We start from the raw sequence: 60,948 nt of genomic DNA, 5'->3' as shown, positions 1-60,948 counted from the left end.
TCCAGGCTGAGTGAGCAGTGGCTGTGACCTCGCTGCCCGAGCCAGCTCTGTCATCACAGCCCCTTGGCCTGCCCATCCTGCTCTCTCTTGACAACAGAGCTAAGGGACACCCTCAAAGAGGGTGTGGGGAGCAGGAATGGGGTGACGCAGTAAGCTGCACAGGAAACAAAGAGGCAGAGAGGAGAGAAAAGACAAAGAAACCCAGGGTTCCACAGAGAGACCATTCAGAGCCCTGGACACAGACACACACACCCACTATATCACACATCACAACCACACACACAGCATCCATCACACACCACACATGCCATACACACACACACACACACACACACACACACACACACACTTCACACGCACCCCCCTCCCCCCCCACCTCACACACCGCAACCACAGAAATCCCACATGTGCCAGCTCAGAGGCTAAGACCAGGAGAGTAGATACAACTGCAGAGACAGAGGCCTGAGCAAGAAAAAAACAGAGAAATAGAAAGACATAGAACAAATGAAAAGAGGGACAAAACCAGAACAAAATATATGAATACACTTTTTTGCCCTAAATCAGTGTTTCTCAATGGAGAGTGATTTTGCCCTCCAGGGGCCAACAGTCAATGTCTGAAGACATTCTTGATTGTCACACCTGAGCCAAGGGAATGCTCCTGGCACCCAGTGAGTGGCAGCTGAACATCCTACGATGCTGGCAAACCCCACACTACAGAGCTTTCTGTTCCAAGGTATCAATAGTGTCGAGGATGAGAAATGGTACCCCAAATGTAGGAATCAGTAGGCAACTTCTCAGCCACAATCCGGCTGTGCCCCAGCCCTGTTTGTATCAACACGTGCATACACATGTCATCTCTCTGATCCCCTTCAGCCCATGCCAGTGTGGCCCTCAGAGGAGGCTGGTCAGACTCTGGTTGACCCTCCCCCCAGGCTCCTTCATTGAATCCTGAGGACCTAATTTTTGCTTAGAGTTCAAGCTCAGCCTGAGGCAGGAAGAACCTGTTTCAGACCCAGTCAACATTGACCCTCCAGTCCTCCCTCCCCCATGGGCCCTAACCTCTTCATTCCTCTAAAACTAGGTCAGAGACTGACTGCCATGAGGTCAAGGCAGACTGGATGACCGCCAGCCACCACAAGTCGTATGCTCATCTTTATAGATGGGACCATCGAGAGGGACAATGACTTGCCCGTAGTCATAAAAGTTTTCTTAAATTTTGAGTCTGGGCAAGGGGACTTGGAGAGGGTGTGATGGCAAGTCTCACCAGATGAGGCTAGCAACTGTGACCGTCCCATCCTCCCCCTCACCCCCTGTACCTACAGCCTCCTGTATTTGGACCTCGAGTCTGGGACTCTGGGCTGCAGAGCCAACTGAGTTTTCTCTGTTGGGAGGTGCTGCCCAGCATGGTTTGGCATGAGCCAGGGTAGCCTGCCATACTCCTCAGATTGGGCCACACTCCAGTAAAGCTCCCTATCCCCTCAAAATCCATAATCCCAGGAGGGTACAGGGAATGTGGCTTTAAGATGTGAGAGGACCCATGTAGGTAGTGTCACCCACCCTGTGGCCCACCTTTGCCCACTGTCCAAACATATAATGTTGGGTCCAAGAGGTGAGAGGACACTGTTGGTAGAAGCTAGTATCTGGCAAACTGCCCCCTACCCTCTAGGCCTCCACACCAATTTTCAGTCTGTTTGCAATTTCCCATTTGTCCTGGTGACCCATACAAGGAAGCGCCAGGTGGAGGAGGAAAAAGAAGTCTGGAATGACTGATTCCTCCTGTAGCCTTCTTCCCCCATACGCAAACACGACATTGCCTTGTCCTCTCCCCAAACAGGACTGCACTGGGGGCTTTGGCTGGAGCCCAGCAGGACAGAGAAGGTGGGTGGGTCATCAGGCAGACAAACACAGGCTTAATGGGCACAAAGTTCCTGGGTTCAAGGTTTGGGTTCTAGTGCCTTCCCCCCACCCAGCCCGAACCCGCTGACCCTGGATGGGTGGGGAAGGCAGCTAATCGAATGGCACTGTTTGCTCAGGGCGCTCTGGCCTGGCCCTGGGCCAACGGCAGGAGCCTTGCTTCCCTTTCATTTTGAGAGTGACCTTCCTCCACCCGCCCACAGAGATACCCTGCCCTGCACCTAAGCTGTGCTTCTCCCCATACATCCCCTTTCTCTCTGCCCCCGCTCCCCCTCAACCAGGAATACATAGAAAAAAAAAAAAAACTCTGGAGCTAGTGGGTGGCTCCCACACACCTGGGACTCTGAGTACCCAGGTGCCAGGCCAGTGGGTCTTTGGGTCGCTGTGGGACTTTGCATATGCCACGGCCTCTGTTTATTCCCAACATAAAAATTGAAGTAACCGATCTTCACAATGGCTCCCGGCTCACACATGGCAGAGTTCTGTGTGTGGGACTAGGATGGGCTGTGCTCTCTGCAATCCTTCATCACTGTGACTGTAGCTCCCTTTCCCTCCTGGAACTCAGTTGGAATGAGGGACTGTGGTAGGGTAGATAGATGTGGCTTCTGCATCAAGCCAATGGGTCTGAATCTGGCCTCGGTCACTGAATGGCTGTGTGGCCCTGGGTGATCTACTTTGCCACTTTGAGCTTTGCTTTTCCCCCATTGGTATAATGCAGGTAATAAACACCCCTCATAGGTATGACATAAGCCTACCTGGGACCACTTAGCTAAGGGCTTAGCAGACAATAGCGAGCAGGTGAATAAACACTGTGTCCTGGAGGTTGCCAGAGGAAGAATTTGCAATACAGTGGGGCCTTGACTTACGAAATTTGTTACGGAGCTGTTAAGGAGCTCGTTAACTCAAATTACTCTGTCAACTCAATGCAAAAAATCGGCTGAGAGACAGCTGGTACTTCAAAAAACTCGTTAGTCGGGACACTTGTAAGTCAAGGCCCCACTGTACTTGGGCACATTTACACTAAAAAAAAGTTATCTGAAATTCAACCTGAAGTGGCATCCTGTATTTTATTTGGCACCCCACTACATATATGTTGTGTTGGGGAGGGTCTTGAGGTCCAGAGTTGGGGCTGCAAACTCTGTGCAGGGGCCAGGTCCTGCCACAAGTCCATGTTGTGTCTGAGCTCATGAATCCAGAATGGATTTTACATCTTAAAGGGGCTGTAAAAAAAAAAATAAAAGAAGAAGAAAAAGAATGTGATTAGAGACTGTATTCTGGGGCTTGAAAGTCTAAAATATTTGCCTTTACTCTCTTGGCCCTTTACAGGAACAGTTTTCTGACCCCCAGTAGGTGAGGAGACTGAGTTCTCAATACTGTATACCTATTCTAGGCTGGTGGGAGATTAAATTGGAAGAGTCAAGAAAAGCTAAAGTCCCCAGCATGGACGCACAGGAAAAGGTGGGGGGAAGCAGAAGGACAGGACCTGTGAGAAAGGTGGGCTCACTCCCTTGCTCACTTGAGAGGCCCTCAACCCCCAAAGGCCTGCCTGACCCCTCCCTCCTCCTTCACTGCCTGAGTCTCTCAGCCTAGTTTGACCCTCCCAAACCTTTCTATAAAAGGTGAGCAGGTGTCCCAAAGTCCAAGGGAGGTCAATCCAGTCTCTATGAAGGGCTTCCTTCCCTGGACTGGCCTGGGGGCAGGGAGCCAGACCAAGGTGAAGGAGTTTACACAAGGCCCCAGGTGGCAGGCAGGGCTGCTGGCCTGTCTCTTTAAATCTCAGGTAATTTGGGAGGAGGGAGGGAGTTTGCGCTTTGAGGAGCTCCTGCCTGAGGAGCCCAATGAGGGAGGCCCCGCTCTGCCAAGAGTAACAAACTCAGAGCCCTCTGCAGTCTGGCTGGGGCGCCTCCCCGGGACTCCTGTGAGGGCCAGGGAGGTAGGAGATGGGACCTCTGCAGGGAGAGGGCAGGCCAGCCCTTGGGGAGACCAATGTGGCTCCAAGGCGGAGTTCAGTCGGGGTCTGGTCTCTGCCTCAGCCCTACAAGGAGCCTGTCTTACACGACATGGGGTTGCCACTGCCCAAGAAGACGGGCCTCATTCTCTGCCTGTGGAGAAAGTTCTGCAGATGGTTCCAGAGACAGGAGTCCTGGGCTCAGAGCCGAGATGAGCAGAACCTGCTGCAGCAGAAGAGGTAAGCCTCCACCTGCTGCTGCCGCCCCACCCCCACCCCCACCGGTGTCCCTCACCTCCTTCCCCTTTTCTCAGCCCACCTCCCCCTCCTCATTCTCTGTCTTTGTTTGGCACCTCTGTCTGGACAGATTGTACTCCATGCCTGGCCCCTTGGGAGTATTTTGTCTCAAGAGTCTCGGCCTGTGGGGCCTCAGGGCTCCAGGTGGAAGAGGAGGGCTGGTGTGCACACAGGTCTCACTATCTGTAAGATCCAAGTCAGTTAGGCAGCTTCTTGGGAGTGCCGCTGATGCTTGAACGATGTGGGGGTTAGGGGTGCTGAAAGGTGTAGCCAAAAATCCATGAATAACTGATGTCGACCCTCCACATACAAGGATTCTTAACCGCCAATTGACCCTTGAGCAATGGGGTTTCAGCTGCCAGGGTCCATTGAGCTGCGCTTGTCAATTGAACTGAGTGGGTCCATTGAAAAAAAAAATCTGCTTATAGGTGGATCCCCATAGTTCAAACCCACGGTGTTCAAGGGTCCACTGTACTTTCCTAATGGCCAGGCAACTTGCTGGGTCTTGGAGAGATTGTGACATCCACTAGAGGTATGCCGGTGGGTCAGAGCAATGCCTGATATCTCTACTCCCTGCCCCTTGAACAGTCTCTCAGGCAGGAACATATAGCACACATACGTAGGCATGTGGCAATGAATGAATGAATGAGAGGATCTGCAGACCCTAGGAACCCCCCAAAAAGCCCAAATGTGATCATGGTTATCATTCCTGTGCATTTACTACAGCCATTGATGGGAGGGTCTGAAGATGAACAGCTGGGACCCAGCCTAGAATCCATGATTCTCTACTTGGGGAGAGGGCACTGGAAACTGGCCAAAATATACTTAGGACCCATGCTCACCCACTCCTTCATCCAGATTGTGGAATTTGAGAGGCTCTAGAGGTTGAGCCCTAAAGAAATTTTACTTGTTGCTTCCAGCCCCTGAAAATGTCCCCACCCATCATCCCTGGCAGCTTAGAGTTGGGAGCTGGGGACATGGAGGAAGCTTGAAGCCATCCCAGTGTGTAGTCTTCCAAAGTCTACATGGACCGCCCCACCCAGGCAGTGGCATGCCTGAAGGAAATCCTCCTGTTGGGGTTTCCCTGAGCTCCTCAGAAGGCAGATAATATGTCTATTCATAGGGGAAAGCATAAACTTTCATGTGTTCGTATGCAAATGGAGGGGCTTGCCTGAGCCTGACCAGGAGAGAGAAGGCCAAGAGGTCACATAGAGCCTCTGTGGGTTTTCTTCTTTAGCTCAAGGATTCTGGGCTGGGATGAGCCCCGTTTTTTCCAGTTTTGGCTTCCCATCTCTCACATCAGCCACCCACCTCTGTCCCCCAGGCCTGGGAGAGTTGGGGCTGAGCACATGTTTGGCTGATGACATCTTGAGGCAACAGAATGGTGTTGTTGTTGCAGACGAGGCCATCACTGGTCCCACTCATCCCCTTCCCACTCTTAGGACCCCAGGGCTGGGGAGCCAGACACAGAGCTCAGAGAGGCCTGGGATTTCGGAAGGAGTGGCGGAAGTTCCCTGTTTGCCCAAGCGAGGCGCAGACAGAGTCTCTGAAGGACCACAGCCTGGCTGTGAGAGGGCTGCTTCCACTTGTCCTTTCTGTTCTATTTCTTCTTAAGACCATCTGGGGGCCTCCTCCTGAATCTCGGGCTAGAAAGGTCTGATGTCACCACTGTGAGGAGTTCCCCTCCATTCCTGATCTCCCTGCCTCATTCCACAGCTCCTTGGCCCTCGTCTTCCCAACCAGGAGCCAGGAGGCCCTGAAATAACCAGGAAGGGGAGAGGATGAGGCTGTGCAGTCACCTAGCCTAAGGGGAGATGCAGGTAATTAGATAAATACCGGACATCCATGGACACGAGGACAATTCAGTCAGGTCAGGGGGTGCACTGATGGAAGAAAGTAGCCAAAAATGTTACCAGCACCCATCTTATCTCAGAGTCCCTGATCTAACTGTGGGAGGGAGGGCTTTATTCCCTGTGAAGGAGGCAGGCCCAGAGAAAGCAAGCAGTGACCTTGGGGATCTGTGCCCAGGGCTCAAAAGGAATTCCACAGGGTGTAGCATGGCCCAGTGAGGAGGGAGGGCTTTCTGATCTCTTCAGGCTGATAGGGAACCCAGCATTCTTCTCAGTGGGCTTTAAAAATACATATATATATATATATATATATATATATATATATATATATATATAGATTTCAGAGAGGAAGAAAGAGGGAGAGGGAGAGAGAGAGATACAAACATCAATGATGAGAGAGAATCACTGATTGCCTGCCTCCTGCACACCCCACACTGGGGATTGAGCCTGCAACCCGGGCATGTGCCCTGACCGGGAATTGAACCGAGATCTCCTGGTTTATAGGTTGACGCTCAACCACTGAACCACACCAGCCAGGCACAGTGGGCTTTTCTTGTATCTCAGTCATGCAGCCCACTCTGGGTGAATCCCTGTCATTGCCATCCAAGCTGAACTCTCCCTTTTCTCCTGAACTGTCTCTCCCTGGGCCTTGAGTTGTCTTTCCTGACATTCAGTGCCCTAAACATTCATTGAGCAGAAACTACTCTGCTAGGTTTTTAGAAAATGAACATGGCACCTTCCCTGCTCTCTGGGAGCTCAGATTCTCATGGATGAAATACATCAATATGCATCTACTTGTCAATGCTTGGTGAGCTCCTGAAAGGGGTGTGGACAGAGCCATGGACGCTGTGGTGTCTGATTTCAGCTGGTGTGGGGTGTGCTGGGCAGCTTCCAGAGGCTGTCTAACCTGAGCCTTACACCTGGCCCCCTTGCTGCACAGTCGCCCTCCCACTAGTTTTCGGGAAGGCAATGAACACTGAAGGTTCTCCTCTGTTTAGATAGACACCTGTAAATATATGTGAACTGACGTGTCCATGAAAAGCAAGCCCTGGGACTTCGCAGCATTTCCGGACTCCCTGCCTCAGTAAACACACGCACATGCATCCTTGCAGGCACACGGGGCTACCGACGTGCTTGACGGAGTTCTGGCAGATAGAAAGGTGGCCCGACTCCAAGTCTGGAAACAGCCACTTTCCTGGAAGCTTTGAACCTCATTCCGTTGTCAAGAACTTGACCTAGAGGGAGGTGACCCGTGAGTGGCCAGTGCGTGTCTCCTCCCCAAACGTGGTTGCAGTTTCCTTCATCTGTGGTCACTGCTCTGGGCTGCCCCCTCCCCCTGGGAAGAGTCATAAAACTTGAAGAACCACATAATTTAGTGGTGAGCGCCTCAGGCTAGGTTCTTGGTGAAGCATTCTGCCTTTAACTCTGTGTGATCCTCTAGCCGTGATTTGGCTATGCTGCCTCAATTTCCTTTTCTGAAAAGTGAGAGCATTATTCAGCCTGGGTGGCAGGGCTGTAAGGAGCAAGAGGGAGCATAAGCGAGATGCTGATTTGGAAGCTGAAAAGCACATTTGACACATGGGATTATTGTGATAAACAAAATCCACACAATAAAAGGGCACCTCCCGTGATGGCAGGAACTTAGAAGGGCTGTCAGTTTCCTCCTGTCAGAACCATATTCATTCTGGAACCAAACTCTGAGCCACCATGTTGTCCGTGCCCTTCCCTTCCCAAATGACAGCCTCCCATGCCTCCTGTGAGAGGCTGCTTGTGGCAAAACCAGTGAAACCCACACAGGTCCATACAGTCCCCTGTGCCTTTTCTAACCCCATTTCAAGCCCTGATTAACACTGAGAATGGGGACAGAGAAATGACAAATAGGACGCTCGTCCCAGCTCTGCCTCTGACTTGTTAGGACAAGTCACCTCAGACTCCAGGCCTCTTTCTCCATCTGTTGCATGAACAGATTAAACTAGTTTTCTTTCTACAGACTTCCCTGCTCTAAAATCCTGATCTCAATTCTCCTGCAGACACTCTTGATCCTGCCCTGTTTCCCAGCAACCAAATACAAAACTCCACTTGTGCACCCTGCGCACACATGAGCATGCACACACACACAGGTAGACACATACACACAGGCAGGCACACATGCTCAGGAATGGAGGGGGAGAGCACAGGTGGTGGGAACTGGGAGAAGAGAAGTGGGAGATTCTCACTTGGTGGCCGGAGGGAACCCCGAGGGGGAGATCTGTTTATGAAGAATGTGCTAGGTTCTATGCCAGGGACCTTGTAATGAGGGTTGCACCAGTCTAATGTAGAACTATTTATCAATTTGATAAATAATTGTCCCACAAAATAAAACATTCTAAATCCTGCAGACACCTTTCATATGGTCATAATTGCAGATTCGCTCTATAATTTTGTGTTGCTACTTAATCAATGGGTGCTTAAAAGGCTTCACCTATTTGTTTAATGATGTGTAAGAAAACATGTATGTATAGGGCATTTCTCATCCTTTTGAATGTGAAGCATCCTTTTTAAAAGATGGCTTATGAATAATTATACCTCTAAGTTGGGGTTTCTCTAAACTTGGCACTGTTGACATGATGGGCAGGAAAATACTTTATTATGGTAAGCTGCTTATATAAGATGCTTAACAACATCCCATCCTCCAACCACTGAAGTAAAATAGTACCTCTTTCCCCAGTTGCAACAATCAAAAATGTCTCCAGACATTGCCAGGTTCCTTGGGGAGGGGGCCGGGGATCACCCCTGTTTGAGAACCCTTGCTCTAAACTACAGTTTGTAGCTAGGGGATTCCAGTAATATTGTGAAGTATTCTGCTAAACAAAGTGACATTTTCCCCCTGGAAGGGAGAGAGTATAATCTAACCATTCAAATGGGAAGATACTTCTTCCATATCGCCTCCTCTTCCTTGCCCCGGGGAGGTGTCTGGCAGCTATCTGGTGAAGATGTGTTGAGTTTGCTCCAGATCTAAACTTCTGGGCTGGATTGCTATAAAAGAAATGACCAGTGCTTCAGGCATAAGAATCTTTGGATGGGTCTGCTTTTGCGCCTTTTTAAATGGGATCCAAGGATAGTCAGGTGTTTTGGGGGACCCCCTTCCTGCCAAGAATGTGAGCAAAGGCTTTCTCTGCTGTCCCCTTGTGGTCCTGTGATGCTATTGCAAGTAACGGCTCTGCCTGATCCCCTCAGAACCATTGACAGGCTGCCCCCCTTTTTGCTGGATTCTGGAGTTGGCCAACCAGAGGAGGCCAGTTCTCTACAAACCCTGCTGGGTTGGGTTCTAAGCTGGTTCTTCACGCAGAGTGTGGTCTGACTGTGCTTGCCAGATAAGTCCAGGACACTGAGTTAAATTGCAATTTCAGATAATATGCTGTTCGTATAAGTTTGTCACAAATATTGTATGGGACAAACTTACACTAAAAATTATTTGTTGTGTGTCTAAAATTCAAATGGAACTGAGCATCCCATGTTTTTACTTGGTAGACCTGGCAAGCCTGTGTCAGACAGTCACTCCTTGGCTTTTCCAGGCCCAGCAGGACCGTCAGCAGAGGCAAGGAAGTGAACACAGAGGACGTTTATGGAGGCTGTTTACTGGCTTCAGATATGTGTAGGGACCAAAAGGAATATATATCTTCGGGCCTGCCACCAACTAGCCTCCGCACACATACCCTAGGACGGTGGTTCTCAACCTTCTGGCCCTTTAAATACAGTTCCTCATCTTGTGACCCAACCATAAAATTATTTTCGTTGCTGCTTCATCACTGTAATGTTGCTACTGTTATGAATCGTCATGTAAATATCTGATAAGCAGGATGGTCTTAGGCGACCCCTGTGAAAGGGTCGTTCGACTGCCAAAGGGGTCGTGACCCACAGATTGAGAACTGCTGCCCGAGGAGGTAGGGAGCTATGATAAAGCTGGAACTTGGGTAAGAAGAGCCCTGGGACCCATCTCTAGCTTTGCTGTTAATCTTTCACACATTTAGTCAAAGCCGGACACAAAAGTAGAAGCTAATTGGAAGAGGCCAGGGAAAGAATACAGAGATGAGAAAGTGGCTGATCGCTGTCTTCAAGTCCCCCTAGTACAGAGGAAGAGATAGATACTAATTACAACACACATTCTAAGAGAAAGTACACCTGAGGAGAGAGTGCAAACCTTCCTGGGAGGCCATCTGTGTGCCTGCGTAGTGCTGACTCTAGGATATTTATAGAGGAGGGGTTTGGCCAAATTGTTGAGAAGGTGGTGGATGTGGTGAAGGGGAACATAGCAAACTTGTTTTGCAGCTATTTGCATACCGAGAATACTATTTTTTTTTGCTTAGATTATATGTTAGCTTAAGGTTGGCTTGGGGATGGCCAATAAAGATAACAAGAAGGGGCAGTGAGGTCAAACCATGCTCCTTATTCACTCATTCTACAGAGAGTGGGGATGGCTCCTGTAGGCTGGGCACTTATTCTAGGGACATGGAAGAGGCAATTACTGGGTTGGGGGGTACATATCAGGTGAGAGCAGGGCATGGCACAGGTGGTGAGGCCAAAATGCTGGGTGGGAGATGTAAGTGGGAGGAAAAGAGCATGGAAAAGTGCTGCCCAGAAACTGTAAAGGGTCCCTTCTCCTTGGGCATTTAAAGACCCATTGAACTTTTGTAAGCTGTGATTGCAATTGCCATTTAAAGAGAGTATCTTGGCAGCATTGAAAAATGTGAACTGGGGGTAAACAGGGTTTGGGGAGACTAGTTAGGAGAGTACTTTGCTAATCTTGGGTTAGAGAATGAGGACATGAGTTAATGAGGGTCAGACAGGATGAGGAGGTAGGGATTGAATGGAGAAAGAATTCGATGGTGAATTGGCAGGGCCAGGAGCTGCCTATGTGGCATGAGGGGGCTGTGGCTAGCATTTGGGAGATGTGTCCGGGGCTCAATCCTCCGCTCCCATTGCCCTCCTACCCCCAGCACTGGAGTGGGTTTCCTGCCGCCACCAGGTGTGTGAGCACCTGTCTGGCTCTCTCTTTGTCACATAATTGGCCATCCCTGGATAAACAGGGTTATTTCATTCACTTCCATGGAAAGACCCCATGGCTCTGGGCCGAGAGAGAAAATTGAATGAAAGGGGTCCCAAGTGTCTTAGTTAAAGTAAGTTTTAATAAAAAATTTAAAAAATATATGTTTCTGAGTTCATTGTAGGAATTAAACTTAAGAGAGGATTGAGGAGTCAGAGAAGATAATTTTTGCTTAAAATAAGTAAGAAACAGATAGGAAGTAGGAAGAGACTATAATCTGCCAGAAAAACAAAAAGGCTGCACTATTCCTTTTGGGTTGAGCCCTAAAGATGCTGGTACAGGGAGGGAAGAGCCAGGATCAAAGGGCTTCGCTGAGAAGGTCGAGGAAGCAGAGCACCATGCAACAGGAGAAAACCTGCTAACCTCTGCGTGTTGACTTCCTCCACAAACAAGAGGGAGGAATGCCTTGTATTCTTTGTCCTTGAAAACAAGGCTTATCATGGAGGGTCATCTCAGGACACTCAGTGAAGGCTGAATCAGGGTTGTTCCAGAAGTCAATAGTTCAAGAGATGAGTGAGTGCCTAAGTAGAGCTCCTCCCCTCCATGCCTGCTATGTACATACATTCTGGTGCCCACACCCTGGCAGGGGGCGGGGTGGGGGAGATGTAGAAACCAGTCACTGAGTTTTGGGATAACTGGTCAGGAAAAAAAGAGATCAGAAACTCTTTGCACCCCAATGGCCTCACTTCCCTGAACCAGGGACCTTGGGGTTCATTATCACTGAGGTCCACGTGTTTACATACAATCAAGCAAATCCTCACCCGTCACCCCATCACTGGGCATGCTCACTACTGATACCTTTCTGATCCCATTTCCTTGTAGGATCTTGGGGTGTCCTTTCCTTCTAGCTGCCAAAGAGAATGATGTCCAGACTCTCAACAAGCTGCTCGAGTATCAGGCCTGTGAGGTGCACCAAAGAGGTAAGAAAGGAGCAGAGCCCTCAGCACCCAACTCTTTCTGGATCAGCTACATGTGAGTGGCTCCCCAGGATAGCCCAGGACCTTCTGCTGTGGGCCCCTAAGACACTATTGTTCCCATTCCCCTGCCCTTAGAAGCCCCATGCCTCTTCTTTCTGTTCAGGAGTCATGGGGGAGACAGCGCTGCACATAGCAGCCCTCTATGACAATCTGGAGGCTGCCATGGTGCTGATGGAGGCTGCCCCAGAGCTGGTCTTGGAGCCCATGACATCTGAGCTGTATGAGGGTGAGGAACTAGGGGCCAGAGATGGAGGGAAGGGGAGACCTGTTGGATATTTCAAGTCAGACTTTGTGATGGATAACTTGGGGAAACCAAAGAGGGAACCTGAGCCCCACTACTTCCCTATTCCCTTTCCCATTTCCCTTCTGCCTTGTCATCCTCATGGCATGGTATTAGAGCACCAACCCCCCAAATGGAGAGACCTAGAGAATGGGAAAAAGGGGGCTATGGCTGGATACCCTGGGAACCTTGCCTAGCTCAGGGCTCTCTGTCTCTACCCCCTAGGCTGCCCTAGTATAGGATCATGTGAAGATATGGTATAGGACCTAGGGAATAGGAAGGGGGTGGGAGAGGAGTGGCTGGGACAATGATCAGGCCCATCCATATCTACTTGACCCTGCACAATCCTGAGGACAGACCCCATGCCTGAGGACTCTCTCTGAACCAGGTCAGACTGCACTGCACGTGGCCATCATGAACCAGAATGTGAACTTGGTGCGAGCCCTGCTCGCCCACGGGGCCAGCGTCTCTGCCAGGGCTACAGGAACAGCTTTCCGCTTCAGCCCCCACAGCCACATCTACTTTGGTGAGAACCAGAGCCAGGGCTGGGGAAGGGGAGGTAGGTGGCAGGCAAGAGCCAGGGGAGGATGGAATGAGGAGAGTTCTGTGCCTGAGGGGGTGGAGTGGACTGGGGTCAGCCCTTATAGGGCTTAAGGCCAGAGCCCATTCCCCCAGGGCCTCTGCACCATCCCTGCCTCTGGTTCTCCTGACAAGTGTTGCCAAGCCCAGAGCTGAGCTGTGTGGAGGAACAGGCAATCACTGAGGAGATGCCCATCCCAGCCTGCACTCATGCCATGGAGCTCTCTGTTTCCCCAGGGGAGCATCCTTTGTCCTTTGCTGCCTGCATGGGCAGTGAGGAGATCGTGCGTCTGCTCATTGAACATGGAGCTAACATCCGGGCCCAGGACTCCCTGGGTAAGCACTGGAGTGTGGAAAGGACCTGGGGAACAGAGGGGAGGGTCTGGGACAATGGTCAGGACCACTCTGGGGTGGGCATGAGGACTGTCGGGGACTAGGGTCCAGTAACCACATGACACCAGTGTCCTCCCCAGGAAACACAGTGTTGCACATCCTCGTCTTCCAGCCCAACAAGACCTTTGCCTGCCAGATGTACAACCTGCTGCTGTCCTATGACAAACGCGGGGGCCACCTGCAATCCCTGGATCTTGTACCCAACCACCAGGGTCTCACCCCCTTCAAGCTGGCTGGAGTGGAGGGCAATACTGTGGTGAGGGACACCCTCCAACCCCAAGGTGTCCTTCTAATGGCCCCATCCTATACTTCTAGCCCTTTGAGGAAATATATGTAAACATTCATCCTTGATGCCTAGCTCCCATTTTCAGGTTGGAAGTGTTTGCTCAGCCCCTGTCTCCCTTGTTCCTGACCCTTTCTTGCCCACTTTCTCCTTTCTGAGGTGTTGGAGGCTACAGTCTAGCTCTCATGCTATGGTGGTTTGTAATGCCCACATCCACCCACACTTCCAGTTCATGGGCAGCCGACTCACCTCTTCCCAAGTTCTAGAGGGAGTAAAGCAACCCAGGGAGTCAGAAAGCAATCCGGGGGTCAGCATAAACATGGGTCTTTCTGCCCCAAAGGCTGTAATCATTGACTGAAGGGCAGCCACCCTCTCCAGGGATGCTGTTCTCCTGGACCGGCTCCTCACTCCCACTCTGTGACCCTCCCCTTTACCAGTTCCTCCCGACTCTGTGTTTCCCCTCCCCCAGATGTTCAATCACTTGATGCAGAAGTGGAAGCACAGCCAGGGGACATTTGGGTTGACAACCTATACCCTCTATGATCTCACAGAGATCGATTCCTCGGGGGATGAACCGTCACTGCTGGAACTTATTGTCACCACCAAGAAGCGGGAGGTAAAAAGAGTTCAGGTCAGAGAGTGGCTGGGGAGGGACATCAGGGTCTCGGAGCCACTTGTTCTGTTCTCTTCCTGATGCAGGCTCGCCAGATCCTGGACCAGACACCAGTGAAGGAGCTGGTGAGCCTCAAGTGGAAGAGATACGGGCGACCCTACTTTTGCCTGCTGGGTGCCTTGTATGTGCTCTACATCATCTGCTTCACCATGTGCTGCATCTACCGCCCCCTGAAGCCCAGGACTGATAACCGCACACAGCCCAGGGACAACACCCTCCTGCAGCAGAAGCTCCTTCAGGTGACACACTAGGAGCAGCTGAGTTTCGGGGCAGGATCCACTCTCTCCCCTTTCTCAGACTTGTTATCACTTGTCCTAAAACCCACACCTTTCCCCTCACCCAGGTCTCAAACACATAGGCAAAACCTCAAAATACACACATGCAGAAACACACATAACACTCAAAGAGTGGAGTTGGAGCTAGCCAAACAGGTTAAAAAGAATGGAGCACTGGCTTGGCTCCCTTGGTTGGGCATCATCCCTGTGCACTGAAAGGTTGTCAGTTCAATTCCTGGTCAGTGAACATGCCCAAATTGATGTTTTGCTCTCAAGTTGATGCCTCTCTCTCTCTTCCTTCTTTTCTCTAAAAGACAATTTAAAAATATATATTTTTTAAAAGGAAAAATCAAACAAGGGACACTGACTTCTGATCAGGGGCAGGCAGGGCAGATGCCTGAAAACCCTGAGTACTGACCATGTTTCTCTCCCCAGGAGGCCTATGTGACCCCCCAGGATGCTATCCGACTGGTGGGGGAACTGTTAACTGTCATTGGAGCTGTGTTCATCCTGATTGTAGAGGTATGGTGTGGACTGGGTCTGGGGTGGGACTGTCTGATCCAAGGTTCTAGCCTGAGCCCTGGCCAATAAGTGCCTTTGTGTCTCTCTAGATTCCAGACATCTTCAGGGTGGGGGTCACTCAATTCTTTGGACATACCATCCTTGGGGGGCCATTCCATGTCCTCATGTGAGTCTCCTTCCTTACTCCCATCCCTTCCCTCACTAGGGCTCCAGTTTTGCCTCCTGGATTCCTGACCCTACAGAACCTTAACCCCACAGGGCCCTCTCAAGTGATGTGTGTGACCCTGGTTATTGAGCTTGTGAAGACTGAATCTGAGTGTGTGGGTCCTGTCTCAGTCACACTCTTGCTCTTGGGTCCCCAGGATAATCCCAGAACCCTCTCATCACCCCTTCTCTGCTCTCCTTCCAGCATCACCTATGCCTTCATGGTGCTGGTAACCATGGTGATGAGGCTCACCAACACCAGTGGGGAGGTGGTGCCCATGTCCTTTGCCCTAGTACTGGGCTGGTGCAATGTCATGTACTTCGCCCGAGGATTCCAGATGTTGGGCCCCTTCACCATCATGATCCAGAAGGTTCGTGTTTCCCTTCAAGCTTCCTAGAAAAAGGTCCTAGGGAAGAGGCTGCAAACATTTCTGTCAAGAGCCAGATAATAGATGATATCTCAGGCATCGTGAGCCACATTATGGTCTCTGTTGTATATTCTTTTTCTCTTCCTCCTTCTCCCCCCATCACCCCCCCCCAAATCTTTAAAAATATAAAAACTATTCTTAGTCCAAGGGCCATACTAAAATAGGCCAAACAGATCTGGCCTACAGCCATAGTTTGCCAGCCCTGTCTTATAGGGTGGAGCTGTGAGAATTTTCAGTTAGAACCTATTTGAGGATGGGAGGGGCAGTGGCTCAAGTGACAGGGGTGATGTTCTCCCTTCCCTCTTTAGATGATTTTTGGTGACTTGATGAGATTCTGCTGGCTGATGGCTGTGGTCATCCTGGGGTTTACCTCAGGTAAATCATCTATTCAGGATGGGGACCATGGGAGGGGGAGGTTGGAGGATTTTAGAGAACATAGAACTGCTGGGATAAACTTGGGGAAAAGTAGGAGGCAGCGGAGGTAAGTGGGGCCATGGTGTCTGAGGATGGGGCATCCCTCAGAGATGAGGGAAAACTGGGAGTGTTTGGGAGAGGTGGCTCTTGGAATCAGAAGGATAAGCCATATGGAAAATAAGGTAACCTAAGAACCCAAAGTATAGAGTGATGAAGGGCTGGGATAGTGCTATGGAGATGAGGGAAATGGGCAAAGAGCTGGATGGAGTTTGGTCATGTCCATGGTTACTCTCACCATGGTAACTCTCACCCCCTTGGGTGGAGCAGCCTTTTATATCATCTTCCAGACAGAGAACCCCGATGAGCTGGGCCATTTCTACAGTTACCCCATGGCACTGTTCAGCACCTTTGAGATGTTCCTCACCATCATCGATGGCCCTGCCAACTATGACGTGGATCTGCCCTTCATGTACAGCATCACCTATGCTGCCTTCGCCATCATCGCAACACTGCTCATGCTCAACCTCCTTATTGCCATGATGGGCGACACTCACTGGAGGGTGGCTCACGAGCGGGATGAGCTCTGGAGAGCTCAGGTGAGCCCCCTAGTGGCTGGGAGGGTTAGTGCAAGTCATTTCCTTTACAAAGACCAGACCAAATTCAGGTAGAAGCAGGATATTTTGACCCCACATGTTTGGGTAGTTTTTAAGCAGTACACCGAATAATGCAGTGTATAGTAGAACTGGATTAGCAATACCACTGAACAACACTGAAATAGCTGGAAATAATTCCTCACAGTTTGCTCAAAAATTAAAACCTTCATTTTCTAAAACAAAAAAAATTAAAGAATAAAGCTAATAGTGGCTAAAATAGCATTCTGAAGATTTTGATACTGAATAAAAACTGGAATATCCCATCTTTCTGGCAATATTTCAGTCTTCAAAATTTGACCCAGAAGAATTTGACATGTTAAACATAATGCCACAACCCCCCCCCCCCCCCCTTGTAGTAGCAGAAAATATCTTCAGAGCATCATGGTGGGGACAAGAGGCCATTAATTGAATCAAATCATCATTTTAAAATATATGCAACAAATAATTTATCTCAACAAAAATAATTCCCACAAAATAAAAATGAAAATCCTGAAAATCAGACAGCATTTAATGGTGCTGTGTAGAAAATGGAGTTTATAAGAAAAATGAACTAAATGGGGTTTGCCAGGAATATTTTTTTTCCAGGCAAATGCAGATATTAGGTGTCTCAGTATGATGTTTGCATTCATAAATGGCCTATATGTCTACAGGGTCAAAATATCCCGTGTATCCTTGCTTTGTTCACCTTCCCATTATTCTTGGAGCAAAGTCACCAACCTCTTGCAGCATCAGCACAGTGTCAGGTCACTAGGCACAGAACTGTGAGGCTCACATCCCATTGACAAAACTGACACTACTATCCTCAGCTTCGGAGTGCTGTTTGGTGAAACCAGAGTTCCTGAGTTTCCTAGCTGCTGTTTAACTGTCATCCCTCTGTCTAGCTCCCTCCTTTCTCCCTACACTTCATCTCAGTCTATACCCAGCCTCTTCCTATTTCCCCTGTGTCCCCACCTGCAGGTTGTGGCCACCACAGTGATGCTGGAGCGGAAGTTGCCTCGCTGCCTGTGGCCTCGCTCAGGGATCTTTGGGGGAGATTACGGGCTGGGGGACCGCTGGTTCCTCCGGTGAGTGACAGTGAGGGGCTGGGTGTTCTTGTGATCTCAGGGATCCTGTGCCCTTTCTAGTCCTGATGACCTGGCTGCTGAGGGGCTGGGGCCACCTGGCACACCAGCAGCAGACAAGGAAAAGGCCCATCATGGAGGGGTGGGATGTGCACAGGAGATGAGCAGGTCTAGCCCGTGGCCCTTGGCCACCTCCCAAGTCATCTATCCTCCCCAGGGTGGAAGACAAGCAGGACCTCTACCAGCAGCGAGTACGGCGCTATGCACGGGCCTTCTACAACCGGGGATCTGATGACTTGGACAAGGACTCAGAAAAACTCCAACCACGTCACCCCTCTGGCCCCAACTTGTCCCTTCCTACCCCCTCGGTGTCTCGAAGCACTTCCCGCAGCAGCACCAACTGGGAGAAACTTCGGCAAGGGACCCTGAAGACAGATTTGATGGGGGTGGTCAACAGGGGTCTGGAAGAGGAGGGCTGGGAATATCAGATCTGAACGTGTGTTCTTGCTTCGATTCCCAGCAGTTGCTTTCATGTTCCTGGGAACATTGCAAAACCAAAAATACCTCCTAGGTCAAGGGGGAAAGGAGTAGAATAGTTGGGAATCCCTGTGCCCAGGTATCTATTCCTTGCTGGGCTCTGGAGCAAACAGAAAGCCGGGAGGTGGCTGGTGCCCCGTCTTGGGCTTTAATGGAGTCCTGCTGCACTGTCACAGCAAAGCACTTTAAAGACAGGCTTGCCACTTTTGCACCCAGTCTCCACCCCATGTCAGAGCGGGAGTGGTGAGCCCTGTCCAGGTGCTCTAGGGAGTTTTGGGGAGGCGTGTGGAGAAAGTGTGTGAGTGGGGACAGACAATGCTCTGGGGTGGGGTGACCCTGGTTGAGTCTTGTCACCTTCTATCTTCCAATAAATTGTTCCCTACTCTGCTCCCTGCTGTGCAGTGTCACCTTGGGGGGGGGGGGGGCTTGCAGACTGAGGCCTCACCACACCTCCAACTTGCAAAATCCCTTTTTTCCCTTTAATGTGGGGAGGGAGTGTGGGAAGGGACAGAGGGCAGGAGAAGGAAGCATCCTGAAGGTTGGGTTGAGTAGGCTGGGCATGAGAGGCCAAGACGGAGACTGGCTCATGTCTCCCACATCCCTCCTTGGACCTGTGTCCCAGCTGTGTCCTAAGCAGCGTCAGTCACAGCTTCCTGCCAGGGCCTCAGACCTCCACTGAGCCTGGCTGCCTCAGGTGCCGCTGCAGGAGCTGGATGTTGTGTAGCAGTTTCTTCTGGTGGCCAGCCAGGGTGATGCCCAGGGCAGGCAGGTCTCTGGTGGGGAAGGAGTGGATCAAATCTGGGCCAGCGTCTCCAAGATCCCAGGCATGACTCTGGCCTAGGGCCCAGAGGCTCCCCCACCCACCTCTCCCTGCTTACTCCAGGCTGAGCTGAGCCACATCATTGAAGGTGCAGAGGCCACCCCTGGAGAAGTTGTCCTGGTAACACTCCAGTCCAATGGCAGAAAGCCAGGCTTGAGGTGAATCCAGAGTAGGAAAGTCCAGGGACACAGGGTTCAGGAGGGCCTGGGATGGTCTAAGGGGGAAGGGGGAGGCAGGTCAAAGTCCCCTCTTCATCCGAGCCCCAGCTCCGCAGTTTTCTTTTTGGTTTGTATCGACCCTCCCTGGCTTTCCCAGGCTCCAGTCCCAAGCTCCAGACCTGTCCCCAGAGCTCCCGCCAGCCTGCAGAGTGTCTGGCTTGCGAATCATCTTGTCAAATGCAGCCACTAACTGGTCAAAGTGGGGACGCTGGGTACGGTCTTTCTGCCAAGTGTCCAACATAAGTAGATGTAGCCCAGGAGGACAGCCTGGAGGTGGGGGCAGCCGGAACTCCTGCTGTATTGCATTTAGCACCTGGGGATTAGAGGAAGAATATGGCAAGGGAAACTTGTAAGTGGAAAGAGTATATTGTTAAGTAAGGGGGTGGGCTGAGATCAGGTGGAGCATGAGGGCACACTGGTGAAGGAACTTAAAAATACAGAAAGCAAGAGCCTTGAGATCTTAGGGAGGGAATGGATCACAGAATGGAGGTCTTAGAATGTGGGAGTCTGTGAGGCTGGTGGGTGGGAAGGATCAGGGGTGGGGAAACCTCGATGTCTAGGTCAAGAGCTCACCTCTTGGTCACTCATGTCCCAGTAGGGCCGTTCTCCATAACTCATCACTTCCCACATCACTATCCCAAAGCTCCAGACATCGCTGGATGTTGTATGTTTTCCATGTGCAATGACCTCTGGGGCTGCCCAGCGAAGCATACAACTTGGGCCCTGAGGGGTAGGGTTAAAAGTACCAATAGCGATAATCACAACAGTCACATTTATTGAGCAACTACTCTGTGCTCAGACGTGAGTCAAAGGTCTCACATCAAGCCTCTCTCTTAATCCTCACAACAACCCTGCAGGGTAGATGATATCTTCATTTTGTAGAGGCTGAGGCATCAAGTGATATGAACTTGGGCAAAAAGTCACAGAGCTTAGGGTGGAGTGCTCAGAATTTGGGCCCAGCTGCTCTGACTCTAGAGTACCTGTGATCATTAGGGGAAAGGCAGGAAGTGGTTCTAGGTTTCTGAGGTCTCCCACCTTCCCCTTCTCAAGTCCTGAAATCCTTTAATGCTCCCTTTGCCCAGGCTTCTATCCTGGATGAAGCACAGGTGAGCTTTATCCCTTCATACACAATGATATGCTGCCCAAGGTCCCCACCCCAGGTTCTGGCTCACCCTCCAGAACCTGCTGAAGAATGCAGAGTCCCAGACTGTTCTCACCTGAGGGCTGTGACCAAGCCTGGCCACTTTGCACACCAGGTGGCTATTGACCAGCACACTGTGGGCAGAGAGCGCTCGGTGGACGAAGGCAAAACTGGACAGGTACTGCATGGCGGCGGCCACTCCCCGCTGCATGGCCACCAGCTGCAGGCTGCTGAACTGGCCCTCCCGCTGCTGAGGGGCAGAGGGCAGAGGTCAGCAACTATGTGGGAACCTCCACACATGCACAGCAGACATTAGCATGAGAGGGTGGGGGTTTGGGAATCAGAAAATGGCCTGGGAATGAAGGCTGAAGACCACTGGAAGTGGGCAGGAGGAAGCCAAGGTATAGGGCTCTGCCCCTGGAACAGTCTAGAACTGCACACTTTCCCAGACCCAAGGGCTCTCCATCTTCCCCCAGGCCAACTGACCCTGAGGAAGCTGTCCAGGGGACCCAGCTCCATGAGCTCAGTCAGCACCATGAGGGGCCGGCTTTTGGTGACCACGCCCTCCAACCGAAGGATGTTGGGGTGCTGGAACTGGCCCAGCACTGCGGCCTGGCTGAGAAAGGTCATCTGCAGGCTCTCGGCACCTCCAGTCCACAGGGCCTGGATGGCCACAGCCTGCTCCCGCCTGCCCCTGGGCTGCAGCCGGCCCCGGCGCACTTCTCCGAAGGAGCCTGGGGAGACAGGTGTAGGTTGGGCAGTGAGTGGTCAAGGAAGGACAGTGGGCTCACGGTTAAAAGGAATCCTGCCAGGCCCACCCTCTCTGCTGTTGAAGTACCTGCCCCAATGACCTCTTCAATCTTGATATAGGTGGGGTCCACCTCCCGGGCAAATTCCCGGATGGCCTGGCAGGGGTCCTCGTATGTGGATGGGTCGATGTAATACTTCACCCCAAGCCCTGTAGGTGCGTGGGGTACATTATGAGGATATAGTGCAAGGCTAGACCACCCCCACACTGTAGGCATGCCCTGGTCCCCTCAAACTCAGGGGAGCCCACCTTGGCTGGTATGCTTCTGGCCTGAGCTCCCAGCTCTTCATCTCTGCACCCCCGAACTGGGCCCCATTCCCCCCAGATCTCTCACCTGGGCTGCTATACTGCTGCAGTTGCTCCGTGTAGCCTGTCGCATGTCGCTTCCTGAGGGTCAAACCAGAGTCCTGGAATGACACTCCTCCTCCCCCTTCCCCCACACAGGCTGCTTGCTAGCCTGAGACCAGGTCCCTCCTTCCCACCTCTGCATGGGTCCCAAGAAAGAGCTGGGTGTGGGGGTTTCTGCATTGGGCCTTGGGCTTCCAGGGCGGGGGTGTGAGGCAGAGTGGTGGTGTGGGGACATGGTGAGGGGGGCTCACCTCTGGAAGACAACAGCCAGCACGGTGATGGCAGCCAGCAGGAGGAAGGCCAAAGCCCCCAGGATGGACCCAATCACCAAGGAGAGTCTTTCCGGAAGCTGGGCGGACAGCTCACCTGAGGAACCAGTGGCCCAGGATCACAGGAGGTCAAGGCCTCACATGAAAGTGCACCTACCCACACCCACCCACACCCATCCACACCCACCCGCACCCATCCACACCCACCCACACTCACCCACACCCATCCACACCCACCCACACCCATCCACACCCACCCACACCCACCCACACCCACGCACACTCACCCACACCCACCTACACTCACCCACACCCGCATCCACCCACACTCACCCACACCCACCCACACCAACCACATTCACCCACACCCACCCACAGTCACCCATACCAACCCACACCCATCCACACTCAACTATACCCACCCACACCCACTCACCCACACCCACCCACACCAACCACATTCACCCACACCCACTCATACCCACCCACAGTCACCCATATCAACCCATACACATCCACACTAAACAATACCCATCCACGCCCACCCACACCCACCCACACTCACCCACACCCACCCACACCAACCACATTCACCCACACCCACCCACACCAACCACATTCACCCACACCCACTCATACCCACCCACAGTCACCCATATCAACCCATACCCATCCACACTAAACCATACCCATCCACACCCACCCACACCCACCCACACTCACCCACACCCACCCACACCAACCACATTCACCCACACTCACCCACACCCACCCACACTCATCCACACTCACCCACACCCACCCACAGTCACCCATACCAACCCACACTCATCCACACTCCCCCACACCAACCCACACTCACCCACACCCACCCACACCCACCCACACTCATCTACCCCAACCCACACACACCCACACTCACCCACACTCACTTTCACACACACCCGTACCCACACCCATCCACACACCCCCACAGAGCCAAAGATGGGAGCTCAGCCAGGAACTCCCCTCACAGCCTTTGGCCTGCAGGGCCCTGGGCCTCTCCTCACTACCCCTGGTGCCCTCCACCCAGGCTTCCTCTCACCTTGAGGCAGCGTCTGGAAATAGACCTTGCCTCCATAGGGGCCATGGCCTGCGGCTGTCCGAGCCCGAACCTGGAAGCCATAGATGTGGCCGGGGCTCAGCTGTGTCACGGTTGCTGTGTTGGTCTCGCTGGTCAGGGTGAAGGAGTGGGATTCATCTTCCGCCTGGAGGGACAGCCACTCACTCCCTGTCTGCCTGACCCAGCCCTCAAAGGCTTCCAGCCCCTCCCACTTCCTCAGGGCTCCTGGGCACCTCTGAACCCCCATTCCCCCTCCCCCCTCCTCCCTCTAGCCGCAGCGTGGGACACTGCAAGTTCCCTCCAGCCCTACAGGGATGCCCCATCCCTTCCCACCTGGTCATAGTAACGCAGCTGATAGTCCAGGATGTTCCCATTGGTCTGGTCTGGCTGCGGCCAGGACACTGTGATGCTGTTGGGTGCCCGGCTCACCTGGTGCATCACCGGGACTGCAGAGGGAACTGGGGTGGGAGTCAGTAGGCGGAAGACGGGAGTGGGGGAGGAGTTCTAAGGAGGCAAGGTAAGGCCTTAGGCGGAGGAAAAGGCTCACCTGCGTGGCTGGTGCTGACATTAATGGATGCAGCCTGGGGAGGGTCGGGGCTGAGCTCTGAGACTCCGTTGACGGCCTGCACCTCCAAGATGTAGGGTACGTGTGCCCGGAGCCCCCCGACTAACACCCGGCTCTCAGTCAGGCCCCTCTGGCGGGGGTCGAAGTGCACCTCATCCCTACAGCGGTGACAAGCGCCCCCGCCGCCAGGCTCCTGGTGGCTTCCGCACTCCTTGCACACGACGTTGAAGAGCAGGTCCCCGCGCCCCCCGAGCTCCTGGGGCAGGCGCCAGTGCAGCATGAGCGCCGAGCCCTGCACCTCGAACCAAAGCTCCCGGGGAGCCGACGGAGGGCCTGGGTGCCGGAAGGGGCGGGAAGGGCCACAGAAGAGGTGATTGAGGGAGGGAAGAGGCAGGGGCGGAGGCACACAGCATGGGGTGGAGTCCAAAAGCAGAGGAGGCAGGTGAGAGGAGAGAGGCAGGAGGTGGACCAGGTGGGATGGGGTCAGGGAGAGAGACAGGTAAGGCAGGTAGGGGAGGAAACCAAGGACACAGAAGAAAGAAAAGTCACCGCCAATCACAACAGCCCCACCTGTCGCCCTTGGGATCCCCCTCTTCCCGCCCCACTCCCTGTCCTGTTTCTACCCCTGGGGTAGGTGGGGGACTTACCAGTGCAGGGGGCCTGTGGGGGGTCAGAACTGGCCCGAAAGAAGCCCTCACGGCAGGGGCAAATGGGGGCTGCAGGCTCCGAGGCGTGGCTGCGGGCAGGGCACGGGGAGCAGGGGTTGTTCCCGGCCAGGGCCTTGTAGGACCCCTCTGGGCAGGCTGAGGGACAGAGAAGAGTGGAGGCTTCAGCTCACGAAATACCCCCCTCCTGAACCCCCACACTGGGCTGGTTCCTCCTTTCTCCTGGGATGGAACCCCCAGCTCTCTCCTCCCTCCTTCCCTCCCTCAGGCAGAGATTACTTCTGCCACTTAACTGGGGTGGAACTGCATTTCCACTGATGGAAAAAGTGAGGTGGGCGGGGGTTACGGGCAGGCCAAGCACCAGAGGTAGGTGTCTGTAGGCTGATTGCATAACCTCCCTCTGCAGAGGCCTCCTGCAACCTCCACCTGTGGCAGAGTCATTCTCTTTAGTCCTCGGCTGGGATTCACTGCTTTCCACCTGCGTCCTGGCCACCTGGACCTGGGATGAGCCCACCCCAAATACAGGGCAAATACGGACAAAGGACCCCATCCCACGATAACCCAGGAGTTCAACTCCTTCTGATCTCCATCACTTCTCAGGCCTGCACCTCTAGGAGCCTCCACAATGGCTGCGGAAGTCTCCAGAAGGTGCTAAAATTTTCAGATGAGTGGATGAGAGTTCGTGTGTTTTAGGAAATAAAAGAGGAGTCCTTCCCTCAAGTAGCTTAATCCTAACCTTCGGGGGACAAAATGAAGTTTGGGGTATTCAGGAAAGGAGCTGAAAGGTCAGGGCAGGTGGGGAGATCTTAGAAAAGCATATGGGGGCTAGGGTCTCACCTTGGCAGGCCTTGTCTCCATGTGCAGGCTGGTACCCAGGTTGGCAGCGGCAGCCTCCGACTGCGACCATCCACTTGCCCTCTCCATTGCAATGCAGCCTGGGGGGGCTGCCCCCAGCCTGGCCGCCACCCCCATCCTCCTCTGGCTCAGCATGAGCCACACAGGTGCCCATGGCTGCCACCAGGGAGGCCCCCCCGGCCCCACTGGCCTGGGTCTCAGGGAAAGAGGTGAAGGCACGGAGCACGGAGGGGCAGGCATGGTAGAAGAGCTTGATGGCCACAAGGGCCAGGCAGGCCCCGGTGTCCTGGAAGGCCACGTAGAAGCCACGCTGGGTCAGGGGGCCGAAGCTCCGCTCTTTGACGTTCAGCTGCAGCCCAGCCCTCGGCCCCGGCCCATGGGGCTCCACTGCCCAGGCAGAGGGGGCAGGAAAGCTCTCGTCCGCTGCAATCGTGTCCACCTTGGTCCAGCGTTTGAGGTGCCAGGCTGGAACACTGTGGGGGCCATCAGGCTCCTCCGCCTGGCGGTAGTACAGTGTGAAGGTCTCCCGACAGGTACCCCCGGCCACACCCAGGCTGGAGCAAGCCCGCACGGAGAAGTGGAGTCGGATGTGTGCCCTCTGGGCGCTGCGTCGTTCTACAAAGTGTGTCTGCAGCCAGTTGTCCTGCCCGGTGCCTGGCGGGGACCCTGCCACGTGACAGGCCTCAAAGGTCCGAGTCAGGCGTCGCTGGTCATCCAGAACGCTCACTTCGTCCCACTGCAGGGAGGGGAGGGCGGAGATGGGTGTTAGCAGCTCAGGACTTGGAGGGTGCAGGAAGGGGGCATATCTCTTCCTCTGAGACTTAAAATGAATGACATGCAAAGCAGGGTAAAGGATACCCCAAAGCCCCGTTCCTCTGGAGGGAAAGTCCCTACCCAGGGGTTCCTTCCCCAATGCCACCCTCCAGGGAGAAGGGTGAGGGCAGGGCCACGGGTTCAGAATGAAAGTGACACTCACCCCACCTGGTGGGTAGGTGAGCCAGCCTATCTCAGACGTCTCTCCGCTGGTGTCCAGCAATACCTCTGCCCAGAGATAAGAAGGGACAAGCACTGGCCAAGGCTCCACCAGCACTGCTAACCCCCAGCTCATTCCCAGGAGTGAAAACAATCTCCCTCCCTGGTCCCTGTAATTCACCAGCAGGAGCACAGCTGACTGGGGAGCCTTTCTCTGAAACCCTCCCCACTCCTTCCCCCCTCTTGATGTCCTTGGTCTTTTTCTGCCTTCTTTGAATCTTTCCCATTTCCCACCTGAGCTGGATCTGTAATAGCAAGTGGGGGTTCTCCGGTGCCCCCTCCCTCTTACCTTCCAGAGCCAGAACAGAGGACACCAGGAGCAGGACCCGGAGGCTGCACACCATGCCCGCCACTCCACTCCCTGACTGGGCAGCACCCTCAGCAGCCATGGGGCATCTTCGGGGCTCCCACCATTGCTCTGGCTGCCACCCTGTACCCAGGCAGGGCTGCTGCTTTGCAAGACTGGGGACTGCAGCCGAACTTGCTTCCTAGGGAGACAGGACAAGAGCGGCCGGGGGAGGTAAATGCATTTCTTCATTAGGGCCCAGGCTCCAAAGCCTCACGCTGTCTCCTCCGATAGCTCTCAAACTGTCGCAGCACCCATGACCTTGGGGTGAGAGCAGGACCTGACTCTCCCCTGACCTGACTGGTGCCAGACCCACCGTCTTGGAGGGCCATGTGCCGGGTGGCTCCTGTCCCCCATGGCCCTCCTCCCTTCTTAGAGCACAGGGCAGTTAGTTCTGGGCCAATCTTAGTCTTTTCTTCTGGAAGGAGCTATTTCAGTTCTTTTTCTTCATTTACTCTCTTCTCTTCCTCCTTCCTCCAGCCTCCCTGTGCTGGGAATCGGGAGATTCTTCTCATTAAAAGCAAGTGAGTTAAAAGCGACTCCTTCACTGGGGACACACAATCCCCCCTCCCCACACTCCCATCCCCCGTTAGACTTGGATATGCCAGGCATCTCAGAAAGGCAGTGGAGCGAGAGGGACCGCTGAAGGAGAGCTGTGGGGTATGACGGGAGGGTGGGTGCCAGAACAGATGCACAGAGACCTAGGAGTGAAGACTGTCTAAGAAATGAGCCAATATCCAGGAGGGAGAGAGCTATGGAAGTCTGGCATACCGAGGTCCTCTCTCCACAAGGGGAGACAATTAATGCATGCCTTAAATATATGCAAAGATGCTTGTAGTTTGCTCACAATGAAAGGAAGGCGTGTTGAAACAACAGGGACATGCCATTTTGTCCTATGAGATGAATAGTGCAGTGAGTTGGAGAAGGCATGGAAAATGGGCTCTGTGAGAATTCCTGCGCTTAGGGGTTCAGGAATTTTGGAACAGGCTCTTAGAAGGACAATTGGTGATGTCTGCCTAGCAGCTTCACTTCTATGAATTTGTCCTCCAGGAACCATATACTTGGATCTGTTTGCACAGATGTTCAAACAAGGATATTTATTGCAGAAATGTTTGTAAAGGAAAAGACTATAAAGTTACTATACATCATTAGAAAGATGGTTTATGAGGATGTAAAGTACAGCAAAGGGAATGCAGTCAATAACATTGTAATAACTATGTATGGTTCAGATGGGTACTAGACTAATCAAGAGATCACTTCGTAAGATATATAAATGTCTAATTACTATGTTGTACACCTGGAACTAATATGATATTGTATGTCAAATGAATGAAAATTTTTTTTAAAATTTATGGCAAAACCTTCAAAAGGAATAAGAGCTACTGTTTATGTACTGATATGAAAATAATTTCCAAGTGAAAGTCCAGTGAGGAACAGTATGAAGCATGCTCCTGATTGGAAATTTAAGGATGTCCATATCCATGGGTGGTCCTTTATGATGAAGAGACAAAATGTAGGGAGAAAGTTGGAGGGACAGCTGGAAGCTGGTATGAGGAAGACTCATACCCACTGTATTCCCTTTAATTTTTTTTTGTTTAAAAAATCTTGTATATATACTATCTTTTCAATAAATCATTTATTAAAAATCAATTTCTTTAAATCTGTATAATAGCTGTTTAGTAAAATGAATCGAAATAGTGTGCATGCCCTCAAAATGAATGACTATGTAATAAGCTACCCTTTCATATAAAACGCCCTTGAGCCCTCAGAAGCATGCACTGCAGCTCACAAGCCCAGGACCCGGAGGCATGACTGCTTCCAGGGTCACAGTGACAACAAACAGGCTCAGAATTTCCTGCTTCTTGGTCTAGAGATTAGTGGTGACCTATCTCTCTCCTCATGGCTCAGTCTCAAAAGTCCATGAGTGGCATGGACAAGAGCAGCAGATCCCATTTATTTCTGCTGAGAAGAAAACACGCATGTTGCTCAAAAGGCACAGGACTGAGAAAGAAAGAAAGAAAGAAAGAAAGAAAGAAAGAAAGAAAGAAAGAAAGAAAAAATGAAAGCCAATTGAAAGTTGGAACATGTGTCCTCCTGGATATTTGTGGCCCTGGGATCCACAGTGCTGGTGAAAACAACACAATGATGCTAAAATAAAACTATATTCAACTTTGATAAATATGATTTGATTTCTACAAATCTACTTTTTTTTTTCTGGTAATACTGGCTATACAGTAAGATGAAATCTTCAGTGTTATCTCCATGTGGTTACCGTGAAAAGACACCATTTCTACATCTGTATGAGCTGATGTGTGGTGGGTACCAACCAGCATTGACATTTACCTAGAGCAGTGGTCAGCAAACTGCGGCTCGCGAGCCACATGGGGCTCTTTGGCCCCTTGAGTGTGGCTCTTCCACAAAATACCGACTTCTGCGCATGGGCCACGAAGTTTCAATCGCACTGTACATGCACACCCACACGTGGTATTTTGTGGAAGAGCCACACTCAAGGGGCCAAAGAGCCGCATGTGGCTCGTGAGCCGCAGTTTGCCAACCACTGACCTAGAGAGTTCAACACAGTGCATATGGAGGCAATAAAGAAGCATTTTCAAATCATCACATTGCCCAGCTTAAATTTACACAGTGTTACTCGTATATGTCAACTGTATTTCAGTAAAGTTGGGGGGAAACAAAGGTTCTTTGCCAATACTGTTGTAAATGCTACTAGAATCATGCGCAGATTAAATGCATGCTTCCAAGGAGAACAGGGAGATCATGAAGTGAAAAGCATGGCCCCATCACCACAGGCTGTTTAATAACTATCCTGAACTAATTCACAGGGAAGGTGCACCCCCAAACTCTCAATGGCTTAACTTGGAGACATGCCTGACTCACCAAAACCAACCAGAATCTGTCCAGGGCCAGCCAGTCTTTAGGAACACTCTTATCAAAAACTGAAAATTGCTGCAGAACATCTTTAAACAATGAAGGCATTGTGCCATTTGCTCAGCAGTTATTCTTTAAAATAGCCTCTTTCAGTGAGAGCATGGATGCATTCTGGAATCTGTATAAAGAAGAAACTAGAAGCACTGGGTCTTCCCAAACTGATAAACTAGACAAATAGTCATGGAGAAGGGATAAAAAACACTTTAGATACATCTCAATGATATTTTTTTTTTGAAGGGCAAGCAGCAAAGAAAGAAAAGATGCAATGCAGATAATACCAGCCATACAATATGGAACATTCTGGAAGATTAGGAATGGCAAAGCATTTGCTGCGATGACACACAATACAAATAACGCAGTGGCTGTGGTTGTTGTGGGGTGTGCATGCATCGCTTTAGCAGGCATCCTAATGACAACATGAAGCTGGCCTCGCTCCAGAAATTCCGAAAAGAGCAAAAGCAATTACGAGACATGTTAAAGCCACTCAGCTTCTGTCCTCAAGAGGAATCAGAAAGGAAAGAATAATACGGATCTCTACTTCAGTAATTTTTAAAAATTTTACTAAGAACAAAAATATTCATTAAAAATAAATGATTGAAGATAATAAAGTACGCAGAAGTGTAGTTTGGCTATTTGGTGAGGACATCTTTTAGATTTGGATCCAGAAAATTGAAGATTATAAACAGGTTTCTCTAGAGGAAAAAAAAAAAGTGTATCTGAGTGAGACTAGGCTGTTAGGTCAGTTCTTGCTTATCAAAGGAGCCAGATAAGTTAAGTCTTTTCATTTTTAATAGCCGAAAAGAATTGGAGCGCATCTCTATGGCTAAAATAAATAGAAGAAAGAAGAAACCTTATTAAGATATGAAAGCAATTGCTGTCAGTGAATTCCTACCACTGCAGATTCTTTTGAGACAAGTTCCAAACTCAGAAATGTAAGTGACAAGAACATGGAAGCTCCATGCACGTGCCTCGAATACTAAACAAGCAGGACTCAGAACTTGGTTTTTCAAATGGCTGAGGACTAGGACATCTTTCTGGTCCTCTTCCTTGTGGCCTGCTTGAGACTCTATCCTCTCCAACTAGTGAAAGGAATTGGCCAGTGTTTAGAAATCCTCTAACCCATGAAAGAACAAAAATCTTATCCCAATCAGGAAAACTTTCAAATTTCAGATGTATACATGCTTTTAAAAATATCAAACACCAGAAGCAGCAGAAATGTAGCTGTCAAATGATAGCTCAGAAAAAGAGATGGATTAGACAGTTTCCTGTGACAAAAAGTGCCTTCTGTAACTTCCCGTCTTTTGTTTTTTTTCTCAGCTCCTTTAATGGCTATATCACTTTGTACCTTTTTCATATAAGTAGAGACTCCACATCCACAAGCCCACTACATGTCTTTGGTTTACAAAAATATGACAGTTTCTTAGCATCAGGATTGTATTTTGTTTCAGAAGCTGGCAAAGATGAAAGATGTGTAGAATCTTAGCTTATAAATCATAGCCTATGATTTCAGTCATCTATAAAACTGCAAGATTTAAACACGAGTAAGTCTGTAAGAATTTTAAAAGTATGCTAAATGTGATAATGTTATGAACAAACCAAGCTGACTTAATATAGTTTACATAACTCAATCCACAGAGTAGATTTTTTAAAAAATTGAATAATCTAAGCCAAATAAGCTTGGAAGAGGTATGGCAGAAGATATATTGGGCCATTAAAATTGGTCACTGTAGGATAGGAGCTGAGGGGAAGGCATTAACTTTGTCTTACATATATTTGAATTATTTTTCTTATTACAATGAGCATATCTTATTTTTATAATTAAAACAAGAATCGCATAATTAAAATCTAGACTAAAATCTAAACAAAAAGGGGACATATTTATAAAACCTAGACTACTGTAGCTTATATTTATATTTTATCCTTCCTCCTTTTTACCCTCTAGTTTTCAAAATATCTAGAAATTTTAACTACAAGAAGAAAGCAGAGATGGAGAGGCAGGAGGAGCTGGGAATGAATGAGCAAAGAAATGTCAACAAGAAAAGCAAAGAACTTTTATCCCTGGATTTTCTTTAAGCTTTTCTTCCAAGAAGTTCACCTTGTCTCACTGATAACATCACACTTCTCTTACAGGATGTCAGAACTGTGACTGCAAAGGAAAGAAGGGACCAGAGGGGACTGGACACTTGGGGCACACTCAAGGGGCACTGCTGTATACTGAGCTCAGACAGAAACATGAAGCAAAACAGGCTGCAGGGGCCTGCGGGGTGAATGGCGATCCCAAGGGCAAAGGGACCAATGGTTTCGTGTCTGGTGTGGTTACTGAGCTGGTCCTCACACCTGTTAGCCACAGGGTCAGCGTGGGAGGGGTCAGCACACAGGCCCTGCCCTCTGTCCTCTTCAGCAGCTGTTTAAACGCCCAGGAAATTCCAGTATAATCCTTGCTCAGCTTAATGCTGCAGCCTCTCCCCTTTAATCTCCACCTGGGACCTGGTCTCAGGCACTCTCTCTTCGAGCTCTGGCCTCCTGCCTTGTAAGGGATCCCATTGGCCGTTAAGGCAGCATCCAGAGCAGACAGTGAGGAGGTGGCTGTCCTCCGGGCTCCAGCCTCTCTGTCCTGGCTGGAGAAGCCAATTTGTGGATTACCTAGCAAGGACAGTCCTATGTCCCTTGAGGCCTCTAGTCCTGAGAATGTCCCCTAGAGCATGAGGATGCAGATGAATCTGCCTCCCACTGTGGAGCTGGGGGAGGCTCTTAAGATGCAGGCAGTGTCTGGGTTTAGCCAGATGGCCACCTAGAATGAGCCTCTCTGGCTGTGCACTGACTGGGGACATGCATGACTCTGGAAAAGAGCATAAGGGAGGGTGTTGGGGCAATGGTACGTGTGCACAGGGATGAGTAAGTGGAAATTGTGGTGGGAAGCACATGAGTGCCAGGACCAGTGCCTGTAAAAGCAAGTGTAAGAGTGTAAGGGAGTGTGTATGAGGTGAGATGGGTGTGGATGGTAGATGCTGGGAGGTATGCACGAATGTGTGTGTGTGTGTGTGTGTGTGTGTGTACATGCCCATCAGTGCAGATCGGGCCCTCAGATGCCCATGAGCCCTACTCCACCACTAGTCTGCCGGTGAACTGCCCTCTGCCCCAGGAGTTGCTTCTGTAGGAACACCTGGGCTGGGAGAGGGACGTAAGCAGGGAAAGAGAGAAAGGGAGACCAGAGGTGGCCAACCCCCTTCCTCCCAACTCTGCTCCTCCTTCCTTCCACCTGGTAAGGAGTGCAGTGTGAACACGGCCCAGCTCAGGAGATGGTGACGAGCTGGGAGAGAACAGCTGGCCCAAAGGAGGAAAGGTCCTGCCCTTCCCATGCTCAGCCATGGCTGCCTGTTGCTCCCCAGCATCCTGGTGCCACAGCTGTCGTTGCCAGCCATCTTCTTGCACCCTACATGAACCAAGACTCCAAAGGAGTCCTCCCCCTAGCCCACTAGGTAGGTACAGGAACCCCCACCCTAATCTTCCTGTGATGGAAAAGGTCCGTTGACCTGAAGGAGCCAAGTGGCCCCTCTGAACAGCTCCCAGTATGGCTCAGTCCCCCAGTGTCCCATTACTTGGACAGCTTCCCGGCAGTGCCCACAGTCCCACAGCCCCTTTCCCACTGAACCAGCATCTCCCTTTCCAGAGTCTGAGTCAAGTTCCCCTGGCAGTGGAGGGCCTGGCCCAGGTTAACTGATTGGGAACAGGCCCAGCAGCTTTTCTCTACGGGCACTGCCAGGGACATTACAACATCTAGGCTATGCTGGGCCCACGCCAGCTCCCCCAGGGATGGGAGGAGAGAGGGTACCAGACAGCCAAGATTGGTGGGTGGTGGCCAGCGAGGCCAAGCTCCCAGACAGAAAGTGAGGGGGCGGGGCTGGGGCAGCAGCAAGCAGTAGACTTTGGTGCAACTTGGGGTTTGGGCTGGGGAGCAGGAATCAAGCCTTTCTGCCACCACATGGCTGACTTACCTAAGGTGACGCGGTGGGGAGCTGGAGAGCTGGGGGGAGCTGGGGGCAGGTGTGGGATTAACCTCCTGGCTCCTCCCAGCTCCACCGGGATTGGAGAGATGCCACTGGAGGGGTGGGCAAACCTCTGCCGAAGGCCGGGAGCCTGGCTCTGCAAGGACCCCTAAAACAGGACCCCCATGTCAGAGCCCGAGGAGTGTCTGCAAACACAGTGGGGATGGCAGTAGCAGCTAGGGTAATGGGGGTGTCAATGAGGCTACTTAAGAGGGCAAGGGAGCCCGGTGGGCTAGTTCCGCATCCCCTCGCGAACTCGGCTCTCGCCTAGGGAGGGGTATTCGGCACCCCCAGGAGGCCTCCCGAGCATCTGCAGAGGCCCTGGCTGGAGGGACCCTCTATTTTGCAAACCTTAATTCCTCCGTCCCCAGGCACAACGACTCCCACCCTCCACAACCGCCGGCGACCCTGGGGCTCACCTTCCGCAGGCCGCAGGCTCCGCAGGTCTGCGCCCCCCAAGGCCCGGCGCCGCCCGCGCCTCCGCTCGGGTGCGGGGACCCCGCTCTCCGCTGCCCGGGTGCGCCCGCGCGGCGCGGCGCGTCTCTGGGACTCGGGGCGGCCGAGAGGCGGGGGCTGGCGGCGGGGCTGCGGCTCTGAGGGGCGGGGGGCTCCGGGGTTCGTGCGGAGCCCCAGTCGCGCTGGCCGTCGCCCAGCTGGGTCGCGGGTCCCGCCGCCCGCGGCTCGGCTCCCAAGAGGCGGCTGGAGCAAGCGCAGCCCAGCCCGCCCCTCCGCGTCCCTCCCAGCCCGGCCCGCCCCTCTCCGGCCCCTGCTGCCGCCCTCGCTCTCCCCTTTTCCGGGGAGCCGAGCCCGCCCTCCCTCCCGGCCCAGGCTGGGAGCGCGGGGCGGAGGGACGTGGGCTTGGAGGGGGCACGCGCGAGGGGCCGGGCGGAGGCGGGGATCCGAGCACCTGGGAGATGCGTTAACACCCCGGGGCCGATGGGGTCCGGGGCCCGGGAGAGCGCGGCAGGATGGTCGGGGCGGGCCGGGCGGCAACCTGGCCAGACCCCCGCGCCCTCTCCCCTTCCCTGCTTCTCCTTTTCAACTCTAGGAACTAAACCCACTGTCTTAGTTCCTGCTCTGGTTTGAACTCAGGTGGGCGTGAGCTGAGAAAAAAAAGAAGGAAAAGCCGGGGGTGGAGGGAAAGACAAACAGAAATCTCAAAGGGGACAGGGTTGTGGAGTGCTAGGCAGCCAGGGAGGGGGCGCGTGGGCATGAATGTGTCTCTGCTCCAGCCTTTAAACTCTTCTCCCCGCTTGTGACCCTGGCTCTTTGTCATGGTTGGGGCTTCAAACCCTCCCCTCCCCAAAGGGCAGGGATGCCTGGGTCTTACGGGAAGTCCTGATGTCGGTGCCTGGCTTTGCATGGCCGGGCAAGTCGCTGCACCTCTGGGTGCCGCCTCCCTTGCCCGCTCCTCAGTGAGAACCTCCCCCACGGGCATGAGAAGCGATGGAAGGGACTCCGCGAGTTCTCGGATGGAAGGGGTGAGGAACGGAGGGGGCGCCGCCAGGAAAGGTGTTTCCGCCCACCCCCTCTCCTCTGCTCAAACCCCGGGCAGCAACCGGGGTCTATTGTTTTGGGTTCCAACGGCGCTAAACTGGGGCCTCCCGCGAGGTGTTGCCACCACCTGCTGGTTTCTTCAAGCAACACAGGCACCTGATGGCATTCGCTCTGGCCTTTTTCTCCCCCTCCCCTTGCCATTCTGTCCCATCTTATTCTCCAAAGTCCTTCTTAGTCAAGACACTTTTACGTTTATGACAGCACTAGTCGCCAATGGGCTGGTCCAAACTGGTGCTTAAGGAGCCATCAGAAACCGAGGAAAATTGTGAAAGGGATCTGTGAGCCAACAAGCCCAATAAACAAAACAATGAAACTCATTAGGAGGCACCTGGGAGAAACAAACAGGCTTTAATGAATTGACTGAATGAGTGATGGAAGGAAAGATAAAGGCGCCTGAACAAGTCCCCGCTTGGCAAGGGGGTTGTTCACTCCCAATATCTGGAGTTAATTAATACACCTAACGATGTGGGATGGCTCTGCACTTGAATCGGGATAAGTCCATTTGCACTGGCGCCTCTAACGATGTCCTGCTGCTTCCCCTTGTTCTGAGATTCATTGGTGGAGAATTGACTTCATTTCTGAATGGTATCTGCAAGGCTTTGACAGAATTTTGTGAAACGTGAATTTACATGATACGTGGTATTATCTAACTCATGATCCTTGATGTATTAACAATATGACTGGTGGCCAGAAAGCTGTGGGTATATTGGAAACATTTTTTTAAAAACATGTAATTAAATTATGTTTAAAAAGAAAAGTATTGAACAAACCAAAACATAGACGTCACTTTATAAAACCCAGACATTCCAGTAGTAATTTGCAACACATCATGTACTGACATTATAGTAAAAATGCCTTTATTCCTTTCTATTGTCTGGCATGCCTTATTGTTTACACTGCCCATTAGGTGCCTATAATATGAAATTAAGTTTTAGTTGTCCAAGGCTTATGTAATTAGTTATTTTTCTTTGGTTGATAAAATTTGAGAGGCATCCAGTTTTCAAAGAAAGCTCCATTGTACTCTGGAGGCAAAGAGGTTTAAATTTGCGATTATAATTGGCCCTGTATCATAATTTTCTATGTGTTATCAAAGTGGATTTGAAAGGTAGGTGGATAGCACAGAATGCATTACTAAGTTATGCTGCTATCTGCAGCTATTAAAAAGCCAAGTAATGATTTCCTTGTTCAAGTTGAACATAAATCTTTGCTACAATTTGTTCAGTGCCTGGCACATATTATAAACTTAGAAGTGTTAGATATTAAGTAAATAAAATATAACAATATTGAAAGGCAGGACAAAGTTTGTGGCTCACAGAACTCATTGTCTTTGGGATGCAACCACCTATAAAGTAAATTTGGAGCCATAAAGAAGCTCCTTTGTAGAAAAACTCCAGGTGGTTTGGGTGTCTCTGATTGGTTCTGCTTTTTTTTTTTCTTTCTGTTTTTGCCTCCTTGGGCTTTTCTCTCTTCAGCATCTATGCCTCCCCAAGGGTGTGCAATTGCCTTCTTCCTTATTTCCCTTTAGAATGGCTAATGTAAGCTGATGTTATTATAAACATGGAACTTTGTAAGTAGCTTCAGTGATAAGAATTCTAGTAAAAAGCAATAAAGGAATTTGCTAAGCCCCCAGATCTCTCATTCCATAACATTAGTTATATCTCCAGATGTACAACCTCGCAGGGGTCCAGGCCATTACCTGACTGTCTGGAAGCCCTATGGCCTCTAGGCCAGGCCTGACTTCCCAAAAGGTGACCTCCAAGCATTTTGTCCAATAAAAGTGTCAGATGCCCATTTATACAACTGAAATTTTCTCTTTCTTTCTTTCTTTCTTTCTTTCTTTCTTTCTTTCTTTCTTTCTTTCTTTCTTTCTTTCTTTCTTTCCTTCTTTCTTCCTTCCTTCCTTCCTTCCTTCCTTCCTTCCTTCCTTCCTTCCTTCCTTCCTTCTCTCTCTCTCTCTCTCTCTCTCTCTCTCTCTCTCTCTCTCTTTCTGTTTCAAAACTTCTAGAGAGTATTCTAGTCTTTTCCTATAGTACTGGTTTGTTTTGAGGACCAACTTAGTTTGCCATTGATTTGTAGACCAATAGCGATTGATATCCTTGTTGCTTGATGAACATGAGAGATCTTTGAATTGACCCACGAGAGGCTACATTTTGACATGACTTTAAACAAGCAATAAGGAAAAGACATTCGGAAGTATTAGTGCACAGGGAGACAGAGGAAAGCTCTTCTCTCATAACAGAATGTTTTATCAGTTAGACATCGGTAGTCAGATGCATGTAACAAAAGTTGTACAACAGTGGTTTCAACAAATTGAGTAATTTAAGACTGCTATGGAAACCCAGGTCTGAGACTGAGGTTTCTGCCCTCCATCTTTAGGGTGAGGCCTTGTTCCCTGGTTTTCAGCTTCTCAGCCAGAGTTCCAGCTATAATGTCTATTAATTTCACTCAAGAAAAAGGAGATAGCCCTAACCAGTTTGGCTCAGTGGCTAGAGCGTTGGCCTGCAGACTGAAGGGTCCCAGGTTCGATTCTGGTCAAGGGCATGTACCTTGGTTGCGGGCACATACCCAGTAGGGAGTGTGCAGGAGGCAGCTGATCGATGTTTCTAACTCTCTATCCCTCTCCCTTCCTCTCTGTAAAAAATCAATAAAATAAATTTTAAAAAAAGAAAAAAAAAAGAAAAAGGAGATAGACACAGAATACAGGGCATAGCTTCAGCTGAGTTGGCACCCTTTAAAGAACTTTTCTGGAAGCTCCATCCTTATATATTATTGGCCAAGACTGTGTCATATGGTGACCCGTATCTGAAAGGGACTGGAAATTACATCTTGTGCCAAATAAAATTAAACTTTGGTTAGTAAGAGGAGAGAAAGAATATTAGACAGGTAATCAGCAGCCTCTGGTTGATCATACTTATCTATACCTTTTCCTGCAATCTACAAAGATGAAAGCTTTTCATAGGATTCCTTGCTGGTATTCCCACCCTTCCCCCCTTGGGACCATCATCTTTAATACATTTTTTGTTTAATCTTCAAAGATGATTATCAGGAGATTAGTAGAATGAATGGAAATGACAGAAGCTTTCTCTCACTAAAATGACTATGACACCAACTCAAAAGAAAAATAACAAACCCTGTGCAGTTACTCATATAAACAATAAGAGTTGAAAACATACGAGCTCTTAATAAAAGTTTGGCAGGACAGGGTTGATAAGTGCTCCACTCCACTCTGCTTCCTCTCTCCTCTGTGTTGTGTCAGCTCCCTTCAGATCCAGACAGGAGATATGATGATGTACCACATGGGGCAGGTGGTCCCATGAGCTGTACTTCTGTCAAGTGCTGTCGGGTTCTCCAGCTCTGGTCCCAGATAGTGTTCTCTGAAAACATCCACATCCCTCCAAAGAGGAGGGTGACCTGCTTTGCTCCAAGATCTGCCTCTTGCTCTGGATGTGGCTATAGCATTTCCTTATTCTTCAGCTGCTGTATGTCCCCTTCTCTCTCTCTCTATTTATACAGGATTCTAGAATCTACCCCATAAGACTTTTAAGCACCAATATTAAAGGGAACAAGTCAACATCAAGCATGAGTAAACAACAACAGCAATAAAACTTGGGATCTTTTCAAAATATGAAGCCACGTGGAAATGGAGTCAAGATGTAAAAGTTTTAAGAAAAAGTTCCACTTAAATTCTTAGAGAGTTACTAGTAAAAGCGGATATGGAAACTATTTTTAAAGGTTGGAATAAAAGTCAATGAAAAAAAAAGAAAAGAAAAGAAAAGAAGCACAATAGCCATAATAAAACATCAGTCATGCAGAAAGAAAAAAATGACAAAACTCCGGGAAAAATAAACCAGTGAAATATAATAAACCAGTGAAATATAACATGACCCTGGGAAGACATTCAAGATATGAGACATGAATAAATTATTTTTAAATAACAGAGAAGGTAAAAGGCCTGCAATTACAATAGGGAATTTTAACCTTAAAATAAAAGTACTTTCAGAATGAGAAAGATAAATACACATAAGGGAAAAAAAAAGAAAAAGACAAAATTAAAAAAATTATTTTAGCATCTGCTACATATTAAGTACTTAATAAATATTTATTAAGTAGTTAAACTAACTCAAAAAGTCATGAAACTAAAAATGTAGAGGCTTTGCCATCTTCTACACAAAACTAAAAAGCAAAAATCAATGCCAAGATATATTTTGGAAAAAGTTTTTCAGTCAGTACCTCATAAGTTTACACATCCACTCAGGAGTTAAAAATCAAAATACATTCATATTTCTTCTCTAGGGAACTGATTAATTAATAATTTAGGATTTCAGGAGAAAAGGATAAAACATTATTGATCAGCTTCTGAAAAGCCATTCTCAACTCTTGTCCTTGGCTCCCCAAAATGTTAAGGCTGAGAAGCTAAATAATTGCCCTCCTAGTCTTTTTTCCGGTTAGGAGTGGATACCAGACCTAATTCTGCTTCACCAGGAGAAAAGAGAATTTGGTTGGGGGCGCTTGATTTCTGATTAAAAAACTCAGATTTGGCTAATGTGGTCCTCTCTCCTTTGTCTTACTTTGTAGTCATCCCTGGGATATTGAGCCGGTTTCTTCAATGCCACAAAAAATATGGTGCTGAAAACAACACAAATGTATTATCTTACTGCTCTGGAGGTCGGAAGTGTGAAAGGCATATAACTGGACTCAAAAAAATCAAGATGTAGGCAGGACTGTTTTCCTTCTGGGGGCTCCTAGGAGAATGTTCGTTTTTCTTTTCTAGTGCGACCTCTAGAGGTCACTGCATTCCTTAATTAACTCAACCTCTCTGTCTTCAAACGTTGGGTGAAGAAGTCAGCCTCCCTCTTCCACATATAAGAACCCTTGTGATTATATTGGGCCCATCTAGATAACACAGGATTATCTTGACCTCTCAACGTCAGTTCCTTAGTAACCCCAATTCTTCTGCAATATTAATTCCCCTTTATCATGCCAACTAACAACAGATTCCAAGAATTAGAATGTGGATATTTTGGAGGACCATTATTCTGCCTACCATAGACATGATGGCCATATTGGCAGCTGAGCCCAAACCAGCAACCACATACACTTCTTGTTACGTGAGAAGAATAAACGCCTGTAATTGTGATTTGTTGTGGTTGTTATTATCTGTAGCTTTATACTTCCCTATTGGATATAGACTCAAATATTATATCTCCAGCCAAAGGCTTATTCTTTTCAAAAGTAAGATAAAGTCATTCTCAGATCTGCAAATTCTTAGAGCATTTGCCACTCAAGTCTGTTTTCCAGTAAGACACATTGCAAATGTACTCTGAGCAATTAAGAGATGAATAAGCAATTGTATTCTTCATTAGGGAAACTATGATTGAGGAAAAGTGGTTATAATCACCAAAACTATCTAAAATTATAGGATAAATAAAAATAAAAAACACAAACCTGCAAATTACTAAGCAATAAAAAGAGGAAAATTAAGTACTTGAGGGTAATTATGGGAGTAAAGGTAAAATGCATAATGTAAATATTTTTTAAAAAAGTTTTTTTAAAGGAGACTTTAACTCTAGCTTAGCATAATACAAAATATAAAAGGAAAGGAGTAAAGATGGGGAGGTCAGCAATGTTAGCTTCTTTGACTCCCATCAAAGGAAGTCAGTGGTTATTGTTGGAATAATTGAGTAAAAAGAATTTTAATGTTTTAAGATAATCATGTAAGATTATCTTTAAAATAGGGTGTTAACCTTACAAATCACAGATAAAAGCAAATGGATATAGTTCATTCATCCAAAGGCAAAATAATATAAAAGGAAGCATTAAAATATGGAAAGCATAATTAAAGTGACAGATTTCAAACCAAGTACAATGTCCTAATGGGCATATATTCTAGAACAACTTCTATGGTAAGTCAGTGGAATAAGTATGTTGTGAAATTTCTTCATGTAGCAAGCAACCAAAAGGCTCACTTTTGCATTTCTAGAAATGCTTATATCAATTAGACCCTTTCATTTGGGGAGTACATTGAACCCTTTCATTTCTTAAATAAAAATGGGACCATTAGTGACAGTACTAAATAATACTGTTAAAATTAAACATATAAGTTTGAAATATTTAAACATAGAGTTTAAACACATGGACACAAACACACGCACCTGTAATTAGGAGCAGGATATTGCCATCCTTCCCCTGTTTCTGATCGCTCCTCTGCTACCTCTCTGTCCTTGCCTCTCCACAATGTAAGGAGAAATGGGAAGACGATGTTGACACGTCTACAAAATTGACTAGGATCTTGAAAGCAATAATTTCAAAGCTTCATCTGAGTCATTGTATAGCTAAAGCAGCAATCATGAAAAGAGAGAAAACTAAGAAATGAACTCACTTTTTATTTATTTTAAACCCAAAGGAATGTGGTGTGAAAGTGGGAGATGATTTTAACAAATCATGGTATCATCATATTCAAGTTCAACAAAAATATAGGCTTAAAAACGTTAAGCACTTTAAACGAAAACATGAAATTGTTTATTTTCATATTGGAAAATAGACTACATTTCTTAACGGGGTCACATTCATTCTTTTCCTTCAAAGTAGATTAATGAAGCAGAAACATTTGACAGGTAATGTAAGACGTTAAATAAAACTAATATAAATTACAGAAACTTTCCATGCTTACTCTCATGAAATCACTTCAGACAACACCAACTTTCCCTTTCTTCCTCCCACAAATCTTTTTTTAATCTTAAGTGTTTATTTTTTAAATTTTTTATTGATTAAGTTATTACATATGTGTCCTTATCTCCACATTACCTCCTATCCTCCCCACTAATGACAGACAACAGCGGGGTGAGGGCTCCCACAAACCTTTTAACTGCCTGGAAGGAGCTTTTCTAAAGCTACTCTTTATAATAGTGTAATTACTAATTGTATTATGGGCAAGGTGGACTTCACTAATTATTAGATAATTAGGTTCGTCCTCCTTGTAATTTTGTTCTGGACTACCCATGAGAATTAATGTTTGACCTTGTAAATTGTGCTTTCATGAATCACTGCTACCTGTTGGATACTAGAAAAAAAAATGGCATGCTTATGATTCACATTGGTTACAAGATAATAAGGAGATTGGATTTAGTGCCACCCTGTGTTATTCTGAGTACATAATTCAGAAACTCCCCCTTCCCCCAAAGAGATTTATAATGCCAGAGTAATTTAATGCATCATGTGTAAGAGAAATAGGAGAATGAGTTATTCATGCTACACTCCTGGAAAAGAAAGTCAATACTTTCTTTTGTGGCTCAGACTCATCTTTCTACTTAGAGGGACTTCTCTCTCTTTTGTCATCTATTTAACTCCTGTTTATTCGCTAAATCTCAGCTCACAGCCCAAAAATAAACCCTGAAATATATGGTCATTTGATTTTTGGCTAGTGTTCCAAGATCATTGAATGAGGAAAGGACAGACTTCAACAGATGGTACTCCTGGGAAAACTGGAGGTTGAATCCTTACCTAACACTATAAACAAAACTTAACTCAAAATGGGTCAAAGGCCTAACCTTATGAGTAAAATTATAAAACTCCTAGAAAAAAAAACATTGGGGAAAATCTTCATGGTATTGAATTTGGCAATGATTTCACAGACAGACATACCACCAAAAGCACCAGCACCAAAAGAAAAAATATGACTAAATCAAAATTAAGAACTTTTGTGCATCAAAGGATACTAACAAGAAACCAAAAAGCCAACTCACAGAATGGGAGAAATTATTTGCCTATTATATATCTGTTAAGTGATTAATATCCAGAATATATTTTTTTAAAAAAACTAAAACTCAACAATGAAAATTAAAAGCCCAATTCAAAAATGGGCAAAAGACTTGACTAGACATCTCTTCAATGAAGATATATAAATGACCAAATATGCTCATGTAAATCCAAACCACAATGAGATGCCACTTCACACTTACCAGGATGGCTGTGATTTAAAAATGGAAAATAACACGTTTTGCTGAGGATGTAGAGAAATTAGAACTCTCCTGTATGGTGGTGGGAATGTAACATGGTGCAGCAGCTGTGGAAAACAGTTTAATCATTTTCTAAAAAGTTAAACATAGAATTACCACATGACCCAGCAATCCCACTCTTAGGTATGATTCCAAAAGAATGGAAAGCATGGTCTAGAACTGACATTTGTACTTCTATGTTCATGGCAGCATTATTCACAATAGCCAAAGTGTGGTAACAACCCAAATGTCCATCAACAGATAAATGGATAAACAAAGTGTGGTATATACATATAATGGAATATTATTCAGCCAGAAAGGGGAATAACATTTTGATATATGCTACAACATGGTTGGACCTTGAAAATATTGTTGCTTAGTGAAATAAGCCAGATGTAGGGCAAATAATGTATAAGTTTAGTTTTATGAGGTACCTAGAATAGGCAAATTAATAGTGACAGAAAATAGAATAGAAGCTATCAGGGGCTGAAAGAGACAGATAATTATTGTTTAATAGAAACAGAGCTCTTGTTGGGGAAGATGAAAATGTTTTGGGTAAAGGTCGTGGTTCACAGCTTTCAGAACATATTAAGTATGATCTTAAGTATATACCACTAAATTGTGGCTAAAATTATAAATAGTATGTTATGTATAGTTCACCAAAATGTAAAACAAAATCTCAGCTTACCGATTGCTGTTTCAGGGAAACCTTCTGAAATCCTATTATACTCACTCATTGTGCTTTTTGTTTCATCATATTCATCTTAGTTTTTAAGTATGTATTTACTTTTGTCATTTTAGGGAAATGTCTTTCTCTTCCCCAGGATTGTATGCTTCATAATGATTTCCAAATAAAGTTCACTTACACATCTTCCAACAGGGTCTTCAGTGGTTGGCAAACTCATTAGTCAACAGAGCCAAATATCAACAGTACAACGATTGAAATTTCTTTTGAGAGCCAAATTTTTAAAACTTAAACTATATAGGTAGGTACATTGTTATTAACTTAATTAGGGCACTCCTAAGGCTTAGGAAGAGCCATACTCAAGGGACCAAAGAGCCGCATGTGGCTTGCGAGCTGCAGTTTGCCGACCACGGGTCTAGCCTATTGAAATAATTGGGTATAAAAGTTGTTATTTAATTACTTTTTCAGTATTAGGAAGGAAACTAAAGTATCATCTTGAATTCCTTTGCAATTATCTAAATCATCCCTAGCCGTGACATTTACAGAGTTGCCTAATTTCAATAAGTTACAAAAAATATAGTTTAGGGGTTAGTATCCAAAATTAATAAGGAACTCATACAAATTAACAAAAGGAAGGCAAACAATCTAATTAAAAAATGGGCAAAGGACCTAAATAGACACTTCTCCAAAGGGGACATACTGGTGGCCAAGAGACATATGAAAACTTGCTCAAAGTCACTAATCATCAGAGATATGCAAATTAAAATGACAATGAGGTATCACCTCACACCTGTCAGAATGGCTACCATCAACAGATGACAAGTGTTGGTGAGGATGCAAAGAAAAGGAAACCCTAATATACTGCTGCTGGAAATGCAGATTGGTGCAGTCACTATGGAAAACAGTATGGAGTTTCTTCAAAAAATTAAAAATGTAACTGTCATTTGACTCAGTGATCCCACTTCTAGAAATATATTCTAAGAAACCTGAAACACCAATCAAAAAGAATATATGCACCCCTCTGTTCACAGCAGTGAAATTTAAAATAGCTAAGATCGCTGAAACCGGTTTGGCTCAGTGGATAGAGCATCGGCCTGCGGACTGAAAGGTCCCAGGTTCGATTCCGGTCAAGGGCATGTACCTGGGTTGCAGGCATATCCCCAGTAGGAGATGTGCAGGAGGCAGCTGATCGATGTTTCTAACTCTCTATCTCTCTCCCTTCCTCTCTGTAAAAAATCAGTAAAATATATTTTAAAAAAATAAAATAAAATAGCTAAGATCTGGAAACAGCCCAAGTGTCCATCAGTAGATCAATGGATAAAAAAGCTGTGGTACATCTACACCACGGAATACTATGCAGCAGTAAAAAAGAAGGCTCTCTTACCCTTTGAGACAGCAAGAAGGGACCTGGAGAGTATTATGCTAAGTGAAATAAGCAGTCAGAGAAAGACAAGTATTACATAATCTCACTCATATGTGGAATCTAAAGAACAAAATAAGCTGATGAACAAAATAGATCCAGAGACATAGAAACATGAAAAAGACTGTTGAATCTCAGAGGGAAAGAAAGGGTAGGTGAGTGGGTGAAAAGAGATTAATCAAATAATTTATATACATGTATGCACAAACCATGGACTTGGACAATAGGGTGGTGAAGGCCTGGGGTGGGGGGTGGGGGTGGGCTAGAAGGGGTTAATGGGGAAAAGGGGGACATCTGTAATACTTTCAACAATAAAGATAAGTTAAATATATATATATATATATATATATATATATATATATATATATATATATATAATTTAGCAAATGTAGCCTGACTAGGCCACACACAAACACAGATAGAGAAACATGTCTAATTATTCTATTGTTACATCACATAATTATCCATGATCAAATCATAGATTGCAGAAGGAATGATCATTTCAGTGGTCTCTAAGAACCATTATTTTCCTTCATTTGACTTTGGTAGGAATTAGGAAGGGGCACAGCAACACAGCAACACATTTTCATTTCAGGCATTTCACTCTGAAGATTGATAATCATGGTGAGTAAACAAAGTTGCCTATGAGAATCTACCTATCTTGCAAGGGGCTTCAAAAAAACTAGCAGAGTGGGTTAGCATTATGGACTTTTTTATTTAATACTTTGCAATAACTTTTCATGCAATTGCTAATAGTTCAAAGGTTGAATAAAAAAAGAGTTAGATTTAATTCCATTTTTATTTTTGTTTCCTCATTTGACTAGAAAATTTAAGATTTTAGGATAGCTTCTTTGGTGAATGTTTTTTTTTTTTTCATGGTAAATGATATTAATTTATTGGGCTGTATTCCAATCATACTTTATTTATAAAAACAAGTAGCAGACATATTGTGTTCAACATAGTAATGATAATATGAAACCATAATATAACTCCTATCAAATTCCTTCCTAGCAAACATAATTTTGCCAATAGAGACAAGATCACTCTAAAATTTAAATGAAAAGGCAAAGGACTAGAAAAGCTAAAACAATTTTTTTTGGTGAGTGCTATTGATTCATTCACTATTCAACCCAGAAGAATACGGACAAAATTTTATTCTGTAAGCATTTTTATAAAGCATCTTCCAAATACTCCCCCCACCATTGTGTGTGTGTGTGTGTGTGTGTGTGTGTGTGTGTAGCAGTGGTGATGTAGTGGCGATGCTGGTAGATTTAATACTATTTAAAATAGGGAATTTCTATAGTTACATTGATTATATTGAAGTTATTTTACCAGGTGTCTATTCCTACTTAATCTGCTTTGTTAGTAAGAAGTATATTCACCAGTTTTGTTACTTAGTCTTTTTCTCCAAATGGAAACAATTTTGTCTTTGTAAATAAATAATTAAGGCCTTTAAGACTGTTTTTGTTGGGCCTCCGTTAAGTTTGTGTATAATTATGATGTGCGCCTTTCTCTGATCCAGGGTTTTTCCATCTGCTGAATACCGCTGAATAATTTAAAAGAAAAAAAAAAAGGCTGCTAAGACTCTGGTTGGAAGAGAGACAACATTCAAGCAGTAGAAATAGTATAATATGATAGAGAATGGTTTTTTTTTTGTTTGTTTGTTTTTTTCCTCTTGGCATCCGTTTGAAAAATTCTCCTTGGGGAACTTTTGCTGTGTTTGGAGGAAATGTGTCAGTAAGATATTTGGAGTGAGGGTGATTGCAGTGTGAATGCTCAGGTACAGAAAAATGCTCCCCCCACCTTTTTTTTTTCTTCTGAGTATTGCATGCATTTGTTATTTGGGTATGAGGGCTAGAGCAGTGTTGAATTGCTTTACATAATAAAGGTCTGAGTGTGCAGGGGTTTGTGTTTAACTTTTTTAAAAATAGCAAGTAGATGGAAATTTCAGGTTACCAAAGGAAAAAGAAAGTAGTCAAAGAGTCAATTTCTCTTTTTGTTTTGTTTTTTTAAGTTCTTAGTTTATTAATCCTCTCAAGCAAAATCTGCACAGTCATCACAGATAAAGTCACTGATGAATCTTGGCTCCTTCTGTTGTCCAATTTTCAGCTCACTTTTTGCAGCACCAACTTTGGCCTTTGCAGTCCTGCTGGCTTTCTTCACCCTGTTCCTGTGTTCCTTTCTGTGTGTTCTTGAGGTCTTCTTCTCATACAGGCCATGTCCTGCAAATCTGTATTTTGGTTCATTTATTTATTTTTGTGTATGTAATCCAAGGAATCATAAATTATACCAAAGCCAATTGTCTTGCCACCACCAAAATAGGTTCTGAATCTAAACACAAAGATGACATCTGGCACAGTCTTATACATTTTGGCCAGTTTTTCCTGAATTTCTGTCTTACGTACTGTTGCCTTTCTGGGGTAAAGGACGTCAATGACCATTTGTTTCCACTGAGGTAGTCTGTTGGTCATGAACTTTCTGGTCCAGATAGTTACTGTGTTGTCATGTTGACAGCCCATCTTCAAGCCAGGGGATCACTCTTTCTTCCAATAAATTATATTGATCAAAGGAGAGTCAGCTGGCAGCTATACTTCTTCAGGTCTCCTGCTTCATCATCATCAGTGACTCTGGTAGGGGCGTGGTAGGTAATGACATCAGACCCATCGGTGATGGCCTCAGAGCAGGATCTTCCAGGCTTCTATTTTGACAGAAAGGAGAGAGTCCTTCATGGTCATAAATGTTACTTCCTCTGAGGCAGACCCTTATGCTTGCTTCCCAGGAGTCGTCTGGTAAAATCCAGTAATAATTATTTTTGTCTTATTTGAGATATTAATGGATCACTTTCTTTCTAGTCTACTAATAAAACAAGAGTATAACCTAAAAAAATTCTAAATAATGTATTGGTAGATATGGCCTCAGTACCGACAGACGTGTATCTTTAAAGGAAGGACGAAAAAGATTGAGTTGCTTGGAGGCCCACCTGGAGGATTTCATGTGGAATCTGAGACAGTGAAGGGGGAAACTGAGGAAACAGAAAAGACACAGTAAAACTGGAGGGAGAGAATCCAGAGAGTGTCCTGTGACTACTTTCTTTCAGGTTTGCAATTATAGATAACTGTATAACCTCCCAGTCAAGAAATTTAATAGACAGGTGAGCTTTATCTATGTTCTCCTTTCTCTTTGCTGACTGGATACAGAGCAGTAGGAGATCTTGGAAGTTACATTTTGAAGAGGGCAGATGAGAAATACAACAATAACTCCTTGGTCTCTAAATTATTCCCTGAAGAGGTGACTCCCTTCAACCAGGAACACCCACTTAGGATTTTATACAAGCAAGAAGTAAACTTCTACCCTGATTGTGCCATTATGAAGTTTAGAGTTTGCTCATTACAGCTGCGAATGTTCCTAATATGCTCTGCTGGTGTGTGGAGACCACAGAGATTGCTCAGCTGGATATGGGAGTCAAAGGATCAGAAAAGGTGGTTACTGAACAGTGTGGTTTGAGTAGGACCCACTTGAAACCTAAAACTTTAGCTACTATTCCAGGGCTCCTCCCATTATGAGTATGTTGCAGGGGAGAGAGGAAAGGAAAGCATTAAATAACACCAAACATGGCTGCCTCAGTCTTTGCTTCTGTAGCTGGTCATAAGGTCTAAATTAATAGTCATTGTGACCATCTGTTACCGAAACCCAAGTTCATGTGCCTGACTCTTCGAAAGGCCAAAATTCAAAACATAAGTTTGGAATAGGGAAAGTTTTATTGATCAAGAAGGTGCCAATTGAGGAGATGGGAGACTTAATGGTGCCGCAGATCCATCTTGCTCTCTGGACTAGATTAAGGTTTTTTTAAGGGGTTAGGAGAGCAGGTATGAGGAAGTGCTGATGGAGTGAGTTTTAATTGGAGGACCTTGGAACTTGACCACTTATGGTAAAGGGGCATCAACACTGCATCTTTCTGGGCAGTACACCTTGTCTTCTGTGGTCCCAGCACCCAGCATTAGTTCCAGTTGTGTCTTGATCCTTTGGTTCCTTGGGAGGGGGTTGACTTTGGTTCTGGGTACAGCTGGAGGTCAAAGTTCCCTCCCCTGTACATGCTTTGTCTGGATGACTTGCAGTTCTTGCCTGTAGTCGGAAAAGCAACTGAGTATCTCTTTAAACAGGACCATTTTGAGCTGGTCCTGCAGTCACACTTCTTCCTCTTCTCATTCCACTTTCCCTCTGCCCTCTGCCAGCACCTTAGCAGAATGGAGTTATTTTGTGGTCCGATGAATGACATCCTCCTTCCCAGAGTATCTGCATCTGTGGGGTCCTGGCTTCCCTGGGTTGCTGTTGTTTTTGTTATGTAGGAATATTGGACAGAGGAACACTCAGAGGCACCCCAGAGAATGCTCTGGGTTCCAGGCAGAGGCCTGCTTGTCACCACTATGCAACAGCCACCAAATTTCCCTTTGGTTAGTGGGGGTCATTCACTCAATCTGGAATAGCAACCACTTTATAAAAACATGTCAAAAATACCTACCCATTAGTGCTTAACTTTTCCTCTCATGTTTTCCATCTTTGTGCATGTGAGTGTGTGTGTGTGTTTGGCATCTATATTTAGGCTCTTCTCCTGAAGTTTTCATTTAAGCAATCATTTTTAAATTCCATGAACTTTCTTTTATTATTTGTTTTATAAATTTGTCTTTACTTTATCCTTCTCTTAATTGATGAATACAATATGTCCTCAGACTTTTCTGAAAAGTAAAAAAAAAAAAAAAAAAAAAAGAAAGAAAGAAAAGAGAGGTTTAGAATTCAATTAAGATCCTTCCCTTTTCACTGAATTATCTGTTTCCTCTGGAGTCAATATTCTATTTTATGACTTTGATCTCTTCCTTTTATGTTACTGCATAAGTAAGAATAATTAATGATACCTGTTATAACAAACAACCCCCCAATTCTTAGTGCTTAACCTGATTTGGTGTTTTACTTTGTTTTTGATCTTTGCATAAAGGCCAATACATATCTTTGTAGTCGGAAAGCTCACCTGGGCAACTCTCTCCTATAAGAGGTGACTTGCAGATCTGGGATACCACTACCCAAGGCTTCCCATTGTTGTCACAAAAGGTGGAAAACAAGGCAGACATGTGTTGAAGATTTGGTGTTTTTGGCCAAGTCTGGAAGTGGACCATGTTGCTGCTCACATTCTACTCTTCAGAACTAGTAGTCCTCTGGCCCCATCTAGGTGCAAGGAACTGGGAAATGTCACTCAGGCTCTGTTTGTGGGTGTGGTGTGTGGACTGGCAGGCTTTAGTCTAAGATAAGCAGGCTGGGAACCTCTTCTCTGAAAGCCATTCCCTCTCTTAAGTAAATAGTTTCATTTCTTTGAAGGTGTTTTTCCAGTTTCATGTTACAGACTTTCTCTATTACCAGAGGGGAGAGGTCCTTGTGTCTCCTAGTTGCTAGTGGGGGTGGATTTCTTGCAATATCCTGAGAAAAATAATTTTCTAAGACTTGCATAGGAGAATGAGTGATTTTTAGTGGCATGGAATCACATCCCTGAGTTTCCAAAGTCTCATTTCCCTTTGTCTTGCCATAGAAGAAGTGTAGCTGGGGTTTTAGTAGAGCTAAAGTCAGAGCCAGTGTCCAGAGTTTCCTTTCCATGTTAGGGCCAGTCCAATCCAGCATCAGGCTAGCTTACCTTGTGTTTCCCCCTGCAGTCCATTAGTTCATTATTGCATGTGGGGGTCTGCAGGTCAACATGGCTATGGAGGAAACACAGGCAAACACAAGGAAGCCAAGAATGCAAGAGTCAAGCACAACAAGAGCAACAAGAGAGAGTGAACTCCTTTTTATAGAGAATTATGTACTCCCAATTTTTCTCATGCTTCAGTGGCCATGCCCATTCTGGCCAACCATCTCTGTCCCCAGGTTTGATTGACAAGCAAGTACCTTCTTTAAGTCACCTTAACTTTACTGGGCATGTGTCTATCTTGCCTTCGTTGGATCTCTTCCAACAAAGTGTTTTGCAGGGAATAGGCCAGTGGTTCCATGGGGTATGCAAAATTGCAACTTCCTGGTGAAGCTAGCCTAATGATATTCCTATAATGTCTTGCTTCTCACTTTGACTCTCCTTTATTACTAATAACTAGCTAATTACAATGGTATCATTTATACATATGGAGATTAAAAAGGAGGCTATGACTCAGCAATCATTACAGTTCTTCAACCAACTGTTTTGTGTTAAGTTCTTTCTCATACTCTGACCATATCCCTTTGGACCTGAGTTACTCTGCAAAATAAAGCAGCCTCACCTACTGCTTTATCCCCTACCTGTACTGAGCTGTGTCTCTCTTCACAGCTCATTTGGGCCAGAGCCATCTTTGATCTTTCAATAATGCATATAACCTTGTGTTGCTAATATGTTCCTTCCAGTATTCAGCAACCATATTAATTCCTCCTCTTTTAGGCTTCTTTGCCAATATTTATAACCCAATAGTTGCTTCTTCTTTGAGTGAGGGGAGGTAAATTATTTTTTTCAGTTCATTATCTTGAACTAAAAGTGATACACTTTTTACTTAGTAATAAATGATTTCCCATGTCAATAGAGCTATTGTCTGTATTATTAAATGATATAAACCAGTTTTGAAATATGCAAAATATTCCATTTTGTAGTATAACAAAATTTACCAATAAACTTCCACAGGTTGAACATGTAGCTTGTTTCAATATTGTTCTTTTTAAAATAATTTCTTATTTTTTAATTACAGGTGGCATTCAGTATATTAGTTTCAGATGTACAACATAGTGATTAGACATTCATATAACTTACAAAATGATCACCCCGATAAATCTAGTACCCATCCAACACCATACATATTATTAAGTATTATTGACTATATTCCCTTTGCTATATTTTATATCTCCATGACTATTTTGTGACTACCAGCTTGTACTTCCTAACCCCTTTCCCTTTTTCTCCTATTTCCCCAACTCTAATCCCTTCTGACAACCATCAAAATGCTCTCTATATTTGAGTTGGGTTATGTTTTGTTTGTTCATTTATTTTGTTTTTTAGATTCCACATATAAGTGAAATCATATGGTATTTGTCTTTCTCTGTCTGACTCATTTCACTCAGCAGAATACCCTCTAGGTCCAACCATATTGTAGCAGATGGCAAAATTTCTTTCTTTTTTTTTTATGGCTATTTCACATTTCTTTGTATATGTGAATCACTTTTCTAAAATCTATTTATCCATTAATGGACACATAGGCTGCTTCCATATCTTGGATATTGTAAATAATGCTGCAACAAACATATGGATGCATATGTCTTTTCACATTAGGGTTTTGGGTTTCTTCAGATAAATACCCAGAAATGGAATTGCTGCATTCTTCATTGTCTCTTATTATAGCCTTTGTTTTAAAGTCTATTTTGTATGGTATTGCTACCTCAGCTTTTTTTTTCCCCATTTCCATTTTCATGAAATATCTTTTTTATCTCTTTACTTTCATTTATATTATATATATACATAATATAACACAGAAGTGATATATAATACATAATATATATTATAATATAGATAATATTATATATATATATAATATAAAAGTGTTAAGTATTATGGTTCTTTCTCTTTGTAATCTAGGTCTTTTGAATACAAGTGTATTCCAAATCCAAGGCCCCAGCTAGGACACAGGGAAAGCAAGTAATCATGTAGATAGCATCTGAGCTTGGGGGCAGGTGATAGGAATGACCAATTACTAAAGAAGTTCAAAGAAACCAACAAAGGATTGGCCTCAGGGAATTTACTTCTCCTTGGCCAAGCATTCAGATTTTCTTTTGATTACAGATTTATCTGAGCATCTCTGTGTGAGCAATTTCTCTGCAAGACTGCTGTCATCCCCTCCCTGTATACTATTCCCGTGGTTAAGTGATTTTCTGCTCATCCTCACTCCCACTGAGTGTTTACATGAATATGACCCAGATACAGAGAGGACGTGTGTCTGGTTCACTTAGGAACACTGGGATTTTTGATAACAGTGAGCAGAAAGGAAGGAACAGAATTTTGAAAAGAGTAAAGAGAAAAGAAATAGCATAATATACATTGTGAATATTTAAAGGGATGATCTTGGATGCAAAAAGGTGAATATAAAAATATTAGAGGCTCAGTGCATGAAATTAGTGCACTCAGGGGGGTCCCTTAGCAGGGCCTGCACCCTCTTGCAGTCTTGGAGCCTTTGGGGGATGTCCGACTGAAGGCTTAGTGCTGCCACGGAAGTGGGAGAGGCTCCCGCCACTGCCACTGTGCTTTCCAGCCATGAGCCCAGCTTCTGGCTGAGCAGCGCTTCCCCTAGTAGCGCACGGACCCCCAGGGGGCAGCGCCTGCACTGAGCATCTGCCCCCTGGTGGTCAGTGTGCATCTTAGCAACTGGTTGTTCCACCATTCAGTCAATTTGCATATTAGCCTTTTATTATATAGGATTAGAAAATTAGGTACAGAAATAATAGGATAAAGAGAAATTGGGTTGAACAGGTGGAATAGGTGTTGGGATGTGCCTCTGCCTTGACTTTTTCTGTAAATTTAGGATCATTTGGATAACATGTTGGCTACATGAAGCATTTTACATTAAGAGCCTTATTTTCTTTCTATTTTTCCCTTTCCCTCTGCTTTTCCTGTCCTGGAGAACACCCTAGTCAGGGAAATGAAGCCATTGTTTTACATCACATTCCGGTCTAAAATACGTTTGATTAGGAATAAGTGTCACCAGATCCACTCCCACAGTCCTGCATCCTGCATCCTGCATCCTGCATCCTGCATCCTGCATCCTGCATCCTGCATCCTGCATCCTGCTTTGTTTCCTTCATCTATGCCCTGAAATAAACTCTGGGCATCTTCCATGGGCTGCCTTATAAAGCCAATGAGCAAAGTATCCAAAACAAGGATCTCCCTTTTGAGCTTATATCAATTAGGCTATGCATTCTTCTGCTGGTAAGAGAGGTTCAATAATCATGGCTTACAACAAACAAACAAAAAAAGTGGGTTTTTTTTTTTTCCCCATTTATATAAAAGAAGCTCTGAGTGAAGCAATCGAGAGCTGGTAAAAAGGCTGCAGGGTGGTTTTTGATGAGATAGAAGTTTATTTCTCTTTCACATAAAAGCCTGAATTTAAGCAGTTCAGGGCAGTTGCTGAATCTGCATAATGACCAGTTGCTGAATCTGCATAAAGTTGTCAAAACAACTTTCCTTTCCTTCCTTCCTCCTTTCTTCCCTCCCTCCCTCCATCTCCTCTTTCCTTTCACTTTCCCCCCATCCATTTCTATCTATGTTTGGCACATTCGGTCTGGGTTTTATCTAGTTGTATGTGTCTCAGAGATTACTAACTTATCTGCATTTAGCACACCTTGTGAATGCTGCCTCTCTCACAAGCTATTTGCCTCTACACTTAGGTATTTGCTTTCTTGTCTCTATAACAGATTTTAATTTTTTCATAATGCTAGATATATAACATACATAAATGTCAAATATATGCCATATATAAATGATATGGCATGTACAGGTGACAATATCTTTGAATTCCTTCTCTCTTGGTTTTTCATGATACTGAAATTTTATAAGTGTAGACCAGTTGTCCTATACCATCTTCTTTATTTAATCTTTCTTTAAGCTTCTATCTTCTTATTTTCTACTTTCCTCAGACTTGGGACATTGTTAAGAAGTTCACCTGACATGGATAAGCCTCTGCTATTAGTGAAAATACCATCGTAGGGGCTTCTTATTATTTTTTTCATAATTATAGCTTCATTAAGCCTAAAGGTAGTGGCCACATCTTGGGCTTTTATGAAACATGCAGGAATCAACTCGTGTGTGTGTGTGTGTATGTGTATTTGCTTGTCTTGTTTTGTTATAACAGTTCTCCAAGCCATTTGTTTCTCTGGCTATGTTATTGGAATCTTGTTTTATTCCTAGGATCATGGAATCTAGAATCATTCAAAGAATAAGCCTTTATTTACTTAATTAGATTTTAAAAATGAATGCCATTTAAAGAGATCTTCTAACATGTTCTGGGGGATATTGTGATCACATTGCTAATCATTCTAGATCAGGGGAACATGCTGTCTACAATAATGTCTGGTAATGACAAATACTCAATAAAAATTGATTATTACTAATACTATTTTTGTACTTTGAGTCAACTTACTTGATTTTTTTTCTTTCTCTTTTTTCCTGATTCCTTTTCCTGATTTCCATAGTTGGCCTTGCTTCCAGGCCCTTTGTTTTGAAAGTCACCTAGGAGTCCCAAAATTCTCAGTTTCTGTGAAATTTCATTGTCTTTCAAATATTTGAAATTCTTGAGACTGCAAATGTACATGCTAACAGAAACCTCAGGTTGTTGTTCTTTTGTCTACTCAACAGTCTTGTGAAGAGAAGATTTTTTAAAATTTCATCTCTTGCCTCTGAGCCCAGCTTTCTATTGCTTCTCTATCCATGGGGGAAGCAAAACCAACCATTTTCTCTGATATGACACAACATCATCATTAAGAGTTTTGGAGCCAGACTGCCTGGGTTGGTCTCTCGGCTCAACTAACTACTTAGTAATCTTATGACCATGGGCAGAATTGTCTAACCCATCTGTGCTTTCTTATCTGTGGAATAGAGGCAATAATAAAAGCATCTACAGTATGAGGTCTTTGTCAGGATAAAGCTGTTAAACATTTCAACACCAAGCACAGTGTCTGAGAGAGTATCAGACATTAGGGGGAAATGCCAGGGTCTGCACAGCAACCATGCAGATCCTGGCTGTTCTCCCTCTAGGACAAGGAGTAATGGAGTGGAGTACATTAAACTCATGAGCATTGTAGTTGTTCTACATGACGTGGAGCCCAGATGTTGCCTGTGTTGTGTGACCTTAGGCAAGTGATTTAGCTGCTCCAAGCCTTAAGAACCTCATTTGTTAAATGGGACAAATACCAACTACCTCTCAGCTTTACTTTTAGGGTGATAATATATGAAAACAACTAAATTGCACCTGGACTCAAGTACTCATAGTATGTTATCTCTTAGGAAAAAAAAAAAAAGCCCATTCCCTGCATCTCTTTAGTCCATTATTATTATTATTATTATTATTATTATTATTCATTTCTTCTTTAATCCTCACCTAAGGAGTGAGGGTATTTTTTCCATTGATTTTAGAGAGATTGGAAGTGAGGGGGGAGGAGGAGAGAGTTTGGGAGAGAGAGAAATACCGATGTGACAGAGACATATCGATGGGTTGCCTCCCACACATACCCCAACCTGGGGTGGGGATCAGACCTGTAACCCAGGTACATGCCCTTGACTAGGACCTGAACCCTTGACCTTCCAGTGTGCAGGGGCTAGCCCATTAATTTTTAAGCTTCTTTTTCAGAACTTCTTAAATTTTCATAGGAAGTTTATTGTTTTCTTTCATGAGACACTTTCTTTAGCAACTGTTGACTTTTAGGAAACCTTCCAAACTGCTTCTGTCTCAACTTCCTTTAGTAAGAGAGAACTCAGTTATAGTTTAGCACACAACTTTTAACAGAGCACAGCAAGATTTTAAACAAAGATGTAAATGATGCTTTCTCACTTCCTCACTGCTCTTAGTAACATAGTTAAGAATAAACATACCTGGCTGGTCAAATAATTGTTGCTATTGATATGACTCATTACCAGCCTCCCATTTGGAATCTCCGGGTGTGCATAGGAAAGTGTGTGTGAGAGTGTGAGTGTGCAGGTTCATTGGCCTCTACCCTCTTGAACTTGATTTTCCCACTTTGAAGCCCCTTGATCTGGGAGTGACAGCAACTGGACACCCCAGTTCTCATTCTGACTTTCCCCTGAATGGCTCTCCTTTTTGCCATCTGCCCAAATGTTCCCAATGAACCACACCCAGAGCCCAGAGCACCACCCTTTCACCCTAGGCACCCTGTTGGCAGCATCCAGTCTCATCCCCACAATTGTTGACATTATGCAGTTAGTGTACCTACTGTTTTCTCAACTTTTATTTTTAGCTTCACATCCTTGTCCTGTCTAGTCCTCCTCTTTAGAAATTCCTCCTCCCACTCTTGGATTCATCTGAGATTTCTCCATAACTAACACCAGAGGGGGGCCGTAGTGGGTGGTGGTAGGACCAACTGTACTTTGGGCCATTTCTGCCACCCTTCCTCTGCTCGTCATTATTTGAAGTCTTTGCCTTTTATGTCCACAGCCCTCTAAAATCTATAGCTTAGCATCCTCTGCTGACCCATTTTCACATCCTAAGATGATTCAGTAACCAATTCATGTTCTTTTCTCTAGTCCCCCTCCTGGCATTTATTTATGAGCTCAGGCTATCTGTTGAGGAGCCCTCAAGAGTCCAGATCTTACACCACTTGGGCCAAGCACTGAATGCCTTTATCTTTTAAGACAGTTCTTTCTCAACATCTTTTCTGTCAGCATTTCCAATTCACATGTTCTCTCTTCTTCTCTTGGATCATTTCTTCTGTTTCTTTCACTTATTCATCTTTCACTGGACATTCTGACCTTTGTCAGTCTGTACTACTCTGCACCTTTCTTTGATGCTGTTCTCAGTAGATATTTACTATGGATGGAGGAAGGAAGATGGAGTGTGAATCTAATGACTGTACTTACTGGCTCAAATAAGTGAAGGGGGGGGGGGTGAGACTGAGGCTTAGTCAATGGTACTCAGCATACATTATACTATTATGTCTACCTAGAAAGAACACTGAAAAACAAACAAAGTTTCTCTTGTTCCCTCTCCTGCTTTATTTCTCACAAATAACCATTGTCATCAATCTGGTGTTCATTTTTCCAATCCCTTTTCCCCTATACGTTTGCAGTTTTTACTAAAATAAGCTATATGGGAATGGATAGCACCCCATTACTACTGGTTGAATAAATGAATGTGTATATCTGTGTGTGTGTGTGTGCATAAGTATACATATAAACTGTTTTGCATATGTGTTTTGATATAAATCACACTGCTTTATGCATATTATTGGCAGCTTGCTTGTTTTGCTGAACAGCACATTTTAGGTATATTTCCATAGTATCACATAGTGCTCTATTTCATTCAACAGTACTGCTGCATGATATTGCATGTGATTAGATATTTATTTTTCTATTCTTTAACATATTTCCTATATTTTCAATTTACACCTTGGGGGGCATTTTCTGCTCCCCACAAGCCATTTCTACCTCCTGGTCTCTGATAGGGAAGCAGAACCTTGCTCTCTCCACTCTGGAAATGAGCACAACTCATTTCTTCCCTCAGACTCTGAGCTTCTGATTCTGCTCTCCCAACTTTTCTCTCATCTCTTTCCCTGTTCAGGATGTAGCCAGGTAGAGGTCAAGGCAGGAGAGGTTAGAGGTCAGGGAAATTAAGAATATCTTGGCTGACTCTTCTCCCATTCCATCAGCACAGGTAATTTTTAACTCTTCTGTAGTGGAAAAAGAACAGACACTGCAAGTATCTTCCAAATCTACTGTTTAGGGATAGCTTTCAGTTTTCATATTAAAAAGAAACGAGTTGAATTTATTGCTATCCTCTTTATGGATAAAACTTTATCCTGTCAGTCGTGATTCATTAAGAATCTAGGATGGCCCAGCCAGCATGGCTCAGTTAAGCATCGACCTATGAACCAGGAGGTCAAGGTTCGATTCCTGGTCAGGGAACATGCCTCGGTTGCAGACTCCATTCCCAGTGGGGGACGTGCAGGAGGCAGCCAATCAATGATTCTCTCTCATCATTGATGTTTCTATGTCTCTCTCCCACTCCCTTCCTCTCTTAAATATATATATAATTTAGGATGGAGAGAGAAACCCAACATGGTAATAAAAAAATTGCTAGAGATATGGACACTCACCTAAGAAAGTGACAGGAGAAGGGCAAGAAGAGAGCAGAGTATAGTTCAAACCAGCCTTCAGTTCCATTTGTCTGTCTGACACCCCCTTACCTGGCCAGACATATTGCTAGATTCCTCCCTCTTGGAGGTCTGCTGCCGCAGAGCAGAGGGATCATATCCTCACATTTCAACATATGAATGACTTGAATATATTAAATGAATAAGCAGCATTGCAGATAGGGATGGAGAATGAGGAGGTATTTTTCTAAGGCATCAGCCACATGGAAGGAGTGCCAAGCTATTGAGTTGTGACAGTGATCAGGGAGTCAGAAGCCAGCTGGCTATTCTGATCTGTCTGATATTTCTCTTCACCCTCTAATCTGCTGAGCCATCTCTAGAGAGGAAGATTGTATTGGACTCTCTGCTTGGTGATGACGCTGAGCTAATGCAGCTGATGAGTGACATCAGCTCTTCTGGGCTATGCAAGACCCACATGGCCTTTGCTGGTGTGAAATGCCAGCCCAATGGAAGCACGGCATGGTCCCATCAAGAGCAAGAGCAATTCCCTCCTCCTTGTATCTGCTGCCATCTCCTATCTACCCTCCCTTCACCCCCATTCCCGCCCAGGACTAAGTCAACAAAAATTCTAGGAGCAAAAAAAAGGAGGACAAACAGAAAGGGAAATAAAAGGAGAAAAGAGGTTGTCTGTGTGTATGTGGGCACCCATCATCTTGGGCTGACTCCCTCCAGCCATACATACATAGATATTATAATGAGTCCTATTAGCAGATTTCTAAAAACTGAGATTGAACAACTGCCAATAGTTATTTTTCATCATATGTTCTAAATGCTCAGGGGATGCATACTATGCTTACCACTTGCTTTGTCATCTTTTAAGTAAATATTATAAGAGGATTCATTAAATTTGGAAAGAATAAAACAAACACTCTCCTACAAATATAGTGCATTCAAATACAAACAAAAAAGGTCCTCCAGCGGAAACTCTGTTGGAAGCAAGAATCCCAACACTAACTTTGAATTGTTAGCATCAGCAACAATAACAAATACATCACCAGACACTGATGAAATGGGAATGGACTGCAAATTCCTGGTTTGCTTCAGGCTCATTCTCCTTGTTAGGCCACTTCTACTGAGACTCTTTCCCAGGTACTCACCTACACCATTTACCATGTCCAACACACACTGAGTAATTGTTTTGAAAAGGAATCCTCAGAGGACAGAGCATGGTAAAGGCAGAGAGAAGGGGAAGTTCCCAGGGACACGTTGTCTGTCCTCCAGGCATCTTGGGTTCCTATGTCTCATTTCAACAGAATGAGGTTATACCACTTGCCTACCAGATTCTCATCCTTAGCTATTATAAACTGATGGCCTGGCAATAATTCTGATGTCTCCGTCATCCCCTCAGTCCCACCCTCCACCCTACCACACTATAAATGTTCTACAATTTGCTGTAAGCACAGGCTTTCCCTGAAGTCTAAAAAACAGCCAACACTTATGAGTGCATACAATGCACCAAGCAAAGTGCATCTTTCAACCATTTATAGGTATTATAATCCTTATATTAATTTCACAGATGAGAAAATTGAAGATCAGTGTTTGTGGAGGTTTCCTAACCAGCACAAAGCAGAGTTATGGTTAGAACCCAGATCTATTTGGCTCCAAGGCCCCAGGATGTGTCTCTACCTCGCGCTGCATTAAGAGGACAAATCAGAGGCACAAGGAACAGAGTCCAGCTTTGATCAGTTTGGGAGTTGATCTAGCCGTCCAGGTCTCAGATCCTGTCTGCTAGGATGAAGAGCATGCAGATCCTTTGGTTGGATGGTACAGCAGCTCTCATCCTTCCCTCAGAGCTGAGCTTTTTTGCTTTGAAAACGCTGAAGACCTAAATCCCTTG

At 46.2% G+C, this 60,948-nt stretch overlaps 2 protein-coding genes across 3 annotated transcripts; one reads left to right on the top strand and one right to left on the bottom strand.

Annotated features, from left to right (window-relative positions):
• Positions 1–11,873: 11,873 nt before the first annotated feature.
• Positions 11,874–18,758, top strand: TRPV6 (transient receptor potential cation channel subfamily V member 6; the record flags this gene model as incomplete). The annotated part of the gene is made up of 14 exons (XM_081102661.1): positions 11,874–12,012; positions 12,173–12,295; positions 12,738–12,875; positions 13,130–13,264; positions 13,402–13,577; positions 14,074–14,220; positions 14,304–14,516; positions 14,988–15,074; positions 15,164–15,240; positions 15,484–15,649; positions 16,015–16,081; positions 16,448–16,716; positions 17,731–17,837; positions 18,052–18,758. 14 exons carry the CDS (start codon positions 11,874–11,876, stop codon positions 18,326–18,328), a joined length of 2,121 nt encoding a protein of 706 aa, XP_080958787.1. The 3' UTR covers positions 18,329–18,758.
• Positions 18,759–18,824: 66 nt separating this feature from the next.
• EPHB6 (EPH receptor B6) lies at positions 18,825–34,080 on the bottom strand. Of its 2 annotated transcripts, none has more exons than XM_081101978.1 (17): positions 33,952–34,080; positions 26,484–26,682; positions 26,139–26,203; positions 25,145–25,898; positions 24,290–24,445; positions 23,625–23,975; positions 23,411–23,535; positions 23,060–23,222; positions 21,958–22,072; positions 21,693–21,745; positions 21,389–21,508; positions 21,037–21,284; positions 20,627–20,800; positions 19,983–20,132; positions 19,529–19,722; positions 19,250–19,405; positions 18,825–19,144 (listed from the first exon to the last, which is right to left on the bottom strand). In XM_081101978.1, the coding sequence occupies exons 2-17, from the start codon at positions 26,581–26,583 to the stop codon at positions 19,036–19,038; spliced, it is 3,033 nt and encodes a 1,010-aa protein (XP_080958104.1). In that variant the 5' UTR covers positions 26,584–26,682; positions 33,952–34,080; the 3' UTR covers positions 18,825–19,035. The 2 variants fall into 2 exon arrangements, with proteins under 2 accessions (XP_080958104.1, XP_080958103.1); XM_081101977.1 differs by having other exon boundaries at positions 20,627–20,797; positions 33,952–33,963.
• Between the last annotated feature and the right edge of the window lie 26,868 nt (positions 34,081–60,948).

The sequence above is a fragment of the Myotis nattereri genome (assembly GCF_964212035.1).
Source record: "Myotis nattereri genome assembly, chromosome: 11".
NCBI lineage: Eukaryota > Metazoa > Chordata > Mammalia > Chiroptera > Vespertilionidae > Myotis > Myotis nattereri.
Note: the sequence above shows the minus strand (reverse complement) of the source record. Positions and strands in the feature narration are given on the sequence as shown.

What these genes read in the sequence shown, in the direction of transcription:
- EPHB6 (XM_081101978.1), bottom strand. Translation starts at nt 26,583, where the DNA reads ATGGCTGCTGAGGGTGCTGCCCAGTCAGGGAGTGGAGTGGCGGGCATG. An exon ending in TGAAGAGGTCATTGGGGCAG is followed by an intron (nt 21,285 to 21,388) that starts GTACTTCAACAG and finishes CTGTCTCCCCAG; the next exon opens with GCTCCTTCGGAGAAGTGCGC. An exon ending in GGCGGGAGCTCTGGGGACAG is followed by an intron (nt 19,406 to 19,528) that starts GTCTGGAGCTTG and finishes CTTCCCCCTTAG; the next exon opens with ACCATCCCAGGCCCTCCTGA.